The sequence below is a fragment of the Canis lupus genome, chromosome 3 (assembly GCF_003254725.2).
Source record: "Canis lupus dingo isolate Sandy chromosome 3, ASM325472v2, whole genome shotgun sequence".
Lineage (NCBI taxonomy): Eukaryota > Metazoa > Chordata > Mammalia > Carnivora > Canidae > Canis > Canis lupus.
In genome coordinates this window covers 79,478,297-79,550,385 of record NC_064245.1, presented here as the reverse complement: position 1 = coordinate 79,550,385, position 72,089 = coordinate 79,478,297, and positions in this window count along the sequence as shown.

Genomic DNA, 72,089 nt, shown 5'->3' with positions numbered 1-72,089 from the left:
CAAAAGTATCAGAGAGAACATAGGGGCACATTCTGGAAATACATGAAATTCCATCTGTGTGGACAGAAGCCAAAATTAAGTTGATGAAGGACAAGCATTCATACAAGAATGGTGAGGTGGATTTTTTTTTTTACCAGTGAGAGAGGTGGATACCAAGACCCAAAAGAAAGGAAGTGAGTGACAGGGATGAAGAGAGAGAGATCAAAAGATAAATTGATATGTGTTCAGACACCCACATATGCTCTCAGATAAATGGCACTAATATTTTAAATAAAATTTTTGACATTAATATTTCCTTGGAATATCTATTTTCTGCATGGCCCTAACTGACAATAAATGCCAGTACATGATTTCTTGGGAGAAGCTGTCATTTTTCTTTTCATTTGAATAGGAGGTCAATCTTTCAATATTTCCATTGTTTAATAATCAAGAGGGTGGTTGTAGACTCGCTATGATTAATGGGTTTTAACAACACAATAATTATGTTGTCTAACTTGAAACTTTATTCCATCATTCAGCCAGGTATTGTGGTTCACACTTCTGAAATAGGGACTTGAAGGTCGGAATAGGTTAGATGAAGGACAGTGAGAAATAGATTTATATCTTCTTCCTGATTTTGACTCCACTTCTGATTAATGATAACTAAACCCAAATTCTAAAGGTTGCAAAGTGGTACATGATTCCTAATCTTTAGCGTGGGACACAGGCTCCTTTATGAATCTGACGGCATACTTCCAACCTTTCTTTTATGTCTGCAGATGCAATGCAGCTGAATCCCTGAAATCACAGGGCATCCCAGGACTTTGGGCTGCTTTTCAGCATGGATCCTTCTGCATATCCCACCTATCTCAGACTCAGTTTCAAGACCACTTTCTCTAAAAATGATCCCTAACCCTCTAGACAGAGTTTGCTATTCTTTCTTTTCTGTTTCCACAGTAAGTACACAGCACCTAAAGCCTTTCTTTATCATTCTTAATACTCATATGATTTGGTTACTTGAAAAATGCACACATTACATAATACTCCTTACAAGTACATAGGGTGGCCAATTGTATTTTTTCAGCGTCCAACTTGGAGAGTTTAGGAAGTTTTTATCATTTAGTAGAGGTCTGATCCCTAAAGATTGAATAAACAAATGAATGAAAGAAAATCAAAGAAATATGTAATGAGTTAAAAGAATCAGATTGCAAGATGGGAGAGTGTGAGAAGAGAGTCACAGATTGAAATTTCTGTATTTGCCACTTATAGCAGTACAGCCCCAGAGACCTCCAGAGCACAGAAAGCTGAGTTGAGGGTTATGAGAGTGGAAGAGGTCAATTGTTTGCAAAGTTAAGATGTCTTCGTGGATATTGTAATCACATTATGTGATAGCAGGAGTTATAAAATTGAGGAAAACTGTGAGCTAGATTCTATTTTCCTTTGGCTAATCATACAAGATTAAAAAAATAATTTAGAAAAAATGCCAATGTCAAGATTAAGAAAAATAGTTTTAGATTTCCTCACTTAAATAAGTGGTTTCTTTCAATGAATAGGACCCCAAGCAGATGTTTATCTTTCCTCCAGAATGCAATCTCCCACAGGTGGCTAATCAATACACAGGTACAGCAATCCCTTTATGGAGCTTACACAGGAACACGGCTTAGTTTAAGATCCAACTGACATTTTGGAGCCTTGCTAGGGATTTAATATCAGACTCTCTGGATCCATTTTTCCTTGTAATATAAAAATTACTCAAGTCTGCCAATGGGCAAGATAAAACTAAAATACTAAATATTTTCTCACATGCTGTGCTGTAAACATGCTTCCTTGCATTTTTTGTCTGAAAAGAACAGATGCTCTGGGAGGGCAGGGTTAATATTAGACCATAATTTATGAACTAGGCTACCCATAATTTAAATCACAAATATTATTCGTATCACAGTTAACACAGGCTTTTCTGCCTCTGCCTAAGAAGTGGTGTGACTTTGGTATTCTATTGACTATCCATGCAAGTCGTTAGCTGTTCCTTTATCTACCAGGAATAATAATCCTAAATATTTACTCAAGATTTTAAGAGAATATATAAATTAAGCTTTTCACATCTTCGAATGTATACAATTTCATTCTAAAACGTTTTGGAGTTTCAAAAATTCCTGCCATCTTGAAATATAATTTCAATATTCATGAGGATATGTTAGGCCTCCCACTTCATCCATCTCTTCTCATGTGTCTGATCATCTTAGCTCTACTGGAATTAATGTTCTAACTCCACAACTTTGTCAGTCCTTGACTAGGAGTGTATAAGATACTCAGCACTGTTCTTATGCACATTATAAGCATGAAATAAAGAGTAAATGTATTTAGCTATACATTCATCTGTTCCCTTTCTTTGTTCCTCAGTAACAATAAAAGGAAAAGGAGTCATTGAAACTACTTTTTTATTTAAAAGTTTGTTGGAGGGACCCGTGGTGGCTTGGTGGCTCAGTGTTTGAGGGTCTGTCTTTAGCTTAGGTCGTGATCCCGGGATCCGGGATCCAGTCCTGCATCAGGTTTCCTGTGAGGAGCTTGCTCCTCCCTCTGCCTGTGTCTCTGCCCCTCTGTGTGTGTGTGTGTGTGTGTGTGTGTGTGTGTGTGTGTGTGTGTATCATGAATAAATAAATAAATCTTTTAAAAAATAAAAAATAAAAGTTTATTAGAATAAATTGCAATTATTATATCAACAAATTTCCTCCTTTGAAGTACCTTCATTGGGATTCACCTTGCTAGTATTCCTACTCTCATGGAAAATAATTTTGTTCTGCCTCCTGTCTAATGTCTGCAGACAGTTGATTCATATAATTTATCCATTCATGTAGTTGTCCACAGTGGTAGAGCTAGTTGAGTACTAGTTAATCCATTCTAGTTAGAATCAGAAATTCCATATCTGTGTTTTCTCCTTTGCCTTGAGAATGTCTTTACTCTCAGCTCTTTTTAATTATTTCTTAATCTTTTTATACAAAGTATTAACTCAAGTTTACACTCATGAGTGAAAACTTTGAGAACTATCCCAGAGAGACAATCAGTTTCTCCTCAGATTTCCTCAGAATTTTATTCACAGGTCTATACATTTATATTACATAATTATCAATTTAGCTCTCTCTATTTTGTCTTTATGCTGTGAGCATGAGTACTCCGAGGGCAAGAACTATAACTGTCTACCTTTCCCCAAGTACCCTTGCTCATGATACATATTAAGCATAATAAATAAATGGAAGAAGGGGAATGAATTCTTTCATTTCTTAGGCATTCTAGATTGTTCTCCTTCTTTGACGTTTTCAGCTATCATCATCATAAGAAAGTAAATCCAAGCATATAGCCCTGCCACTAATGTTTTAGGTGTTTGGTTAGTTTTTTTTTTTTTTTTAAGAAACAAATTATTAATTACATTCTACAAATAACATATGTGTATTTACACATATATATGGAGAGAGAGAGAAAGACAATTTCATAGTAATCCAGTTCTTATTTCATATAATCTTATTTTTTTGTTTACATACAGACTGTAGATTTGTAAATTTGCCGCAATCTCTACTGTTTACCTATCTTCTTTTCCTTCTAAAATTCAAGAGAGGTGCCATTCCTTGCAGAAACAATTCACATCACATCACAGAAAACACACCACATCACCATCACTGGCATATCAGCACTCTGAGAAGTCTTCCTAAATTTATACATTATGCTTATGATGCATTGTGTTTTGTATTTTATTTTGTTGTCTTTACCGCTGATCTTTGAAGTCCTTAGGGAAAGAAATTGTGTCTTGCTGATGCTTTCATTCCCGGGCATTAGCACAGTGCCTGACATATAATATGCAACTGACAACAATAAAATGTTTGGTCAATAGTGTTATGCATTACTTTAACATATTTCTTTGCAACTTTTTTCTCCATAGTGTTTATTATAGCCCATTTTTCAATCCCTGTTCCATGTCAATTTTGTAAGGGTTCTAAGTTTTATTTAAGGATTCTCTGCTATTTATTTTTACAATTATTCCAAGAATTATTAACTTCTTTTCTCTTTCTCTTGTTTGTTTGTTTATTTATTTATTTATTTATTTATTTATTTATTTATTTATTTTCATGAGAGACAGAGAGAGAGAGAGGCAGAGACACAGGCAGAGGGAGAAGCAGGCTCCACGCAGGAAGCCTGACATGGGACTCGATCCTGATTCTCCAGGATCAGGCCCTGGGCTGAAGGCAGTGCTAAACCGCTGAGCCATCCGGGCTGCCCCTCTAATCAGTCTTAATATTCATATGTATTACATGTAACTCAAGATTGTTTCTGAAATATGATTTCCTATTACCTTCACTGTCTTTTTTCTATTAAATCATCTAGGCCACTCTGTACTAGTTTGCCTCAAGGAAAATATGCCATAGAATAGAGCATAAAAAATGGGAGTCTATTCCTGGATTTTAATTTCCTAAACCCTAGCCACCTAAAGGGATATAAAAGAGTCAAAGCAGATACAAAATATTTATCAGGATACACAATTAGTGAGAGCAGTATTTTCTTCCTTGCTTCCCTCCAAGACTAGAAAAGATTCTTCCAGGCTTGGGAAGGCAAAGAAATTCAGTGGAAAAGCAAAAAGGAATGGGATTCCAAGGAAAGGGGGTCTGCAACCAGTTCTTATAAGACTGAAAAATTTTAGAGATTAAAAAAAATTTTAGAGATTAAAATTTTAGAGATTACCCATGACTACCTGGGTAGAACCAGGAGATGAGGGGTGGCAACACTCCAATAAAGAATTGTCTGCATGATGTATGTAAGCAGACTGAGCCTTATAAACAGTGTTTTCTTTTTGTTAGACTGTTACATGGGCAAAATAATTCAAATACAGTCAGTTGGAACAAGGTAGTAGTAAAGGTACCTATTCACTTATAAGAATTTTTAAAAAGAGAGAGAGAGAGAGAATGAAGAGAATCTTCACAGAGTTTTGTGTGGATCAGTGGCCAGTGACTATACACCATGAACATCTTGGTGGCAATATTATATTGTGGACATTTGACTTAGAAAACAAGATTTACTACCTCCCGCCCTTACTGATCCCATGACACACTCTACACACCCAGAACTAAAACTAAGAGAAAAAAATTGACTTCAAATTTATTTCCACTGTGGCAGCAGAATAAGGATTAAAAATGAGTTTTGAAGTAAGATTTATACTCACCACATATACTAATTATTTTTTGCAACTTAACAAAATGAGATATCAAGATGAAAGAACGTTTATGCATTGTTTCATTTCAGCATAAACAGATAAAACCACATATCCAAAACAAAGATAAAGGAGCCCCTAGAGAGTCGTACAGTTGACAGTCTATGTTTAAATTTGAAATGTTGGGCATCACTACGTATATTATAGTCATAATAATTGCTAAAAATTGCTTAGTAAATTCCAACTTTTCTCATCATAAGACAGTCTTTGTAAGATGACTAGAAAAACAGATTTAATTCTGAAGAGATAAGAAATTAAGGATTTCACTATTGCAGTGAAATAATTAGAAAAAGATCATAAAAGATGCCAGGTTTTCTAAAAACAATCCTGCCCTACTATGTGATTTAATCAATATTATCATTTTTTCTAATCAAAGTAATGCACATTACCTTACTATGTATAATTATTCCAAATACCCCAAGCATCAGCAAAATTGCAAACGGCAATATAGCCATATTAGTTCCAAGATTGTGTTTGTCTCGTTTGCTTCTTTATACCAGTGAAAGAAGTTAGGTCTTCTTATGCAGTTAATTTGTGTCTAAGAGATAGTCTTACATGCACTCTTAAATCAGTTTAATCTTTTTCTCGAAACCACTGCCATTGAAAAGCATGGGTAAACCAAATACCATCGCTGCAACGGCCATTATCCTGTTGACTCACATTTCAACCACGTTCTTTGCCTTTGTTGTTGCTAAAATTCAGCTCTGCTATAAGTTTTCCTATCTTCTGACTCCCAGATCTCACTTTTGAAGCCATTCATAATAACTTTGTTCTTTTGAGAAAATGTAATTCAAGGATTCTTAGCACAGCTCCAAAATTTTTACTCTATTATCTCATCCTTCCACTCTCCAATCACCATGACCTATGCCACTGTGTGTCTGAACATCACTTGTGGGATTGATTTAAATTATTTTTGAGGTGCAGGGGTGGCTTAGTCTGTTAAGTCTCTTCCTTCAGCTCAGGTCAGGGGCCTGGGGTCCTAGGATCAAGCCCCAAGTTGGACTCCCTGTTCAACAGGGAACCTGCTTCTCCCATTCTCTCTGCCTCTTCCCCTAGTTCATGCTCTTTCTTGCTCATTATCTCTTTCAAATAAATAAATTAAAACTTCTAAATAAATAAATAAATTTATTTAATGGAAGCTGTTTAACCATTATGCAATTACATTGATACAGAAATATGCTATAAAGGTGAAGAGGAAATAACAATTAACATATGCTGGATAATTACTTTTCCTAGCTCTAGCCAAATTCACGAACCTTATTACATGATTTATTTGCCCTGTGTTATGTTCGCTAGTATATATGAAATACCATTATGAATATAATCCACTCTAATTTCAATTTATTTCACTTCTGTTAAAAATCAACTAGTGAAACAATATGTCATTAAAACTGATTTGAGGTAAAAGCTTGAGAATATAGATAATGATAACACAAATGCCATGTATATAACATCAAAAAAATTGAAAATAGGGATCCCTGGGTGGCGCAGCGGTGTAGCGCCTGCCTTTGGCCCAGGGTGCGATCCTGGAGACCCGGGATCGAATCCCACATCGGGCTCCTGGTGCATGGAGCCTGCTTCTCCCTCTGCCTATGTCTCTGCCTCTCTCTCTCTCTCTCTGTGTGACTATCATAAATAAATAAAAATTTAAAAAAAATTGAAAATAAATTTGTTTCTGAATCTCCAAGATGTTCACTAACCTAATCAATCTACAAATTTAAATCTCATGTATGTTTGAAACCTGAAAGAAAAATTTCTTGAGTAAACAACTAGTAAATCAACAGAATAAAGACATTCAGTACAGTGGAGTGTTCATAAAGGACAATCTAAACTCATTTAAACCAGGACCTCCTAAGCAATACTCATTTTAAAACTCATTTTGAGTTTATATCTATATATCTCCTATGTAGAGTGTGTGCCTTAAAAAAAGTGTATGGGTCTTTAGAAATTAGTTGAAAAGTTTCAGATGTTTTGGCTCATGATCTAGCAGTTGGGTGAAAAATTTATTTTAAGTTAGCATAGGTTAGCAAGAAACAAATGGATTTGAATTTCCTTATTGAAGTCTGGCAAGACTCATGCATTCTATTTCTTTGGCTATTTCTGAATTTTGGTAACTCTTAATGTATGTTCTGAATTATTCCTCTTGTGCTGTTTTTTCCAAATTCACATAACCTTAGCTGTTCACCATGACCATGTCTTTAGCTTACAACTTGAATCTGACCCTTGAATTCCACTAAAAGATCTTGATGCCCAAGTAGTTATGATGACATAGAGTTGAACTTAATGCATGCTATATTTTGAAGATGATAAAAGACAAAACAACCCCCTAAGAAATACTCTTCTAGGATAACACTAGTGAAATATTCATATAGATAAATTATGTGAAAGTAATTCAAACTCTGTACATTTATTATTCATTGACATAATAATACATATGGTATAATAAAATATATTTATTATTATTACATTTCAAGTCATTTATACACTGTAGCTCTAATAATTCAATGCATTTGATATCTTTTTTTTTTAAGATTTCATTTATTTATTCATGAAAGACACAGAGAGAGAGAGGCAGAGACACAGGCAGAGGGAGAAGCAGGCTCCATGCACGGAGCCCAATGTGGGACTCTATCTCAGGACTCCAGGATCATGCCCTCAACTGCTGAGCCACCCAGGCATCCCTCAACGCATTTGATATCATTGCTTATTTCTCCTTATGGAACCACATACTTTTAATGTTAGCTAATAATTCAATAATTATATTGATGTATGTTTCAATTTTTAATTTTGAAATATGGTAAGCTGTTCTTTTGTTCAATAATTCTTTTCTTAATAAAAAGTACTGGAGGGTTTTTTGCTGGCTTGTTTGCTTATGTTTGTATATCAATCTCAGAGACTTGAATATCTTTCACATTGGAAATATTTTGAGTTAATTTCCGGGCACCAGAAAAGAAAAGTAGCTCTCAATCACCTGTCCCAACCTTCAGCAGACCTATGCTAAAGGGCACTGCCTTGGAGAAACTAATTTGCCCTGTGGCGGCTCTGCAGATTTGCCCTGTGACACTGAGGTCACTTTGACATTTGTGATCTTGCCATTCAAGGAATTCACAAATACTCCTTTGTCACATAATGCAGTACCATAAATGTAAGGCATAATTATCACTTCTTCTTCAGGAAGCACTCATTGTTTTTAGTAATTTCTTCATAGAGAAGGTGTTGTACATGCAGAATTTGCCACTGACTCTCCCCCAGGGAAAATTTAACACTCATCTTTCTGGTGTCCTTAGCATTAGGATACTCTTTAAGTCTCTTCCCACTGAAAATTTTGAAAGACTCAGAGCTTCAAACATATCATATGCTTATTATGGGTAAGAAATATGTTGATTTTTATTTTCCAAATGCAATAGATAATATGGAAATTTTCTAGGGTTAATATAAGATAACTATTCTGTACCAATTCTCTTTTACACTTATGTGAAGCTACAAAATACAAACAAATACCTGAATTAAGAACATTTGTTTTCCATAGTTCTTCTTAATGTGAACTTACACTTCGGATGCACATGAATTATCTTATAACAAAATGAATAAAATCAGACCTTTTCTATGAATTACAGTTAAGGTAAACTATAACTGGGTCAGTTTCAAGAACAATAGGATTGTTCTATGAGTCACAGCTTCAGATTTACATTGTCATATTCTCACAGGCTTTATTGTCTTTTTCTCAGGTTAACAAAGATGAGCCAGTTGAATCCATGAATAGGATTCCCATCAACATCATTGCAAATGCACAGTCAAAGAACGTCTGCAACTCTACTCTTTAGTAAAGTAGTACAGATAAACAATGAGGCATCTGCTGTTCCCTTTATCAATTGTATTTATCATCACTTTCTTGCTTGCTGCGCTATAGCATTATATCAAAAAGCTACACTCATTGAGTCATTTGGTATTATTAAAAAAATACCAAGATCTAGATTCAATTTTATTTAATACCTGCTCAGAATTTTGAGTTGTGACTATTTTAGTCATAAATTGATTTTGAGCTATCAAGTAAAAATATATTCTGATGGCTATTATGTACCAATTTATTTTATTTTATAAAAGATTTACTTATTAGAGAGAGCAGGGCAAGAGAGGCAGAGGAAAAGCAAGAGAGAATACCGAGTAAACTTCCCATTCAGCACACAGAGCAAAGAACCTCAGACCTGAGGCTTGATCCCAGGACCCTGAGATCATGACCTGAGCTGAATCAAGAGTGAGAAGCTTAACCAACAACTGAGCCACCCAGGTGCCCCTGTACTGACTTATATAACTCTCAGAAATATTGTATTTTAAGGTGGGCTGTTTGTGGAGCATTACATATAAATTTTAAATTTTGTTTAGACAAACAACATTAGCAATAAGGCTCATTTCTATGCTGACAAAAATGAAAGAGTACTTAAATCACTGAATCTTGATGTGTATGCATTGTGTATGAGAAAATTGTCCCCCATTTGTGTCAGTAATTTTGGCTCAGATTGAACTCATATATGATGACATAAAAAAAGCTATCTGCAAAAAATTCAAGAATGTGCTAGCCAAGAAGAAGAAGAAGAAGAAGAATCCCAGTGTATTACTGAATGATTTATTCAATATGTATGATCAGGATGAAATTCTAGTTAAAGGTAGCAGGATATAACAATAACAATGAAAAATGCCATGATTTTAAGGCAAAAATAAATAGTTGAGTTGAGTTTATATGTGATTTCATTTTCCAAAGAAAGATAAACTAAGTGGGATTTCAGGATCTATATTGAGTTTTAAAATACAATGTAAATGCCAATATAATTTTTAAATCTCTCTCTTATTCTAAGTAGAAATGGGCTTATGGAACCAATTTTGTAAGACCTAAATTAATGTAATTAGTTAAATAAAATAATTTTAGAATTTAAAATTATTTTGGCTTCCTTTCTTGTAATAAATATTTATATACGCATATAAAATTTTAACACCTAGTTATGCAGTACAATAGGTATTAATTTATATGACTGCTATGAAGTAAAATATTTTCCTTTTAAAAATAAATTAAATATGAATAGTCCTAACTAAATAGTTATAGGATCCTATTTTTATTCTTTGTGTTCTTTATTCTATAATTCTGTAAACACGTTGGTTTATATGAACATTAGTCATCATCACTACACTATAGATTTCAGATCACTACACTATAGTTTTATAGATCATCACATTACACTTGGTGCCAAGCTTGGTGCCTGCCTCATAATAGGTGCCCAATAATCATTTGTTAAATAAATGAATAAATGAAACTATGTTAAACTTTCAATGTATGATAAAAAGTGCATTCACGTGTGTGTTCATATGTGGGAGTACATTCAGACTTGCTTCTAAGTATGATCAACTGAACTTAATTGTTGTCTTTTCAAATGCAAAATAATGGCCATTGCCAGAAATAAATTAAATGCAATTTTACTCACGAAATCAATTGACTATCTTCGCTGCATTCTAGTGTGATGGCCACTTAAAGATCTGGGAGACAGTAAGATAGCTATGATTTTGAAGTGTTTTACTCCAGTTACAGAGATCAGGGACAAAACAAAAACAAATAAAACAAAAATCTCAAGCTATAATTATGTTTCTGAGGATGGTATAGAGGGGTCTATAATTTTTTTAAGTGGTCTCAAGTTCCTTGACCCTCCTTTTATCTAGAAGTAGGAGTTATTGCCTCCCAGTGAATCTCAACTGGCCTTAGATAACACTGTTGGCAAGGCTTAACGCATAACTTCTGCAAGTAGGCACATCACACTATTCAGCTTCCACTCTGTGTCCACAATCACTCCGGAAGCCCTGAGTTGCAATGTAAGGTCTGATTATCCTGAGGATAGCATCTTTAAGAGAGCTACCACCTCGTGAAGTACTCTCATGTAGGTGCTTAGGTCAACAGTCTGAGCTGAGCCTGATCTTTGAGCCTTTTAAGCTCAGGCGATAGACAAGTAAATAAAATCATGCCAAAATGGTTCTAACCCAGTCTTTTGAATCACTTTGAGCCATTCGGATCTCTATCCTTAAGCCCAGGACATTGAGAGACAGAGATAAGCCATATTCCTTGTGCCTTGTCATAATTCCTCACCCACAAAATCCACAGTTCTGTTTTTTAGGTCAGTAAGTATGTGGATATTTGTTATGCCTTAATAGAAACCTGGAAAAGGGGTTAGATGAATGAGAGATACCAGCTAACTTGAAGAAGTCATGGAAAACTTCGTGAACACAGTTACCCAATTAGTCATTTGTAGTTTCTGTTGAAGAATGTTTAGTAGTGGAAGTAGAAAGTGATAAATGCATGAAGACAGAACATATTCACCGAGTCACAGCAATCCAATCTGGCTACAAGGTAGAACACATATAGAAAAATCAGGTCAGGCCGGTGGCTCAGCAGTTTAGTGCCGCCTTCAGCCCAGGACCTGATCCTGGAGACCTGGGATCAAGTCCCACGTCAGGCTTCCTGCATGGAGCCTGCTTCTCCCTCTGCCTGTGTCTCTGCTTCTCACTCTCTCTCTGTTTTTCATGAATAAATAAATAAAATCTTTAAAAAAAAAAAGAAAAGAAAAATCAGGTCAGAATAGTAGGTTGGGACAAAGTTATGAAGGTTTCTGATGAGGGAAGATCTGGATATAATGTAGTATGCAGTGGACCATCACAAGACACATGTGAGTAAGTAAGGATATGAAACACACACCCATATATTTATATGACTGTATATAAATATATCGATGTATTTAAAATATATATGTATGTATGGCATATTTCGGTGGCAAGTATATGTGTAAAAACAAACATGTATCACATTAACCAAAACTAGAAAACTAATAATTTATGTTTTAAAATCACAATTAAAGTGTGTTAATATATGTCTTTCTGTACTAGGTTACAAACAATAGATTTTTATCTTTTCAAACAATAGATTTTTTTTTCCTTTTGCCATTTTCATGTAACTTAATTAGGATGCAAACATTTGAGCTCGTGTTACTACTTGAAAAGTCAATATTTTACAGCTGATATGTAAAACTAGTTATGTAGGAATGACTTTATATTTTATTACAATATTCTGAGTATTTTCTTTAGTAATATGACTATATAAATATGAGTATGTCTTTAAAGATATGGGGCATAGATCCAGGCACCTAAATCAATACATGAGATTACATGGCTATCAGTATTCATGTGCTTCTTATGTCTTCCCATGTTTATTTTTTCCCATGTTTAAATAATTATAGAACATTAATAAAATGACACAAAAGAATAAAAATTTTGAATGATGCTAATACATCATTCAGTCATTTCATCATATAAACAAAGGTTAAGCTTGACAGGAGATATAATTATAGTCTCTAAATCCAAGGAATTTTTTCAATATTTATGGAAAATGAAAATGTGTTCCTTCTTTAATTTTTCTCCTTAGATATAGTCCACCAACTTTGAAGTGCCAAGTATAACAGAAATGCAGTCCTATTTGTAAGTATGCTAAAAAAGTGCATGATGACAACAATATAGGAAGTTAGTTGAAATAAAAGTCTTTAAGGAATATAATTTAAGAAGATATAACTTTCATTTTAGTAGAATTTACTAAATAATTCTTATCATTTTTATTTCATGTGCTTCCACAAATTGTACATAAATTTATAAGTAATAACATTAATCAGCTAGATTTGAATTTTTTCTTTCTTTAATCTCTTTCCCCATACTTTGATAGATAATGAATTCTTTATGGAGAGCAAAATTGTCGTCTTCAGTGTTATATTCTGGAACCATATTACATTGTTATAAACGTTATAAACAAGTATCTGATATTCAATTTCCAATGCAATGTGATTGTAATGACTTGAGAAAACCTTCCATTTCTGTAGTTCTCCACCATCTTCATTCTATAGCTAAAACATCAAGAATTTTTGAATTTATCTTAAGCCTTTAACACAGGATGAAGTCAAAATACTGTATAATCTCCATGAGGACTGAGATGATACAACTTCTTCACTTTAATTTCCACTGTATAAGGTGATGATTGACAAATTTTATTAATATTTGTTGCACTAATAGATGAATGAGTGAATGAATTAGTTTATACTTTTCTTCTTGTCATTCTTCCACATTTAATATAAAAAGATTTGTAATTACCATGCATTGCACATTGAAATATTATAAAACCCTGCATTTACTGATAAAGACAGTGCATGGAAAGGGAAACACAGTATGAAGATATTGAATGTGGGCTAGTTTTAAATATGTTGATACTATTATAAGGAATGCAAGGATGAGTAAGTACCTAGTATGGTGTTTGATATCTTTTAAAAAAATTGCTATAACATTATGTGGCAAATGATAGTATTTCTATTTTATAAGTAAGAAAATATTAATAAAACCAGGATTCCAAACACATTTCTAAGACATGGATCTTCATCAAAACACATTTTCAATCATACATAATTTAAATTTTATGTTACTATTCCTTCAAACAATTGTTATAACCCTTCTCAAAGTCATGTTGGAATGCCCAGGAAACTCTTCTATAGATACCTTTCTTTGATCTACCAGATGGACACATTACTAAGTCAAATCCACTTTTATTATCTGAAAGATTTTATACTTCAACTTCTTAGCTCTCTGATTTTACATTCTATTTCATTTCTATTGTTGCTCAAACTGATCTTGTAGATTTACTTAGTTAATTAGGATTGTCAATTATTCAATCTGTAGAAAAATGAGAGCAAGTAAGACATTAATACCAGAAAAGAATAGCTTCTATTTTAGGAATAAAATATATTTCTTAAACTAACTACTGGGAAAATGGTTTAGTATTTTAGAAAATATCTATTGTACATAATAAAATTTGAATTAAGATATTACAACTTTTTATAATTAGATAAGAGGCATTTAAACCTAATTGAGAATTAATAAATATTTTCAAAACTATCCACTAATTGCAGAACAAAGCTTATTTTAAATTGGTCCAAAGTAATATGAAAACAGGAATACTTTTATTACCAAATGATATAAAGGAAAAAAAAAACTATAGCACATGGTTATTTTGAAATAATTCAGTTAAAAAGCATCATTATAGTATGAAGACACTTAAAAAGTAAGATAAGAAATTAGGCAGACATTTTTATCATTATTGTGACAATATGGCCACAGAATTAGATCTTATTAAAACATCAGACTGGACTATTAAAAGATCAGACTGGTCAAACTATTATGTTGGACCATTAATTACTATGACTCTAGAAATAGTAGGACAGATAATATTTTTTCTTCAGTTATTTCCAGTGTTACATGAATGTAATTGGTCACATGAAATCTTAAAATTTATTGTAACATTATTTTTTTCTTGCTTTTCTGAATATGTTTATTAGTACTACAAGTAATCTGCTATTTAGATTTTTAAAAATCTGTTTCCTGAACAGAAGAGATGAAGTAAAGCTCTACTGAAAACAGATAAAATTGTCATGAAATAAATAATTGAACATGTCAATAAGATTTATGCAAATAGTGTTCATTAATTTTACCTTTAAAGATTGTTTTAAGTCTCTCATTACATAACTTAAGGTCATTAAAACTTTTAAATAAATATGGACCATATAACATTGCAAAAGTTGGGTGTCTCTATATTAATTCTAAGTATAATTTTTATTTTATTTTATTTTTTAAAGATTTTATTTATTCATGAGAGACAGAGATAGAGTGGCAGAGACATAGGCAGAGGGAGAGCAAGGAGGGAGCCCCATGTGGGACTCAATCCCAGAACCCCAGGATCATGCCCTGAGTCGAAGGCAGACACTCAATCCCTGAGCCACCCAGGTGTCCCTCTAAGTATAATTTTTAGATCGTACAGTGTGAACTTCATTTTATTCTATTGCAGAATAAGGTGAATAAATTTAACAAATAGAGCTAGCACTTCTTTTGGACAGAATAGATATTATTTCAAAAAAGTATACTAGATCTGAATATTAGAAAAAAAACTAAAATGAAATAACAACAAATTTTGGAAGAGATCTTTGATTATAAAAAATGTTTAGGCAAGGGTGCCTAGGTGGCTCAGTTACTTAAGAGTTCCACTCTTGGTTTGAGCTCAGGTCATGATCTCAGGTGGTGAGATCAAGCCCGGTGTCTCTGCACTCAGCATGGAGTCTTCTTGAGATTCTCTGCCTCTCTCTCTCTCTGTGCCCTTCCCTCTGCCCTCATGCTCTCTCTCTCTCTCAAATAGATGATAGATAGAAAAATAGATGATAGATAGATAGATAGATAGATAGATAGATAGATAGATAGATAATAGATAAAATCTTTAAGAAATGTCTGGACCAAAAAAAAAAAAAACTAAAAGAAGTAAAAAATTGTTTAAAATCAGTTTATCATCTAGAGATAAGTGAAAAATAAGTGGCATGTGAATACAAAACTAAATTAATCATTCCAAGAGGTAATAGAAGCAGAAATCACAAAATTGAAAAGTTCTGAAAATCCGAAAATAAATTACAAATAGTAGGATTAATCTGATAGTTCAAAATCCTAGTAAAGTTGTCAGCTTTAAATATAACATCTTAACTTTGCAAAATTCATAGGAAGAGTTACTGATATTTGTAATGACATTTCAAGAAATATTATTTTGTGAGTTTAGCCTAAACTCATTCCAAGAATTCTTTTGATATATTGAGAATCAGTTGCCACCATGCAAGTTTTTTTTTTTTGATACCTACATGAAGCCTTCTTTATGAAAAGAGTAACTTTTCTTTCTTTTCTTTTTTTTTTTTTAAGATTTTATTTATTTATTCATGAGAGACAGAGAGAGAGAGAGAGGGGCAGAGACATAGGCATAGGGAGAAGGAGGCCCCATACAGGGAGTCCAATGTGAGACTCAATCTCAGGACTCCAGGATCATGCTCTGAGCCGAAGGGAGGTGCTTAACTGCTGATCCACCCGGGCATCCCTCTTTCTTCCTCTTTCTTCCTTTCTTTCTTTCTTTTTTTTTTAATTGAGAAGGTTTTAGAAATTATTCAGGGAAAATTATATTATTAAAGTCAGAGATTGGGGCACCTGGGTGGCTCAGTTGGTTGTGTCTACCTTCACTGCATGTTATGATCTTAGGGATCCAGAATTGAGTCCCACACAGGGCTCCTTGCTCAGTGGAGAGTCTGCCTCTCCCTCTCTTATCTACTTAGACTCTCTTTCACTCTCTTTCAAATAAATAAAATCTGAAAAAAATAAAGTCATATATTGTGGTGTCTAGAAGTCAAAAATATTCAATTAGGAATCATCTTTTAGACTCCAAGTGTTCATCAACTGAAGAATGAATAAAGAGGATTTGGTGTATATATGCCATGAAATAGTACTTAGACATCAAAAAAATGAAATCTTGCCATTTGGAACAACATAGATGGAACTAGAGTGTATTATGCAAGATTAATAATTCAAAAAAAATTCATGATGATTCTAAAAACTTCAGATGGTATTGATAAGATAAATTTAAAATTTTTATAAATTTGGGGCACCTGGGTGCCTCAGCAATTGAGCATCTTCCTTTGGCTCAGGACATGATTCTGGGGTCCTGGGATCAAGTCCTGCATCAGGCTCCTTGCATGGAGTCTGCTTCTCCCTCTGCTTATGTCTCTGTCTTTCTCTTTCTCTGTGTCTCTCATAATAAGTAAATAAAATGTTAAAAAAAAGAACCATTCTTAACTTTTGATGAACATCATATATTTTATTTCTCAGCCTGTATTTACAAAGAGAAAAAAATGTAGATAAGCCAAACACAGAAACAGAGCTTTAAAGAAATTTAGAAAATGATACAATGCCATAATATGCTGATATAACACAAATTCATTTAATTATAAGTTTAATACAGAATGCACTAAAGTTAATGGGGAAGGATTGTTAATCTTCAAGTAATCATAAAATATACTATTACTAAAATAGCTTTGATTTTAAAAGCCTATGTTAATGTTTGTTTAATTTTACTTTTTTCCTTTTAGGTGTTTTATTTATTTTAAATCAAAGGAAGTAATATTAAAATTTCTTAAGCCATAATTCCTGGCATTCTTCAGTTTCTGTGGTGTTATGCAAATGGATTGAATTATCAATTGTGTCACTTTTATGACTTCTAAATCAATAAAGTTTTTGTTTTGATATCTGTCAGTTCTCTGTATGTTACTATCAAATGTCTCCCTAACCTGAGCACGGCTCATGGGTACAATTTTCCCTGAATTCTTATTTACCTGAGAGAAGTATCAGTTCACTATTTATAAATCACTAGTAACATCTTTCTTTGAGAATTTTGTAGGAATTGTTTCACTCTTCTTGGAGTTGAGTATTATACTAAAAAAAAAAAAATCTAAAGTTAATATTACTTTCTCTAAATGACTATTCATCCTGAAAGCTTAGTAATTTCATCAAGATATATCTTAATATTAATATTTTGTTTTTTTAATAAAGCATGTCCTATTGATTTATAAATTCATATCTATATTTCTTAAAATATTTCTTTTTGTACTCTTTCTTAGCATAACCTACTATTTTTACATTGAGATTTTATCAACTGGGTTGTATAGCAATTACCTTATTTACAATCATTTTTATACACATTTCTTACAATTTTTGGAGGAAAGGAAGTGATCTTCAAGAATCTACCCACTATAGCTCTTCAGTTAGCTTTTTTTTCAATTTGTTTAATGTAATTTGTATTCTATTCCATTGCTCAAACAATAAATTTTATGCTTCTTTTCCAATTATTTCCTAAGCTATGTTTTATATGTTAAAAATAATGAAACTGATGCCAAAGAATTGAGAGTTTATTTTAAAACTAACCATCATTAGGAAATAATTAGTATGTACCTCATTAGCTAAAAGGTCATACTAAAGGAACATAAAAATATGCATCCATTTATTCACTCAAAAATTTGTTGAGCTGGTCTAACACAAAGATGGAGGATGATAGCTACTAAAACACATGCTGGGTATATAATAATATATAAATATATGGATTTGCTTTTAAGAGAGGCATAGACTAGTAATAAAATAAAGACTTCCAATCATTATAGCCATTGGAGATCTCAACATCTGAAATCTAGAAAGTAACTAGAAAAATTTTATTTCCAGTAGTAAAATTTTAAAAGATGTTTTTAAATCTCCATACCATTTATGAAATATATATTTATAAAATAAATACCAATAATTAATTTTGACCTGCTTTAGCTTAGGACAATGTAGTTACCCCCTCTAAATCCTTAATTTCTTCTTTTATAAGCAATAATAATGGCCAACTTTTCTGAAGTTCTTAATACATGGTTAGAATATTATTAAGCATTGGATTATTTAATTCTTTTAATACAAAAGGTGTGCATGTGTTTGTGTGTGTGAATTGAAACAGAATAGGTTTAATATCAAGATATTACAACTAAAAATGATGGAATTAAATTTTGAATCTATTCTTGTCTAGATTCACCGCTTATGATCATAAGTCTACATAGTTCCCACTGAAAAACATGTATGACAATTCAATGAAAGAACAAAAATGAAGTGTTTAACATAGTGTCTAGCATGTAGAAAATGCCCAGTCAACATTAACTGCAGTTATGATTAAATTAACATATGATTTCATTAATGTTATTTATCATATATAATTATATATTAAAATTTATAAATGTAAATACAAAGAAATCATTTTGCATATTATTTTTAGAGTTCTTTAGTTGTCATAAATATTTAATAATGATAATATCATGAAAACTAATGATTTCCAGATATAATGCCTATACCAGGGTTATATTAAGTATTGACTTAGTATTGACTCTACTGAGTCAACAACCAAAGTATTCAAAAAAAAAAAAACTCAAAAAAAAAACTCAAAAACAAAAACAAACAAACAAACAAAAACTCATTAAAATACAAAGAACTAGAATATACTGGGTCCCAGAGTCCAAGGATATAGAGCAATTGGGTAGGTATGGAAGATAGTGGATATGGGAGATTGTTTTCATTGAACAAATATATAGATTAATTGAATAAAAGAAGTAAATGTGTTGATGGTCACTGAAGCCATTTATCATTGCCAGAGAAAGTATTTTAAGACATTACCAGGAGAAATTTACAATGAAATCTGAAGTGTTGAATTACAATTGTAGGTATTATTTTATTATGGGTGGGTAAATAGAGATAAGTGCAGAGTTATATAAGTGTGTATAAGTATATTCCAAGATAGGGGCACCTGGGTTGCTCAGTGGTTGAGCATTTGCCTTTGGCTCAGGACGTGATCCTGGAGTCCTGGGATCAAGTCCCACATCAGGTTCCCCCGGGGCAGTCTCTGTCTTCCTATGCCTCTGCTTCTCTGTGTCACCCATGAAAAAATAAAGTCTTAAAAAAAAAAAAAAAAAGGATATTCCAGAATATATTTTCTAATTTGATCCCCTGGTTAAGTGTAGAGGCAATTAACACCCACGGTAATAATGATACTGAGAGCCCTGGTATTGATTTCAAAATGACATCTTCCATTAAATGGGACCAAGTTAATTTGGTTAAAAACATTAATTCTAGAGCTGGTTGGAGAAAAGTGCAAGACGAGCTAGAACATTGTTTTGTGCTAGAAAGTAGGAAGATGTTCAGTACATTGTGTGAACCTATCAAAAAGCACAAGTTTTCTAGCCTACACTATTAGATAGAGTTCTTGGGCTCCACTTTCTGCTGCACTAAGTCAATGACAAATATTTTAAGTGTTTTAATGTGCCACATACCATTCTGGGAATAAACTGTATTGTTGGTATGATAGTCTCCATTGATGGATCATACAATGTACCCATTGTTTAAGCCATATGTTTATTGGTCTCCCATTTAAGTATCTGAAAGTAGATAGTCCAACATATAGTGTCAGGATTTATCTATCAATCACATCACTCTGTTGTTGAAGCTTATATTTTCAAAATCATTTTGTGTTTCAGGATATCCGGTCATTGTAAGTCATGATATCTTTATTTCAGCCAAACAGAAACAGAAGAAGGAGAAGGAGGAAAGAAGGGGAAGAAGAAGGGTTTACCTTTCTTTAATGGCATGTTCCAGCAGTTGCACTTAACACCTACAGGAATCGTTTTGCAACCACCTGGTCATGTGGCCATATGTACTTGCTAGTGTGAGTATGAAACATATATATTTCATGGAACCACATGCTGAGCTAAAATAGAAGTATTTTATTACTATAGAACAATGATAGGAATTGATATTGGAGGAGTACAAATAACTATATTAACTCCAATAATTATTCTTAATTCACTCACACGCTCCTCTGCCCCCAATTAATCTAAATCACTTACAGTACATTCAAATCCCTAAGATGGCACTAAATTTCTTTTTCTTGTAGATCTGCTCTCCAGGCTACTCTCACTGGGTTTCTAATTTTCTTTGTATATCTATTGCACAAATGCCCTTCTGGGATCATCTGTCCCAATTATCCTATTGATTTTATTTGATCAGATTGGTGGTTGTTTCTTTGGGAAATGTCTGTTGTCTGTATCACTGCAACTTTTCTCATATGCTGATCAAATTCCTAAGAGAAATAATATCATGCTTCTTAACTGTTTTCAAAATGCTATTCCATTTTTATCAAGATATCTATCTTTATTTTCTTTATGCTTTTCAGAGAATAGATCTCCCTGTTTTCTGTCATTGTGCAGGAAAGACAGAATAACCACATATTGGGATTTAGACTTCTTTAAACAGATTTTCACAGGCTACCCCACACTCCATTCCCGGCAATTCTCTTCACTTTTATTTTCATACAGTCAGAATACCAGTAATTCCTGGGCCATATACAGATGTTGTTAAGCATATTAGATTTCTGCTGTTTTTATAATTTGGGGCTTAGAATTTAACTTTCCTGAGATGGCTAAATCAGGAATAATTTGTACTACCTTTTATCTTCCAAAATACTGTTGCTATTATTTTCTCCGTTTTTTCTTTTTTTTTTTCTTGAAGATGTATCTTTAAAAACATTTTTTACTTTTAGTAGAGTTTAGGACATTCATAAAGATAAACATTTAATTTACCATCTTTAATCTGAATCTAGGTATTTATTTTTTAATATTAAAAATACAAAAGGGATGGGACGCCCAGGTGATCAGTGGTTGAGCATCCGCCTTTGACTCAGGGCATGATCCCACGGTTGTGGGATTGAGTCCCACATTGGCTCCCTGCAGAGAGCCTGTTTCTCCCTCTGCCTCCGCCTCTCTCTGTGTGTTTCTCATGAATAAATAAATAAAATCTTTTTAAAATAAATAAATAAAAATTCAAAAGGGGTGCCTGGATGGCCCAGTTGGTTGAGTGTCCAACTCCTGATTTTGGCTCAGATCTTGATCACAGGTAGTGAGATGGAGGCCTGCTTCTGGTGCTATGCTCAGTGTGTAGTCTGCTTGAGTTTCTCTCTTCGTCTCCCTTTGCTCCTCCCCTCTGCATGCATGCTCTTTCTCTCTCCCTATTTGTCTCTCTCTCTCTCTCTCTAAAACAAATAAATAAATCTTTAAGAAATACAAATAAATAAAACCTTATTCATGCTTAATATACAAATTAACACAAGGACTTTTATTTGGTCTATAATAGTTACATATTACATGCATTACATGAGCATGAATAGAAAATAATGTATTCTGGGTTACATGAAGTACGGGGACAGAAACATTAATTCTTATTTTATTAAATTAAAGAATATTGTGATATATTTCTGTTTACTCATATTCTATTAAGTCAGTAACAGCCTGTATTATCATAGATGGTGAGCATATAATTATAAGTTCCTTTTAAATTGAGAATGATCAGAACTCTTTTTGTAAACCACCTTAAGATGTACTAACAATTACCTGAAAATCCAACTTTAAAAAGCTGTCAAAGATGAAGATGAGTCATTACAGTTGTCCTTTATAAAAAAAAAAAAAAAAAAAAAAAAAAAAAAAGACAAGTATACTAAATGTAGTGATCTACTCTGTGATGACAAGTGTCCCTTAGTGGTACATTCTTCATTACTTATAAATGCTTTTGAATCCAAGGAAATAAAATTGGACTTATAGTGATATAACTAAAATAGGACCTCTTGGAGGAATACATGTGCTTGGCATGCTTTAGTTGCTCCATGAGGCCATCTGGGACACAAACACTTTCTATTTTTCTGTTGTCATTAAAGTGGCGATTATTGTCCTTTTTGCCTGCTGAATCACTGTAATCACAAGATATGTGCTGTGTCTTGAGTCATTCACATCTGATTATATGCATAAAGAATCTAAGAATCTAACTCCCTAAAATCAAGTAAATACCACCCATTCCCAAAGTGTAATTATATATGAACAGAAACAAAGTAGAGATTATCTACTGAGCAGATAAAAGATAATATATATTATGACTATTTAACATAGTTTTGAAAAAAAAATCTATTTATTCAAACAAAACCAAATACAACGGTGACTTAAAATGCATTGAAAATGAGTGTTTTAAAAATTCTTTCATTATGGGATTTTACTGCAAAAGTTAGGTGCCAGATACTAGCATCTCAGAAAAATATTAAACATAAATAAATAGTCTAATTAAATACATGCCATTAGACATTGCTATAGATTGTTAAATTGATCTTAGATTTAAATTTTGAGGTATTGCACCAAAAGCATTAAAGTATTATTGTAAATAATAATAATATGCTCTAAAATGTACTAAATGACTAATAAATAATTGTAAACTATCAATACTATAAGAAAATTATAAGAAAGATTTTGTGTCATTAAGAGTATTATAAAATTTCATTTGCTTTATTGTAGAAAAGATATATTGCATGGCACATATTAATAATTTCAGCTTTGGCTAAAAGGAAGAAAAAAAAGCATGTAAGGCTAAAGGTATCTCATAGCCTTAAAGTTTAAAGAATGATATTAAAAGAAGGGAAACGGTTGATGGAAGTTTCTGGAAATGAGAAAAGCAGTAACCATATGTCCTATGCTATTAGCTATATAAATAAAATTCTTCTTTTTACGTTATAGAAATGGTTTTTCCAAATCAGCTAAGCATAAATTAAAAAAAAAAAAATAAGTTAAAATTGTGATTTTAGTGATAGCTGATTAGATTAGCTGATACCTAATCTAAAATGATTCTTAAAAGAAATTGCATTTATTATAAAGGTTATTTTAAGAGGCATTTCACTTCAATGATTACCTATGATTTCTTTAAGAATTATTTTTATGAATAAACTATGAATTAATTTATTTGTTAAGAATTCTATTAAAATTATTATTCAGAATCTAATAAACTTCAAAATATAATGTAGAATCTCATTTTGATTCATAACAAATAAGTCATTTATGTTTCATTAAAATATTTTAATAATATATTGGCACAATAGTACATGCAAATGCTTCTATTTGAAGTACACTTTCATTTTGGACAATTCATAATTTCCTCTTGATGGAAGATACAATCCAGTTGTGTTTTGTTTTGTTTTTTTTTAAGATTTATTTATTTCTCTTTAAAGACAGAAAGAAGAAGGGTGCAAGTGGGGGAGAGGAGAGGAAGAAGGAGAGAGTGCACAAACAGACTCCTCACTGAGTCTAGAGCCTTAAAAACTGCCTAAACACTAGATCTGATGCCTTTTCAATGTTTTTTCCAGTTATTACCCCCAGGGAAAAAGAGGTAAGTAACTGTGATATAGTTCTTCAAGAAAAGAAAGATTGCAAATCATCCCAATCTTACCTCTCTCTATAAAAGATAATAATTTAACTTCTAGAAATACGCTAATAATAATTTGCTGGAACAGGGATTCTCATAGTAGTTCTGTGTACCTCTATGGTTTTATCCTACCAATTGAAAAGGTCCATAAGGTCAAAACAATTTTCATGAAAATACTAAAGCATTATTTGTCTTTTTCATTATGCTGACACTTGCACTTCTGGTACAAAAATAATGTTGGTTAAATTGCTAACACCTCAGCATGAATCAAGTCAGTGGCATCAAACTGTATTAGTAGTCATCGTATTTTACACTTCTGTGAACTGGGAGGAAAAATAAAGGCAATGCATTTGAGAATGTCTTTGCTGAATGTAATGGCTAAATTTTGTATGTCAGCTTGCCTAGCTTATAGTGCCAAAGGCACAGACCTTGGTCAAACACTAGTCTAGATGTTAATGTTAAGGTATTTTGTAGCTGTGATTAACATCTACAATCAGTTGACATTTAATAAAGTAGATTATCCTCAATAATGTGAGTGGACCTCATTCAATCAATTGAAAGAAACAGGTTTCTCAGAAAAGGAGTATTGCATCAAGATTTTAACAGAAATCCTTCCTGAGTTTCTAGCCTCCTGGCTTGTGTATGGATTTTGAATTCAAGAATGCAAACATCAACTCTCGTCCTAGTTTCCAGCCTACCAGCCTCTATAGATTTTGGATTTGCCAGCCCCATAAATATATGAGCCAATTCCTTAAAATAAATACATATAAATGTATAAATATAAATATGTATAAATGTGTGTATGTGTGTGTCTCCTATTGGTTTTATTTGGTTGGAGAACCCTGACTGTTACAGATTTTGCTACTGAGAGTGGTTTCAGAGGGACAGAATCTTAAGGATGAGTTCTCTGAATTAGTTCTGGGGTTTGTGAAATTGACTCACTAATCTGGTTCTAATTAAAGATACTAATTATTCTATTTCCAGTAGTAAAGAGGGCACTGATCATCCCTGACAAGAGGTGGCAGTAGAGATATGCAAATTATCACTGTTAGACACTCCTAACCAAATACTTACAAGAGGGAAGGTTCTGAGTGACCATGTATTTGCTATCATAAAACATTTTTATCAAACTAATGACTATAATGAGATTGGCTGGTTGCTCCTAATAAAACTGCATGGAATACAGAAACAGAATGAGTTCAGGGCTTTAAATTCCCTGCATGAATGACCTAGAAGTGCCTATATCTTCCCTGAATGAAGCTCTTATCTCCTATATCCACAAAGGTGAGATTTCTAAAACCAAACCAAGAGCCTTATCCTGTGAGTGGTTGAATTACAGCCACAAATGATTTCTCAGTCTCATGGGGTATATGTTGTTAAAGTGAATTCATTAATTGGAAAAGGATGGGATCCTGAAAATCTGAATGGGCGGTATGATTTAGCCAGAGACACTTAAGCTATACATTCTGCAAAGTCCTTGTCTGAGAAGGCTAAGAAAGCTGTAACATCCTCCTCGTAGGTAATTGGCTGGCAAGACCCTGGCAAGGTTCCTATCAGGATCCATCCTTGCTACTCCTCTTTGCTTCCAGACCTTTAACTAACGAGACTCAAGTATCAATAGGACTGAAAGATGAGGTACAAAATATGACCCATGAGGAAATGTACTATACTCCAAAAATGTACTGTACTTCAAAAGAATTGCATGAATATTCCAATTTATACAGGCATAAACTCTAAAGACACAGAAATGGATATTAGGAGTCTAGGATAATGGCAGAAGGAACATTAACCAAACTGGGCATTGGGATCCAGTGCTGGAGCTTGAAAGGTTTGAAAAGTCTTTAACAGTTTGTCTCATTGGCTTGCTGAAATATATAGACCAAAAGGTGTCCAAACAATAAATTATGTTGAAATGCCATAAGTACCTTGGAATCCTGTAGAAGAATGTATTAAAAATTTAGGTAGATTTGAGAGTTAGTGGATTTATCATTTAAGATCTGTTCGTTGACTGAGGGATACATACTTTTTACCATACCATGAGAGATATATTTGTGAGGAGAGATCCAGCATCCTTGAAGAGTTCTGTGGTTGTTCTTTTCTATGGACCAGAGTCTGATGCCACTTAACTGAGATTCTTAAATTCAATGGGAATAATTAGATGCCAAAGGTTTGGGTGGCAGCATTTAATTGCAAAAGACAAGGTGGACCTGGTTACTCTAATTAACAGCAGAGTAGAGCAGTAAAGAGAAAAATCCAACCTGTGGAAATCATGGTGTCCCTAGAAGAGAAGAAGATGGGAAGTTTAATAAATTATTATTTGATATGTGTAAGTGGAAGTGTTCCAGGTTAAGCAAATCAAAGCTTAATTTGAATTACCAAAACAAAACAAAACAGAAAACAAGCAAAAAAAAAAAAAAAATCATAGTCCCTTAATTAATTCCCATACTTGAGCCTGCTTCTAAGCCCAAAACCCCTTGAAAGAGGAAACCAGACCCTTGGAGAAAGGATACCAGTACTTTTTAAAATTATTTATACTGCTAATCTTTCTCTCAAACTTCCCCAAAAGGACTGCTTCCAAAGTGATTGTGTTTTGTGGAAAAAGGAATAATTAGTCCTTCTGGGAATTTCTGGACACATGGTCTGAACCAATACTTATTCCAGGAGACTCAAAATACAACTATGGCCCACTAGCCAGAGAAAGGGCTGATGGCACTCACTCAAGTTTTAGATCAGGTTCATCTCACAGTAGAACCAGTGGCTCCTCAAACACACCATTTGGTTATTTCTCCAGTTCCAAAATGCATGATTAAAATAGACATTGGCAGAATATGAGAACATGTGAAATGAGGACAATGGTAGAAAGCCCAAATGGAAGCCACTAGAACTGCCTTTACTGAGGAAAACAGTAAACAAAAAGCAATACCACATTACTAAAGGATTGCAGATTAATACCATCATCAAGGATTTGAAGGATAAAGGATATGGTGTCTCCTCCATTCAATGAAACCATTGGCCTACACATGAATAGTTGTGTAAAGGGAGAGAAGGAAATGAAGAGAAGTATGTTGGCCAAATACTACTATGAGTGTGCAACTGTTTCTGTTGCCACATATCAAATTATGACCAATTTAGCAACTCAATACAACATATATTTATCATCTCACAGTTTGCATGCATGAAGAGGCCAGTACATTTTTACTACTCTGTTCAAGGCCTCATCATACTGAAATCAAAGTGTAAACCAGGATTGTGATCTCATCTGAAGCTCAAAGTCCTTTTTGATCCTCACCGGTTATTGACAGAATTTAATTCATTTTGGTTGTAGGACTGAGGGTTGTGCTTTCTTTCTAGCCATCAACTGAGGATGTTCTGAGCTCCTTCAAACCTTAAACAATTCCTGCCACGTGTCCCTCTCCATATATCATGGCAGATTATACTTTCAAGCCCAGTGGAAATATTTCTTTCCCTTCAGTTCTCACTGACATTTTTTTTTAAGGCCTCATCCAAGAAAACGCCCATTTTGAGTAACTCAAAGTCAACTGATTAGGGACATAAGTTGCTTCTGCAAAATCTCTTTGTTGTATAAATTGATGTAAATACAGTAGTTATATCCTATTATATTCACAAGCCAATTCACAACCAACAGGAGGTGATTACACAGAGTATGTGCATCGTGACAGAAGTAGGAATCTCAGGGCCTCCTAGAAGCTGCCTATTACAAAGACTTTGGATGCTGAGCTGAGTATTTAAAGTAAAATGCATAATTAATAAAAATCAACTTACCTTTGGAATAGGTAGGAATAGATAGGAATAGAATAAAAACAAAGAAAGAGTACAATGCCCTAAAGAAGATTTGGAAGTGTGAAATATCCGAGATCATTGATTCAGGGTATTTTATTACATTAATGCTATTAGTTAGAAAATCCTTGAAATAAATAAAGTAATGTTAACCCGAGTTAATATTTTTTACCTTGGGACATCTGGGTGACTCAGTAGGTTAAGCATCCAGCTCTTGATTTTGGCTCAGGTCATGATCTCAGGGTTGTGAGATCTAGCCCCCTGTCAGACTCTGTGCACAGCAGGGATCTGCTTGAAATTCTCTCCCTCTTCCTTTGCCCTTCCTCAACCTCCCAGTTGTGTGAGCACTCTCTCTCTCTCTCTCTAAGAAATAAATCTTTAGAAAAAAGATTTCTCATGTAATGAGAAACCATGTAAATGAATTAAGAAATTTCAAAACATCGGTAATAACAGGGGTGATTAAGGGAAAGAATGAAAGATAAATAACTTGCCCACGCCTGAGTAAGAAAAAGGCCATCTAGAAAGGAATTCTATTTTTGGAAGAGATTTGGTGTAGTAATTTTCTATAGATTGTGTAAAAATTACCATAAATTATGAATTAAAACAACGTAAATTTGTTTCATAGTTTCTAGAGGTCAAAAATCGAAAATGTGTTTCACTAGGCTAAAATCAAAGTGTCAACACAACTGTGCTCCTTCTGGAGACCCAGGGAGAATCTATCTTTTAGTTTTCCAGCTTTTTTAGGTGTCCACATTCCTTGCCTTACATTTCTCTTTGTCCATCTTCAAAGTCAACAATGATTGTTTGAGGTTTTACTATATTGACTCATTCTGACCTCTTCTATTTCTCTCTTTCAATTTAAAGGATCCTTATAATTACATTGAGTCCACTTGAAGAAATCCAGATAATCTCATCACAAAGTCAGCTGATTAGCAATCTTGATTTCATCTACAGCCTTAATGCCCCTCTTCCCTATAAAAATGTAATCAGAGCCTAAGGGAATTAGGATGTGGACATCTTTGTGAGTCCATTATTCTACGTGTCACACATGGATAGAGGAAAAGCCGTTCAAATTAGAAATATTTTAGGTTATTTCACTTATTTTAATTTCTTTAATAAAGTACCCCTTTTCTATTTTACCTTCAGGAACCATGAACTTAAGTGCCACTCTTTGTAACTCTAAGTAGTTTGCCTGACTTGTTTTGCCTCTATTTTTATAGATCCAATATTTTTTTCTCTCTCTTTTTAAAAATATTTTATTTACTTATTCATGAGAGACACTGAGAGGGAGAGAGGGAGAGACACAGGCAGAGGGATAAGCAGGCTCCATGCAGGGAGCCTGAGGTGAGACTTGATCCGGGGTCTCCAGGATCACGCCCTGGGCTGAAGGTAGTGCTAAACAGCTGGACCACCAGGGCTGCCCTAGATCCAATATTTTTCTTAGATAAACCATTATTACATCGATTCCTAAGTATTAAAATCAAATTAAGAAGAAAACACTATAAGGCTTAATTGTTGAGTGCTGAATAAGAGAATAAACTCCAACTCTAGTATTCAGTGGCTTTCACCAAATTATCTGATTTTTTTTTATTCTCACAGAATGCTTATTTAAGTAGTCAAGTTTGTCAAAAATTTTATAATTAATTTAGATTTCTTTCATTATCTCTTTTTAATAATCGAGGTGTTGGAGCTACAAGTTTATAATTTGCAAGCATAGGGGTATTTTTGTGCATCCTTGAAAATAAAGCATTCAAGTCTTTGTGCAAGGTCTGTGGGCACCACAGATGTTAGCAGGTGAATTTTTAATGGTGTTTTGTTTTTGTTTTTTGTTTTGCATATCAACAACTCCACAAACAAAAATAAGAGTGCCTCATTAACATTTATTGTTTCTGCAAGGTCAAAAGGAAAAGACAGTCAACTCTAATTATAACTATTGTAGACTAGAAGTAATGTGTTACTAAATAACTCCTAACATTCTCAATTTTACTTTTATAGTTTTTATTGGAAATGAAAAAAATGCATATATCTCCAAAAGCATCAAATTAAAGAATTTGAAAGGTACATGGATTGTATTCATTTTAAGTGAAAAGTGAAAACACCTTTGTTTACTACCAAAATGATTTTACTACTATTATTTTTCATATTATTATGGAACTAGAGAAAAATATTGAGTACTACATTTCAGAAGACTTACTCCTTCTCATCAGGCCTTTCTGCATCAAGAACTAGAAATCCACTTTTTTAAATAAAGACTTTATTTATTTATTCATGAGAAATACAAAGAGAGGAGCAGAGACACAGGCAGAGGGAGAAACAATCCACAAGGAGCCTGATGTGGGACTCCATCCCAGGACCCTGAAATCACGCCCTGAGCTGAAAGCAGATGCTCAACCACTGAGCCACTCAGGCATCTCTGGAAATCCACTCCTTAAATGTTTGAGAAATATGTGATTTATTATATATAGGAGTCTAATAATATATATTATTTGTATATAGGAGTTTCTTAGAGAACTACTTCAGCTTCCAGAAAGATAAACAGTGAAGAATCATAGGGACAAAAACTGAAAGAGTTCTAAAGATGAGTTCATCCTCTACTCCTCATTTTTCCCCTCTTTCTATTTTTCTCCTCATTCTCCTTCCTCTCCTCACTCTCCTCTCCTCCCCTGTTCTCTTATCTCTTTTCTCCTCATCCTCTGTCTCTCTGCTTTTTTACCTCTGTTATTCATATAAATACAAACTCTTAACCCCATCCAGAATCCCATTTTATTTTGCCCATGGTCCAGAGTACCTCTAGACTGCAAAGTAACAGTTGCTTTGAACACATTCATTCATTATTTCTGTGCATCTATTTACATACTTTTCACTAATAAATGGATTTAGTATAAATCAATTAAGTTGGAATAGTTTCTAGGATACCTGGGTGGCTCAGTGGTTGAGCACCGGTCTTTAGCTCAGGGCATGATCCAGGAGTCCCAGAATCTAGTCCCACATCAGGCTCCCTGCATGGAGCCTGCTTCTCCCTCTGCCAGTGTTTCTGCCTCTCTCTCTCTCTGTGTTTCTCTTGAATAAATAAAGAAAATTATTTTTTTTAAAAGTGGAAATAGTTTCCTGTTTTTGTGTATCTTATATTTTAATGAAAAAAGACAGTGAGTAAACAATAAATAATGAAAAGTAAATTATATACTATGTTAAGATGTAATAAGAATTATGAAAAAAAGCAAAGACTAGGTGGTCGAAGATGAATTTGGACATAAATTACAATTTTAAATGAAGTGATTAGGAAAATCATATTTCATTGTCAATCTTTGTGTGCTTCTTGACTATAATTCCCCAAGGGTGAGAATGTATTTGACCTAATTCAAGTTACTATGTATTTCCATTTTATATTCAAAAGTTGGATAGGGTACATGGCATTTTCCAAGTAGCTATGCTTCTCCCTAAATCTGTAGATTATGATTTGTTTACCACAGAAAATACTAAGCCAGTGATGTCCTTATAAAATTATTCCTTCTGTAGATTATAATTTGCTTACAACAATAACAAAATACTAGACCAATGATATCCTAATAAAATTATTCCTTTGGTGAAGACTATATCCAATATCATTGATCTATTTTCCAAGACGTCAATTTTCAGCATATTTACAAGACTACACCAGGTCATCTGTCTCCAGCTTCTCCTTCTTTCTCCTTCTGCTTCTTTCTCCTTCTTCTTCTCCTTCTCCTCTTCTCCATCTCCTCCTCCTCCTCCTCCTTTCTTCTCCTTCTTCTTCTTCTTCTTCTTCTTCTTCTTCTTCTTCTTCTTCTTCTTCTTCTTTCTTCTTCTTCTTCTTCTTTTCTTCTTCTTCTTCTTCTTCTTCTTCTTCTTCTTCTTCTTCTTTTCTTCTCTTTCTCCTTCTCCTTCCTTCTCCTTCTCCTTCTCCTTCTCCTTCTCCTTCTCCTTCTCCTTCTCCTTCTCCTTCTCCTTCTTCTTCTTCTTCTTCTTCTTCTTCTTCTTCTTCTTCTTCTTCTTCTTTCTTCCTCTTCTTTCTAATTCTTATTCTTATTCTTTCTTATTCTTATTCTTATTCTTATTCTTATTCTTATTCTTTTCTTATTCTTCTTATTCTTATTCTTATTCTGTCTTCTTTCCACATCCCCCCTCCCAAGCTCTTTTCCTGTATGTGAATCACTGGATAGCTGCTTAATTTCTTAATTTGTTACTGTTCAGGGATTAAAAGCTCCACTTTTCAGCATCTTTTATACCATCTGATTCATTGGTAAATATTGTCCTCAGGTCAAATGAAAATTTACCATGATGGTAAATACAACATAAAAACCACAAATAGGGAGTTGTAGTCAGTTCCCCATATATGAAGTCATTAGCTGACACCTGTTTACTTCTTTTTTCAGGTTATATACATGGAAGATTTAAGGAATGTTTATAAGCCAACAAGAATCCAATCTCCTTTATACAAGGAAATCAATATGAAAAGTTCTCCTAATAGCAGTCATTACTAAATGACAGATATGAGAGAAATAGCTAAGAGTACTCTTCTCTTGCACTGACCTGATCACATAGGACTATCATGATGGGGATTGAAATCTATTAATTGCCATTGCTACTATCTGCTATGATATCTTATGTCCTTATTTTATTCACTTGAACCTCACTATTATCTGCTATGGTTAGGCTTTCTGCTTTATCAGGTATATTATTTACCCACAGAGCAGGTAATAATGGCAAGCTTGTTAATTATTTTACTTAGTCTTTACTCAAGCAGATATCATAGATCTTGTCCCTGACACTTGGTAATGGAGCTGCATTTACAATTTGTCCTATGTTGTCTAGATGGGGTAAATCATATCTACCTCCCAAGTGCCTTTAGGATTATATGCTGCAAAGTCCAATGATACTGCACTTTTTGCATTAATATAAGCCTCTGTGGGTACACATAAATTTAAATGTTGTCCAACACTACTGAATAAGGCAAAATGAAAAAAAAAAAAGCTGCTATGTGGGGAACAGATTTAGTTGTACATTTGCATCCTCTCTTATTCCTTTATTCACTTCATGATTCTATAAATTTTTTGTAGTATTCTCCCCATACATATTTCCTTCATATTTAAGTTACTAATTTTTACCATGCCTTTTGTGTCACTTATTTTAAGTCACAAGCATCATATTAGTTTTGCAACATTAAAGGATAAAGAAAATTATTTAATAGTGTCTCCTTGTCCATTTCTGTACATTAGTAACATTGAATGTATACTTCGATCAGAAGAAATATATCTTGGGTTGGGGTGAATTAATAATTTCTGTTACAAAGCTTTAATTCTATTCTAAGGTTACTTCTATTACAGGATAAGTAATATTTAGAGTATATTAGATGTAAATCTGTTAACAGAAACTTGTAGTTCCATGAAACTACTGTTAGTGCTCTACATAATTCATATTCTGGCTATGATCTGTATCCTAATGTAAACCCTATTTTCAAATTATTATTTTTTTGTGGTTGACCTTGAGTCTTTATATTAGTCATTTTGTTTAATCCAAGAGAAAGCAGTCATTTCTACAGTTATGAGTGCACATCCTAAGTATGCATAGGATGTCCAGTTATTTTATGAATCCAAATAATTACTAAGGAATTGGACTCGAACATTAGTATTAGTATTACAGTCTCTGCTTGAGCTGGGAAGTGGGTTATATTTATTTTTGTCTCCTTTTATATTGTTAGGAGTCCCCATAACTTACTCTATTCCTTCCTGTAAATACCCAGAAAAAAATCCACAAATGACTACCCTTAAGGGGGTTCACTCTTGCCCAATCACTAAGTGTTGTATGCACAGCAATAGAGCAAATCCATTGACGAGAGCCTGTTTATAAAAATTGAAGTGGTTTCCTTAAAATACCCTACTTTTCTTCTATTATTAAATAGTTTGTATCTCTCCTTCACTACACAGACTTTCCTTTGCCTTCTTCCATCTAGTTTTACAGCATATGGTCATAATGCAACTGCTGATTTCAAGAAACAACCCGGTCTTCAATCTAGACACTTCTATCAGTCAACCAGTTAGTATGTTTTGACTTGGATGGGATAGAATCATAGAATTCAGACCACACAGCACTGGCAGTGAGGATGCCATGGGGAGCTCTATGGTTGGCTTCACAGGAAGTAATGTTACCTTCTCATTTATGCATTGCACTACCCCTACTATTCATTCTTTAGAATGCTATGCAATATACCATTTCCACAATATGTGAGAGACTTGAAGTGCTGCTCCCTGATTATTTAAATGTTTCTCAGACCTCAATCAAATATGATGAAGTGCTTCTGTGCTCAGAATTATCTGATGCCATTCAGAAGCATGGACAGTTTTGACCAGTAACTGATAACTAGCTAGCAATTGTCTTTCAAATGCTAAACCCAAAAGTAGCACTATTTTTCCAAAGCCCAGTCTGCCTGCCTATGTTGTAAATGCAGTACTTCTAATACTGTCTGAACTATCTGGACTGCTTATACCACCTCCTCTGCAAATACTTTAATGTTTGCCCCTGATACATTCAGATTGAGATTTCTTTCTGGTCACTTTGTAAATGGGATTCAACAGGATTTCCACTTGAGGTATATGAATTTACTGAAAACCAAAGAAACCTAATAGCTTTTGAGCTTTTTGCATATTGATAATGTCTGTACAAGTTAGTAAATCACTTATAATATGGAAATTATCTTTGGTTGTTCAATCCCTAAGTTTTATTATTATTTTTTTCATGAACTGGGTTGGACTTTGAATTTACCCAAAGTTTTCAGTACATCTCTATTCATCATATGAGTGACTAAGGTTCTTAAATTTTGCTGAGTGTCTTTCTGTAAGGGGGCAATTATCATGATACCATCAATGTAGGAAAGTTAACTTATATTGATGGTTATCAAGTCCAAGTCGTGCTTTCATAGATTATGACAACGTCTAATGAATTCAAATACCTCTGTGGCAAAATTGAATGTATAATAATTTTCATTTCATGAGAATGAATCTCTGCATGGTTGTACTGCAGAATTAGTTTAAGAAGATGACAACAGGGGACACCTGGGTGGCTCAGTGGTTTAGCGTCTGCCTTTGGCTCAGGTCATGATCCCGGGGTCCTGGGATCGAGTCCCACATGGGGCTCCCTGCGGGGAGCCTGCTTTTCCCTCTGCTTATGTCTCTGCCTCCCTCTGTGCGTCTCTCATGAATAAATAAATAAACTCTTTTTTTAAAAAGAAGATGACAATGGATCTAAGATTAAGGTTTCTGAAAATTATATGGATTATAACTTCAATATACCTCCTGTTGAAAAGAGAGTAATATTTTTTTTTTAACAGCAGAACAGGAGATTCAGTAGAAAAATCTCTTGGAAAAATAGAGAAGCCAAAAAAAACTTGTACATAAAAAAAAAAAAAAAAAAAAAGCAACTCTTCACTCCATAAAGATATAAATCAGGAGGATTTTTAAAGAAAACATATATATTTAATGAAAAATTATATTCTTACATAATTTTGCAAACCCAGGACCTAATACAGTATCTTGCACTTATTCAGTACTTATACAATATCTTTTTATTACTTGAATCAAAATAATCATTTTAACAAATTAATTTTGGAATTAACATTTGACTGGGGTGGTGGTGAAGAGAGGAAATAAAAAAAAAAAAAAAAACCTCTATGTCTTTTAAGCAGTCTACATTCTATAGAATCTCCCTACTTAACTACTCCACCTCTCATGAATACCTAAGCATAGCTCCTTCTGTTCTGAGTAATAACAGTGCTTGATGTACTAATAAAGATGTGCTGAGCTGTATAAAACCTAAGTTGAGTTGTCAAACTGAAGAGCACATGCCAACTGCTGTCTCTTGTGTACTCAGGATTTAAACTATGTTCTGTCCACAGCAAAACAGTCTTCAAAAGGAATATATTACCATACTGGAGGCAGCATTGCATTTCTGGCATGTTGTTGCCTTTCATTATTGAGAAAAAAAAGCCTCCACATTTTCTTTATTAAAAAAATATTTTACAGAAAACTGAAGTGAATACCACAATTTTGAAAGTTAGCTCCTCCAAATTTTGCAGAAATCCTTTATTTATATTGTCATAATGCTAATATTAAACTATGTGAATTTATTAGTCATTCTACAAATAATAAATTAAATTTATCCTATTATAATAAGTATGAATTGCACTTAAAATTTGTAACTATATTAATATATGTGCATTTTATATTTACTGTATGTGTTAATGTGTATATATTTACATATATAGGTATACATCATATTCTGCGTATATTTAATCTTATATATATGTAGTATATATAAATATGTAAATACAAATCTATCTATTTAAATAGATCTATTTGAATCTCGTCCTAGAAGATGAAACTATTAATGATTCTTTTCTAATTTCATTCAGGCTGAAAATAACAGAGTACTTCAAAAATTTCTTTTTACTGAAGGCCATGAAAAATCTTAGTTTGAGGAGGTAAGGTGGTTTCATTATAAAAATTGGATTGACATTGGATGAAATTACACACACAATGGAAGAAAGGAGAGATCAGTACAAAGTTTGAGACATTTTTTTTTCTTTCTCTTAGGTGGATTCTCTAGAAGTAGATACTGAAACAGAGATTCTTGTGCAAGTGATTACCAAGGGAATGTGCTCAGTTGAAGCTGGTACTGAAGAAAGTAGGAATAGGATGAGGGATGCAAATGAGTAAAGCCAGGCATCATCTAAGTCTAGCTTTATCCTGATCCCAAGAAGAACATAGAAGCATAAAGAGCATCAACTAAATTGTCTGACTCTGGGCACAGGACTTTTTACATGCCCACATTACTCACTGACAAGAGGTATCCCCTTTCAGGAGTGGCATACTTCTAAGCAACTTTGGCAAAGCAATTCCAGGTGACTCAGAAGTATGCTCAGTAACTTCTGTGGACTAGTCCAGCTGTGAGCTGTTTGCAGACAATGACACCCACATAAGCTGGTAGGTGGGGGCATCAACCCCATAAAGAAAATCTCAGCAGGCACCATATTAATTGGATACCGTATGCTAGGCTAATGGGAAGTAATACCCATCATTGATGTACTGGCCACATATATCATGTCAAAATTTTCGTCTAAAAATAATCTTTCCAGACTTTAGTCCATGATCTTCCTTCTCTTATGATTTCTAGATGTCAGAATTTTATCATTATTATCTCTTTAACATTTCATTTCCATTCCTACTTCAGAGAATGCAAAGGCAGCAAAGTGAATTGCTATGAAAGAACAAAAGGTAATAGGGATCAAAGTAAAGGAGCCAACTTTTCCTCCAACAGGGCAAGCTGGAGGGATCCAATGCTGGGGAGAGGAAGAAACTGGGAATTGGCTTGGGAAATTAAGCTTTGACATCATACTTTTTTGTAAGTTTTGTTTGGTTCTTTATTTTGTATTATAATTGACTTTATTCTTCAGAAGAGTTTTACATTCATTTAAAAGAAAAACTGAATAGGGATGCCTGAGTGGCTCAGGGGTTGAACATCTCTGCCTTTGGCTCAGATCATGATCCCAGGGTCCTGGGATCAAGTCCCACATTGGGCTCCCTGCAGGGAGCCTGCTCCGCCCTCTGCCTATGTCTCTGCCTCTCTCTCTATGTGTCTCATGAATCAATCAATTAATCAATCCTGAATACTCCCAATAGTTTATTTTTGCTTTTGTCTCCTTTGCCTCAGAGATATATCTAGAAGGATGTTGCTATGGCCAATGTCAAAGAGGTTACTTCCTGTGTTGTCCTCTAAGATTTTCATGGTTTCAGGTTTCACATTTAGGACTTTCATCCATTTTGAACTTATTTTTGTGTATGGTGCAAGAAAGTAGTCCACTTCCATTCCTTTGCATGTTGCTATCCAGTTTTCTCAATACTATCTCTGAAGAAACTTTTTCCCATTGTATATTCTTCACCCTCTGTCAAGGATTAATTGACCATATGGTTGTGGGTCCATTTCTGAGTTTTCTGTTCTGTTCCATAGATCTCTGTGTCTATTTTAATGCCAGCACCATATTGTTTTAAGTATTACAGTTTTGTAATATAACTTGAAGTCCAGAGTTGTGATGCCCCAAGTTTTGATGTTATAGAGAGTTCCCCTTACCTGCCAAACCCAAATTTCTCTTATTGTTAGCATCTTATATGAGCATGAGGTATTTGCTATGGCCAATGAACCAACGCTGATAGATTATTTAATTATTAAAATTCATACTTTAGAGATTTCCTTGATTTTACCCCATTTACTTTTTATCTTCCCCACAATACCTTTTTTTTTTTTTAAAAAAAAGATTTTTATTTATTTATTCATGAGAGACAGAGAGAGAGAAAGAGGCAGAGACACAGGAAGAGGGAGAAGCAGGCTCCATGCAGGGAGCCCGACATGGGACTCAATCCCAGGTCTCCAGGATCATGCCCTGGGCTGAAGGCAGGCACTTAACACGGAGCCACTCAGGGATCCCCAGTCTTTCAAAGACATTTGTCATTTCTTCTTAGGATCCACTTGTCTATGACAGTTTCTTAAACTTTTTTTTTTCTTTTGGTGACCCTGACATTTTTGAGGAGTACTGGCCAGTTTTGTTTGCAGGGTTGTTGTTGTTGTTGTTGTTTTTGTTGTTGTTTGTAAGGTGCTCCTACAGAATCAGAATTTTTCCAGTGTTCTTGTCATAGTTAGGCAGGGTTATGGCTTATGAAGAGAAAGACCACATGTGTAAAGTGACATTTTAATCTTATCATACAAAGGGTAAGTACTATTAATACGATTCATCTCCTTCCATGTTGACCTTAATCCCTTGACTAATGTAGTGTTTGTCAGCTTTCTCTGCTGTAAAGTTATTATTTTTTCACCTTTGACTTACTGTACCCTCTGTAAGGAAGGCACTATGCATACCTCACACTTGAGAGGAAGCTATGCCACCCCTCACTGAAGCCAGGGTATTTTCACAAATTATGTAAAATACTGCATGGGGTATTTTTCTATCCTTACGCCTTTATTTTTTCAGTCATTCATTTATATTAGTATGAACTCATAGATATTTATTTTATATTTTGGGCTATAACCCAATACTAATTTATATATTCTGATATTCTGCTGCTCAAATTTTCCAGTTTCAGTCATTGGGAATTCTTTCATTTAGCTCTGGTGTCCCCTTGAATTTACCTTCATCTCTATGGTGTTTGTCTTCTCTCCTTCTTTCCTCTCCATCCTCTCTTCTCCTTGCACTTCTTTGCTTTCTGACACTACAATATGCTCCAAACTCATCTTATATATGACATAATGCAACCCTGGAATCATCCATTTGTTCAAGGAACTCTGACTCATTTTATTGAAGAATGGTATTAGGAACCAGGATCTGAGTGCTATGTGTCCTTCTTGCTACTGAAGTGTCATTTCTTGTATGGATTTTTGGTTGGAAGACAAGTGCAATCTATATGTGATACCCAACCTGTGTATATATACTTTTATATAGATATTTCTAAGGCAGCCATTTGTATCTTTATGAAACCAAACATGAGTTCATAGTAACATCTTCATCTAAGATCTAATCAACTTCATCTAATCCACTGCCACATGAATCACTGTAGCCTCCTCCTCTTGCAAATCTGTAAATTTCTACTCTAACAGTGACAAACCTGAATACTACCAAATACTCTCCACTTCATTAAATTTTCAATTTTAGTATATATCTATGGCATATTAGACTAATTAACCTCTACACCCACTGGGGAAAACTATATCAAGAAAACCTTGCTTACATGCAAATCCTTTTGCCATTAATATTACAGACTCTAGACATTTCTAAAATTGTATATATTAACACCATTTCCCTCCATTTGCCTCAGCAAAGTTGTGCATATATTTGTAATATAATCAGATTTCTCGTCAAAATCTGCATTCTTTCCTATATTTCTCAAAATCTTAAGATTTTTTTTAAAGATTTTATTTATTTATTTATTTATTTATTTATTTATTTATTTATTATGAAAGACACACACACACACAGAGGCAGAGACACAGGCAGAGGGAGAAGCAGGCTCCATGTAAGGAGCCCAACGTGGAACTCGATCCCAGCACTCCCAGGATCATGCCTTGGGAAAAAGGCAGATGCTTAACCACTGATCCACCCAAGCATCCCTTAAGATTTTTTTTTTTTTAATTAACATTCATGAAGGTTCATTCTTGCCACTAAATTTTTGGGATTTTGACAAATGAATAATGTCATATATCCATCATTCCAATAGTATATAGAATAGTTCCAACTAGGGTACCTGGGAGGCTCAGAAGTTAAGTAACAGTTGCACAGAGTTCAATTCTATTCTGTTCTGTTGAACAGACTCTTGGTTTTGACTTAGGCCATAATCTTGGGGTTATCATGGAATTGGGTCCCACATTGGGCTCCATGCCAGTGCTGAGTCGGCTTGGCAGTCTCTCCCTCTCCTTCTGTCCCTGCCCTCACTAGCATGCACTCTCTCTCTCAAATTAAATAAATAAATAAATAAATAAATAAATAAATAAATAAATAATAAATAAATAAAATCTTAAAAAAAGAAAAAAAGAATAGTTCACCAACCTAAAATACCCCCTGCCTTCACTTACCTTACCTATACTCATCACACCTGATACTTAACCACTAATCTGGTTATTGTATTTATAGTTGGCTTTTCCAAAATGTCATACAATTAGAATCAGATTGGCTTCCTTCACATACCAAAATTTGTTTAAAACCTATCCATGCCCATTCATATTTTAATAGTTCATTTCATTGTTGAAAATGTTCAATTGTATAAATATACCATAGTTAGTGTGTCCATCATCTGTTACATGAGATCTTAGTTGCTCCCATTCATGTGCAGGTTTTCATGTGGACACAGATTTTCACATACCTAGAAGCACTATAATTGAATCATATGGTAAGATTATGTTTAGATTGGTAAAGAGCTACCAAATTTTCTTCCGAAGTGAACTCTATCATTTACCATACCCACCAGCACTGAGTGAGAATTCCTGTTGCTGTATATTCTTTGTAGCAATTGGTATCATCAGATTTTTTTTCAATTACCCATTCTAATAGGTTTGTGGTGGTATTTCATTTTCCTGTGAATTATTTTCCTGGGAGCCCTTAAATCTCACAGGTGTCCAGCAATCATAAATTATAGTTCAGGTTCCCTACCTCTGGCAGTAGTTCCCACAGCAGTTTCCACTTGTGACTCTGCTTTATGTTCCCTCTGTTTCTCCAGGCGTGCAGACAGCAGTTTGCCCTGTGTCCTCACCTCTCTAAGGGATCCAAGAACAGTTGTTGATATTTCTGTCTGTTCAGCTTCTTATTTGTTGTTAGGATGTATTGATGACTTCTAAGTTCTTTATATGTGGAACATGTGCTTTCTCATTTTTTAAAAAGTAAGTTCTTATTATGGATAATTGTAGGATTTTTGAAATGTATTTTTTATTTGGTTATATATAGGTGTCCTTTTAAAATTGTTGTTTGTTTAGTTTAGTTTAATTTAGTTTAATTTATATTGGTTTGGGCAATCCAATGATTATTTTCAATTTATCTTGTTACTTAATAGTCTTAAAATTGTTACAAATATTCTCTAATTATTTAATTACACAGAATTTCTATCTCCTGGATTTGCTCTTTGTCCTTGTTTTATCTCTCTCTCTCTTTCTCTCTCTCTCTCTCTCTGATCATTTAAATTTATGTATTTTTCTTTCACACTCTAGAAGGCTTTCTTTAGACTTTCTTTATGTAATAAGTTGAATATCTTTATGCAAGTACTGTCTCTTTATAGTGCATTTAAATAATGCCAATATATTCCATAGATTTTAATTCAATATCCCTTTTTTCAGTTTATTTTCAATACCTCAAATACAATTTTTTCTTCATGTGGTAGTTTCATTTTAATCAAATAGATTTTGTTTTAAAGACTGTCTATTCCTGTCTTATATTCTATGGCTTATTGCTTAGATAGTTTATGTATTAAGATTTTTATTTTTATTCTTAAGTTTGGCTCCTTAAGTACATGAGTTGAATATATGCTAAGTCAAATTCTGATATAAGCTGTTAATATATGGTTTATTAATTATTTTTGAAAAGAAACTGATCATTATATGATTATCCAAAATATATACCAGCGTAATTAAAGAATTAATGTAATACTAAGAGCATAAACAACTAGAATCAAATACTTATCATAATGTATCATCAGCCAGTTTGGGTTAATATGTCATAAGTAAGAAAGACATAAAAAAAGTATTAGAAAAAAAATATACACATATTATTGCCATTTGTAAATGTGTAAATAAACAAATCAAAGAAATAAAGGTGGCATAATATTTATAAGTCAAAAATGTTAATTTTTATTTGAAAACTTCAAAGAATACTAACATTGATTTTAAAATAGGGAAAACAAAATAAACAGTCACTGCACCAAAAAAATTGCAAGTAGAAGAATAATAGTAGCAATTAAAAGATGAACTGAATAATAAATACATTTTTCAACAGTATTTGCTAAATATTTATTAAGTTTTTAATTTTAATTCTAGTACAATTAATATACAGTGTTATATTAGTATCAGGTGTAAAATATAATGATTCAACAATTCTATACATTATTCACTGTCATCATAAGTGTATGCTTATTATTTTAAAAAATAATAAATCATAATGCTGGGAGGTAGTAATTAGATGAAACACCTTATTAAAAATAAAAATATATAAATACATTTCTAAATTTTTCACAGAAAATTAGAGGTGTTTATTTTGTCTAAATACAAACACAAATGACTGATAACAATGTAACATGCAAAAATTTTAGTAGAATGGAAATAGTGTAGATTTTAAAGATTTTTGGCAAAAGAAAATATACTAGCAGTAAATATACTAGTATAAGATAAAGACTCATGGCACGTGAAAATAACAGAATACAAGCTCTACATGAATATTATCAAATTTAGGGCAGGTGAAAGATTTAAATCTATATACATATTGATTTTTATGCACACATTAAAAAACAAGCCACTCTGGTCATAATAAGTAGATGAGAAGGTAACAGGAAATGAGAAAAATTAATAGAGTGAAGATAGGTCATGTAGTACTAATTTTTTAAAGTTTTTGAAGATGCAAAAAAGAAAATTGCTAATTTATCATTTCATATTTTACAATGTCACTAACCAATGAAATTCAGATAAAAAATAATTGCATAGTTGATCAAGTTAGCAAGATTTTCAAAATTAGCAAGCATCAACATAGATAAGGATGAATGGATTTTCTCTTCAAATTCTTTTTAAATTATAATTAAAAATAATTTTATACTCTTTATCAAAAAACTTAAAAATCCTCATGCTTCTTGACATAATAAACCCCTCTGGAATTCTACTCTAAAATCAATTCTCACATACGTAATAATTTATTTGCAAAATTGTATTATACTTATTTAGAGTAACCAAACATTGGAAATGATAAACATTTCAAAAAATATAAGTACATTGTGATTGTTAGATTTTTTTCAAAAACTTAATAAATAACTTCTCTTCTGTGCCAGAATTTGTAACCAATTGAGAAATGAAAAAGGAGGCGGGCAAATGAAAATTAATAGGCCTTATACCTGCAGGAAACTTGAATTAGACAAATTCAGCCACTCAGGCAGGCACTGCCTCACAGTTTCAGGCCTCTGTAGAAGAGGAGCTAAACTTTTTACTGGGTGCAAAAGAGGACTACAACACATAATATGTGTAGGCAGGTAGATAACAAGAGATATCTCAGAAGTTGCTGAGACACACAGGCCCTGTTTTTTCTCTCAAATTTATGAATATGTAGGAGCAATAAGTAGTTTTTCCTGCAGAGAACATGAAGCCAGGGAAAAACAGTATACCCAGGTAATAAGAGTACATTATAGAATGAAACCCCCTGTAAGTCATAATTGAATTCTAAAACATTGCTAACCCCATGTTAATATAATGCATGGTAAATATAACACACAGTGAAAATCTGGGTACTAAATTGAACCTGCAACTTGAATTTGTTTGTAAACATGTCAGCTGTTAAACCGACTGAGTGCCCCTGGTGCCCCTTTAAATTTTAATTATTTAAGAATAAATACATATGCATTTGGAAGTCCAACAATATTCTGGATAGCCTAACAAAATATAATAAATAGGATTTGTTTGTTCTTCTATTTTTCTCTGGGAAATTTTCTATGGCTATATAACTATATTTCAGGAAATGATTTATATAGCTCATCTAGTAGTGCTCTGTATTTTTCATCGATTATTTACTCCCTCACAAAAAGTTTCCTTTTACTTTGTGCCAACTATTTGACCATGACTCAAAATGAAACTTTGAAAGTTACTCTTGACAGAAATGTATGAAGGAAAACCCTAAAAATCTAAATCCCAGTGCATTGTCAAAGAGGGCAGTACCTCAATGGCTCTTTGTAAAACACATTCAAATTGAGAATAATCTCTCAAATTCTAGTAAATAAAGAAAAAATATATATAAAAGCAAGGATGATATAGAAAAAAAAGTAATTTTAGCTTTCTAGGTGATTGAGGATAGTAAGAAACTGTTGTAGCAGAACAAGAAAAACTATCACGACAGTTCAATTTGGAAAGACTAAAGTGGAAATGAATTAATTGAATGTGCCACTATCTGGGCAAGGTGATCTGGATTAAATCCATGCTGAGCACTGAGCCAGCTTAGAAAACTGAATTAGTCACCTCCACAGTTCTCTGTGTTACAGAATGATGCTTTAACTAGATAACATCTAAGCTCTCATCTACCTTTAAAATTCCATTTCTGGTATTTCAGCACATCCAAAGGAGAAATTCTCATTTTCCCCCCTTTCTCTTCTTGTGATAGTTAGAAGCCTTCAACAAATCTAGGGTGATATAACATGAAAATTCACATATTAGTTTAACACATTCCAGACAACTAGAACTAGATACTGAAGCTGGAGAAAGCTACACTCACAAATGTAAAGAAAAGTGATTTTCCTAACAAGGAAATTAATTTAAACAAAATATTACTGCCCTCATTTAGTAAATATATATGGAATTATTTTTTAATCAGAAATTTTGGTAATAATTTATTGACAAGAATTAAGGAATAATATCAAGAAGGTCAGCTTTGACATTCAACAACTTATTAATGTATGCAACCATTCAATTGATGTTTGTCATCTATAATTTTATAGGCTATAAACTAAACATTGAAGATATATACCCTGCTGTTAGAGAATTTGTTTAGGCAACATTAATCTGAGGTGTTTTTAGAAATAGAATCACTGTCTTCAAATGATCTTGAATTATTTAAATTATCTCCTTAAGTTACCAAGCAAACTTTTCAGCAAATATGTAACCTCATAACATCAGTAGTTGGGGAAAACCCCAGGTAGTATATTCCTTTCTCAAGCTGTGCTCAAACACGTCTTTAAATAGGTTCACAAGCATTGCGAGACCCAAAATAAAATAACAGGGACTTTATCATTATTATAAATGCTAAGAAATTATGCAGACAATGGTGGTGGGTATTAATTTGATAGTTCGATAAAGTAGTAAATGCACTGTTAAATGATTCCATTCCAGTATTAAATATATTTAATAAAATACTATATTCATAATGAAATATTGAGAATTATAACTAAGTATAAAAATAAAGGAAGAAAGAATGTAATAATAAAGGCAATTTTTTTTTATTCTCTTATAACAAGTTTTTATTTATCTCTCTATTCTCCCTTAGCTTTTTGTCCTATATATTTTCCAATATTTAAATAATGTGGGGCCTACGAGTATGCAACATTTCTTTCTTTATCTTTGACATCTAGCCAGAAGCTATATAAATAGTAAGTACACAAAAATATTTTATTGACTGTGATGACTATACCATTTTTGGTTTACATGTTCTATTCAGTATTATCATAACAATCTAAACTCTTTGGTAAGTAGAATAGTTACAATACAAAGTTATTTATGAACTTATTTGTTAAAATGTGAAGAAACTTAAAGAAACATATATTGCAGGACCAAAAGTAGTATTTATGAAGTTGCTAAGAAATACTGTCCAGGGCACCTGGGTGGCTCAGTGGTTGAGCTTCAGCCTTCAGCTCGGGTGGTGATACCACAGGATCCTGGGATCGAGTCCCACATCGGGCTCCCCACAGTGGGGGCTGGGGTGGGGAGGCCTGATTCTCTCTCTGCCTATGTCTCTACCTTTCTGTGTCTCTCATGAATAAATGAATAATATCTTTAAAAAATACTATCCTTACTGAAAAGGGGGTAACATTTCAATCAAAATTAACAAACTTGTATTTTAAGTTTTGAACCACAAATAAGATTATAAGCAGGTAAAAAGACAGAAAAAGAGAATAAATCACACAACCTTTTAATCTTAATTTACTTTCACAGTCACACTGCTTTCAAAATATTGCAACTCACTTAAAATTATCTTACTATTAACAAATGTTTAAACCATCAAAACCAGTAGAACTTGTACATGGGTTTGTTGGGATTGTGCTTTTTTTTATTGTTATTATTTACCATGGCTAAAAAAAGATACTTAAAATAAAATTTAACTGTACTAAAAAAATGCAAACATAATAGAACAAAATAAAATTTCTAGTTTCTTAATTTTCTTTATTTTCAAGCAAAATCTTTTTTACTTTATTTTTTAAATTGTATTTATTTCTTTCTATTTTTTAAGTTTTTATTTAACTTCTAGTTAACATACAGTGTGTATTGTTTTGAGGATTAGAATATAGCGATTCATCACTTAAATATAACACCCAGTGCTCATAACAGCAAGTGCCCTCCTTTATATCTACCATCTATTTAGCCCATTCCCAGCCCATATCCCTTGCAGCAACCCTCAGTTTGTTTACTACACTTAAGAGTTTGTTATGGTTTACCTCCCTCTTTCTCTTTTTCTTTTCTTCCCATATGTTCATCTGTTTATTTCTTAAATTCCACATATGTGTGAAATCATATGGTAATTGTCATTCTCTGACTTATTTTGCTTAGCATAGTATACTCTAGTTCTAGTCAATTGTTACATATGGCAAGATTTCCTTATTTTTGATGGCTGGGTAATATTCCTCTGCGTGTGTGTTTGTGTGTGTGTGTGTGTGTGTGTGTGTGTACACATACCACCTCTTCTTTATCCATTCATCAATCAATGGAATTTGTGCTCTTTCCATAATTTGGCTATTGTTGATAATGCTGCTATAAACATCAGGGTGCATGTGCACCTTCAAATCAGTATTTTTATATCCTTTGGGTAAATACCTAGTATTGCAATCACTAAGTCATAGGGTAGTTTTATTTTTAACTTTTTAAGGAAGTTCCATACTGTTTTCCAGAATGACTGCACCAGCTTGCATTCCCACTAGCAAAGTAAGAGGATTCCACTTTGTCAGCATCCTTGCAAGCATCTGTTGTTTCCTGTGTTGTTAATTTTAGCCAGTCTGATAGATGTTGGGGGGCGGGTATCTCACTATTCACAGATGACATGATACTCTATGTAAAAAAAAAGCCCAAAATACTACAAAAAATTACTAGAACTGATCCATGAATTCAGTAAAGCCACAGGTTATAAAATCAACATACACAAATCCATTGCATTTCTATACATCAATAATGAAGCAGTAGAAAGAGAAATCAAGGAACTGATCCCATTTACAATTGTACTGAAAACCATAAGATATCTAGGAATAAACCTAACTAAACAGGTAAAAGCTCTGTACTCTGAAAACTATAGAACACTTATGAAAAAATTGAAGATGACACATAGAAATGGAAAAACATCCCAGGCTCGTGGAGTGGAAGAACAAGTGTGGTCAAAATTTTACTACCAAAAGCAATCTACATATTTAATGCAATCCCTATGAAAATACCACCAGCATTTTTCACAGTGCTAGAACAATACTAAAGTTTGTGTAGAACCATAAAGACCCCAACTAGCCAAAGCAATCTTGAAAAAGAAAAGCAAATCTGGAGGCACCATAATTCCAGACTTCAAACTATACTACAAAGCTGTAGTCATCAAGACAGTATGATACTAGCACAAAAACAGACACAGAGATCAATGGAACAGAATAGAAACTTCAGAAATGGATGCACATTTATATGGTCAAATAATCCTGTACAAAGCAGAAAAAAATATCCAATCAAAAAAAAAAAAAAAAAAGGATAGTATCTTCAACAAATGGTGTTAGTATAGTAACATGTCAAAAAAATGACACCAGAGTACTTTCTTACACTATCCACAATAATAAATTTAAAATGGATGAGATACCTAAATGTGGGAAAGAAACCATTAAAATCCTACAGGAAAGCGTAGGAAGCAACTTCTGTGACCTTGGCCAGAGTAACTTCTTTACTAGACATGTCTCCCGAGGCAAGAGAAACAAAAGCAAAAGTGAACTATTGGGATTTCATGAAGATAAAAAGCTTCTGCACAGTGAAGGAAGCAACTAACAAAACTAAAAGGCAACCTACAGAATGAGAGAGTATATTTGCAAATGAAATATCTGATAAAGGGTTAGTATCCAATATCTATAAATAACTTACCAAAGTCAACAACCCAATAATGAATAATCCAGTTAAGAAATGATTAGAAGATACAAATAGGCATTTTTCCAAAGAAGACATCCAGATGGTCAACAGACATGTGAAAAGATGCTCAACATCACTCATCATCAGGGAAAGGCAAACAGAAGGGAATTCTAGCCTTTGAGGGAAAGTCTGATCAGATATTATTTGGTCTCTTTCTTTTGTTAAATTTGTTGAAGAGGAGCAATTAACTGGTGTATATTTACACAAAATTCAGAGTTAGAAAAAAATCTAAAACATTATAAAAAACTTTTAAAGGAAATGTATTGAAGTATGCTGTCTGACAAGGGTAAAAGTGTTCTCCTGAGTTATGACATGAAAGATGAGATGATATCATTCTCTATGACACTGATAACACCAGCAAAGACTTTTTTTTATGATTTTAAGTGACTTGCTAAAGTGGTATCTATGAGCAATATACTCATTTCCTAAAATCACCTGAATCTGTTACTTCAGAATCAAGTTTTCATGAATTTTAATGCTCAGAATTTCTTACAAAGATGGAAGCTCTTAATAAGGAACTTCTTACTACAAATAGTTTGATTGGTGGGGTGGGACACTTTTCTAACATGTTATTTTCTTTCATTTTTAGACCAAGAAACCAAAGACATGTTATGAAACACATTAAACAATGATGTCCAAATCCTTCAGCAGGACAGGAAGAAATACATTCACAAGTCAAAAGCAGCCAAAGACTGCTTTAGGATGCATCTGTCATGGATACTCCCAAGGTGAAATGTTCACTTTTCTCACTTTTGATTACGCTGTGCTTACTCATTTAGCAGCAGACAGGCTATACAAAGAGTGCTTTGGTGTGAGTCTCACCAAAACTTCTGGATCCATGTTTAATCTGAAGATAGGAAATTATTCAATACTGCCAAATACTAGCTGCCAACGTCTAATTGAGCATTACTTTTTTTAATGTAGAAGATGGGAGAATTTTGATTGCATGTGGAACTTAACCTATAAGTAAAGTTAGCTATGATTAATTGGATATAAATATTCTGACAGTTTGGGTGATATGAGAAGGAATTAAAAGTGCAAAGGATTTTGAGGAGGACAAATACTTGATTGCTAAAGGGTAGAAGGTATAGCAGTGGGCAGGGAAAGCCTTCAGGAAAAGAGGACAATGCAAGGAGATTCAGACTGCAGTACATTTATAAGGATATCCTAGCCAGGTCAGTGGAGGACTTTGAGGCAAAGAATGCCCATTATAAGACACACCCCCTCCCGGGTGGAAATGATCTGGAGTCTAGTACACCTGCCATGCTTTGTCAGTGAAAATCTTGCACATGCACAGCCTTGGCATGAATGCTGCAATCTGAGGCTGTCAGGTACCTACATGGCTCTCAGCATGTTCTTTCCTGAAGGAAGATGTACATGGCACACTTCCATGGTTGCCACAGACACCTTGGTTGAAAGACAAAATTATCACTTCTTTTGATATTATGAAATTATTAGCATTATGTGATGATTTATGCTTATTATTTAAAACTGTGAGTTAAAAAAATAAAACTGTGAGTTAGGACTTTTTAACATTGTTCCTTGACTTCTAAGTAGTCTTTAGATTTCAAAATTTAATTTTACCTTACATATATTAGCAGTTCCTAGGACCTTCCTCCCCACAGTGAGTTCCCCAATGATATGATTAATGCTTTTTATATTAAAAAAACAGTTAAACAGTCTCACAATCACATTTGAGTGGTTAGTGCTTTTCTGTGATTGTTTTCACAGTATTTGAACTGAAAGAAACCAAAGTAAGCCCTGTCAGCTATTAAACAAGGGAAGAACATCAATTAGGTCCTTCCAGTGACATCAGATCGTAGAAGGCAATGACAAATATACTATTGGATGCTTGAGAAAAGGAAATCCTTGACAGAGAATTTGGGTGAATGATAAACTAGTTTTTACTGGGAAGTAGAACTTACAAAGTGATGAAAGTGGATATTTGGCTGAGAAAATTTTCCAACAAAGTGTGGAAGGAACAACCTGTTATCTTCTTATTGCTTTTAACAAAATGTGAGAGGAAAGATAAAATTGAAGAATAAAGTTTTAAGCAGATAGGAACCACCACTTGATGAATTGGAAAATTCTCAGCCTATTCCTATTATAAAAAGCAAGAACATGTACTCTGGAGAGAACACAAAGATTGAGGCCAAGCAATTGTTTGCCAAGAGATTAGGTGTGTAATTCATGGATCCAATTAACCATCTCAGCAGAAGCCAGAAATAGAAATGTAGTTACCCAAGAATGATCTGTAGAATACTTTCTTGACTGATAGCTTTGGACTCTCATGAATTGCACAAGAGAAAGATAAAATTTTGAGAACTTTATACCAATAGAAATGCCATCTTCTGAAAGGAAAAGGTCAGAGTCAGAATGAAAAAAGGAAGAATGACCCTGAGGGCAGAACCATGCATTTGAGGCATGGCCAATAGTGGACTGCAGGGGGCGAAAACTCCCATGCTAGGAGGGCATAAAGAGCAGGGCTGCCATCCCAGCAGTCCCAGAAGACAGAGTTCTCAGAGACAGATGATTATTATATGGCCTTGAAAACTAATGGAATTTGCCCAACTAAGGTGCCATCCAATATATTTCAAATATATTTCTGATATATAAATGGTCTGCTTGCAAGTTATTTTGATAAGCTAACAATCAATATTGTTATTCAAAATAAACTGATATTCTTTCTAACAAATATGTTATAAAACTTAATGTTATATAAAATCTATTTTGGTTGACAAAATGCATTTCAACTATTAAGATATTAGTAGCTCTTATAATTTCTATATTTATTTTTAAATCCTGAAAACAGTTTCCACTTTTCTGCTGAAGTCCAAATTTATTATTCTTGCTTTTACTTTTAAAATAGGCATCTGAACATGAAAAAAACTAGGGAGCCAGTAGCACTAAAGAACACAGGATGACATGTGAAATGCAAAAGTGGCAAAAAAAAAAAAAAAGATGATTTGACCCCCTTAACTACATGAAAATCTCCCCATGAAATGGGTTCCCATTTGAGAAAATTTTCTTTTAAGTAACATCTCTTTTTCGACTGAGATGCTCGTTATAAAGATGCACCCAGAAGTAGTCATTAGTATCAATCTTTTGGGATCAGATTATTTAGACTAGCACATTCAAGCAGTGATGAACCTCTTCCCAAAATGGTAATAATTTTGATTATCTCTTACACATACTCTGGCTCCTAATAATAATAGCATACTATCAGCAATGAAGAAATTAATAGGATTTTCTGTTTGCAGTGCTAAGTGTACAAACACATCTAAATTATTTGATAATCTTAATAAAATTTGGAAATATCATCAGTGATAAATTAATTTGGATGGAAGATTAAGAGACGATATTATATTTTTAATTGGAAGAGGTCAGTTTTTCCTATATGCAACCTTTGAAGATACGTAATAACCTGAGATTCCTAGATCTATATTGGATTAATGGTGTGAGATTAGATGCTACAAAATTCTCTGTAATGTCTTAAGTAAATCTCACCAACTTTTAATAAGAGCAAATATAAAATATAAAACAATTTAAAGCAAAGGGTTTTTTTTATTTTTTTTAAGTAAAGCGTTTTCTTTTTTTTTTCATGGAATTGGGGATAAAATTAGCAATGTGTGGACCAAGTAATGGACCTAAAAACAATGGATCAGTACATTCTTTACATTTTTCCACCTTCTTGTGATATGACATCCCAATTTGCTAAAGCTTCCTTCTCCCTGTATTGTATGAATTTCTTAGTTCCTGAAAATACATGAGTTTGCAACTTATACAGAACCTTCAAAAAAAAAAAGAAAAAAGAACCTTCTATGTGCAGCATTTAAGAAGAAATAAGACTGAGATGCCCTCATCTCCTTTTATGCATGGGACTATATATTTCTTCAAAGTTTGAAAGGATATTCATTGCAGAAACAGTATTGAGATCTGGGAAACTAAAGGTTTATATATTTTTTAAAGTAACTATACATTGAAGCTCAAGAAAAAATATTCAAAACCACTAAGAGTACATGTCTGATGAGCTAGTTCCTATAAATAAGCAAGAATTGGAGGCTATCTCCCGACATTACTTGCAATAGACTTTAGTCTTTTCTTTTCTTTCATTTTTCTTTTTCTTTCTTCTTTTCTTTCTTTCTCTTTCTTTCTTTCTTTCTTTCTTTCTTTCTTTCTTTCTTTCTTTCTTTCTTTCTTTCTTCTTTTTTTTCTATCTGATAACTCAGAATGGATGAGGATACTGGCATGTACTTGGAGAGACTGCTAAAATTTACTAAATGCAGACATGTAATATATAAGGGATAAATGTGTTAATCAAAATAAGTGCATGATTCAAATTTTCCTCTTGCAAACATTTTATTCTTGGGATCAATATGCTGGAAATTGCCTTCGATATTTTCTCAAACATGAGATTAAAGTCCAAAGAAATCTATTTTAATGCGATGTTGTTTAAATATGTTGTTTACAAAAGCATTTGATCCGAAAGTATTGAATGCCTTTCTTTGAATCTATCTTAAAATGTTATCGCTGAACTTTGCCCAATTAGCTTATTAGTAATGGTTTATAACTTCCTGGCAGTCTTTCTCTTTTTCTTTTTTTCAAGTTTTTATTTAAATTCCAGTTCATTAACATATAGTGTAATATTAGTTTCAGGTGTAGAATTGAGTGATTCATCACTTACATGACAACACTTTTATCACTTACATTCTTGTGCTCATCCCAAGTATACTCCTTGATCTCCATTATCTTTTTAATCCATCCCCTGCCTACCTCCCTTTGGTTACCTTCAATTTGTTCTTTATAGTTAAGAGTCTGTTTCTTGGTTCCTGACAGTCTTTTTCAAGCCAAGATAAAGAATACCAAATTCCCAAATATAGGACTAGTTTTAAATATTCTGATCTAAAGAATACATTGAAAGCTTTGTAGTCTTGTGGTTATTTATTGCAGTGCATTGCTTGAACTAGGACAATGTGGAGGATAAGATCATTAAACACAAACGATGATGATGGCACGAGCAACATGCAGTAATAGAATCATGATCCAGAGTCTACTGCTGTTGTCTTGGCCCTACTGATAGAATGAGATGCCTCACAGGTCAGGAGCATTTGATTCCATGTGTCCACATTTCACGACGAAAGGCAGATCAGAGAATATTCTTGGTGGCTGTACTCTTGATGTATAGAGACTTTTTCTTCCTTTCTAGTTCCTCTTTGGACTTCTATAGCATATTCTCAATTATCTTTGAGATATTAGACTTCTGTCATTAATTGTAATTGTTACTGTTGTAACAATGATGGCTCACTCTTGACACAACAGCAATTGGTCCCAAGTGGTGCCTCAGCCCTGTTTGTCCTCATGAATATCTCTATATTTCAAGTGTCAGCTTGGCACCTAACTCATTTCCTGCAGCTTGCTGCTGAACATGATCATTAATTTAGGGATGTAATGTCCACCCAGTATTTTTTCCATAAAAAGTTGTAGCTCAAATTTGAAAATTCATAGTAAATGATTTCTAGCTAAGATGTTCTTAAATTTTCTTTCCTCAAAATGCTCCTCAACGAGCAACAAAGACTCCTGTCTTTGGCCTCACTGGACCATCACCCACCCTAGGCTTAGACTCTGCTGGGGTGCAGCTGCAAAAGTTTTACATTCTCTATTTACCATTTTAATGCAGGGTGAGGAAGGGGAGCATTTATGTACTTTGTGTCAATTAGATTTAATATTGGTGGTATCATTGCTATTTATTAAAGGTGCAAACACAACCAAAACTTAGAGAAGACTATAGTATTTATCAGTCATTTCCGGTTATCCCATGGTTCAGAATCACCTGGGGGGACCTATTAAAGCACCAGGGGCCCTACCACATGAGATCTTGATTTGGTGTGATTACTAAGAGATTTGAGAATTTGTATTCACCCAAGTCCCCAGGTGATGCAAATGCTGCTGGCTCAGTAACCACACATTCAAAGCCATTGTTCTATACAGTCACCCAAACTTAGTATTGTAGTATTATTTACCAAGTGTAAATTCAGCGATTAATCCTTTGGATATAATGCATGTACCCGCCACCTTCCATAATCAAGTCATTAGGTTTTGTTTACTCTCTCTCTATTGTAAATATAGGAATCACTTGGGAATTTTTATGTGAGTGGTTGGTAGTTTTATTAGTTGCATAATTCAGTGAATTTTAATAAGACCAGTTCAATTTTTTCCTATCTTTCTCCAGACTTTTTTCATTTTACACAGAGCCTGAATGAATGAGCATAGCCCTTTGTAAGATATTTAAGATTTATTTGGTGGGCATGGTATAGATTACTTTAAAAAGTCTTAAAAATTCTTAAATTTTTTTCTCATGCATTTCTTCCTTTTCTGCTGTTTAACTTGACTTTCTTTAAATATTTGGAGAGCTGTCAAGCAAAAAAAATATCAATTTATTTATCCCAAAGGAATGTAAGTCACAACGAGGTAAATAATAGCTCAGGAAAAAAAAAATATCAGAATGTATTACTTAGGATTTGCTGAGTTCCTCATCATAAAAATGGTATAAGCATGAAGATAGACATACTCTGTACCTAGGAAGTTTAGAAAGGATCTCAAACATCAAAGAAGTGGTCAGATTAAATGGTTTTGCCCTGAAAGGATTTTCTAAGGAAGAAAATTTAAATGTTATATACTTGAGCATTCCAGGAAAATATAACATTATCGTAAAGGACCTATGTTTCTCTGAAACCAAGTGTCTGTCACCATAATCAACACAGAAAAACAAACAAAAAACTACTCTCTGGTCTATATATTAAATATACTTTGGACAAACAAAATAGATGATACTTTGTGCTTTCAACTGTGTAAATAACATTTCTGGAGTCTTCTTTTTTTAATCATGTATTGTCCTCTCCCAGCAAAATATCACTATCTTTCTCTCTAAAAACAATTATACATTAAGACTCCCAGTAAAGAAGTGTCATAAAATAGAGTGAACTAGTTGTTTTTATTTTTGTTTTACACTACATTTTAATGAGTGCATTCCAAACCGACATAAAACACTATAATCTTAGAATAATACACAGTATCATGTCATTTATGTGCTTTCTCAGTGCAGATATAAATTTGGGAAATGTCATAATTTGGGCAATAAAAAGGAGATAGGATTACACCTTAATTGAGCAAAGTCACAATAGATGCACACACATATACTATATATAGTAGATGCATACACACAAAGTCCTCTAAAAATATACCAGGGACTATTTGCCAGTTTCTCACTCCCAAAGAAACTTTCAGTAAAAGCAGGTACATTTAGTACACTCCACATGCTGTTAATTATAGAAGTTATGCAACCTTACCCTTAGTTAAAAAAAATAGTAAACATATTTTTTAAATTATCACATATTGTAAAAAATGGGAATGCTACCCTCAATTAAATATCCAGAGAATATATGTATAAAAAAGACTTATGAGTAGCATGCATATACTTGATTTATTTGGTTTTCTATAGCAGTGTCAATCAAGAAAACATAAATCACTCTACATATTTCACATAGGAAACTGAATATGAGGAATTGATTGCACATTCTTCAATTATTGAGAGAGCAAACAGTGGATACTACGGATAGTTTATCCACAGGAGTTGCAGAAAGACTGTACTACTTCTTGCCCCAACTTAACTTTTCTTTGCTGTTTGCTCAGGGCCATATATCAGGGATTTCTTCAGATGATTTACACAGGTATTCTACACTCTGTTCCTGCATTTCTGCAAATATTTTTCTTCTGACCTAAAGGAGAATGATTTCTTAGCTATTTATAGAATTCCTGGGTCATGTACTTCCAACATTCAAAATCGACATGAGTCTTGAAATATAGCAAGTATTTTTGAGACAACATTGTGATCAGAATATTGCCTTCTTTGTTGTTGAAGTATAAATGTTGAACACAAGGAGAAAGAACGAACCAGACACACTTTTACATGGAGAACTTTAACAAGGATATGGGAAAAGAAAATAGAATTATGGCTAGAAAGACGGAAGTACAGTAAAAGAAGCCTGTAATCTTGTAGTAAAGGTAGCCAGTGAGAAAAGCCTGGTGAGAGTGCAGCTGAAAAACAGGATGTCAGCAATGAAATTTATATTTGGAGGGATGGTTTCTCAGTCTTTTCTTTTTTATATCCTCTATATTTTTATATCGTCTATAATTTTATATTCTTGTTTTGATGGTTTTGGAGAGAAAAAAGAAATAAGGGAGATGTCTAATGTGAATACTGCAGGAAAAGAAGACAACCACATAAAAAGAGAAAGTATTCCATAAATTGAACACATTCAATAGAAGTAACTCAAAGTCAGAAAGAACTTGAAGAAATCTAAGCAAACCTCTCTCCCACATATGTACCTCAGTTCCAATGACAAATTCTGGAATATTGGGAAATATGTCTGTCTCTTTGTTCAGAATTGAGTTTGCTCAAATTTCATTTAATTCTTAAAAGGCAGAAGAATCCGTGTTACAATTTATAACTTTCTCTGAAACTATATGAATTGATATCCACTCCTATATAAAATAAGTATATATTCTGATTTTTTGGTATTTATTGACACAGGTATTTAGAATATTTACTAAATATTTGAAATTTCATCACCTGAAACTAAATGAGTTTAAATCAACCATAGTAAATATAATTAATAATCAATATCTCAGATATATTCAGAATTAAAATAAACTCAGAAAAATTATTAAAAACTACTCTGGTGGTTCTAATTACAACAGTTGAAGGATAGGAACATAACTGGCCAACCTATGTGGGTTCCCTTTATAAAAATACTATTATTTACAATTTTAGTTCTGTTTATGAATTTTATTTTGCATGATGTGTCATTTCATTGTCTCAGCTCAGTAGATGTGACAATAGTTTTAATTCAATTAAAAGAAAAAAAAGGAAGAACTTTTATCAAACTTAATGAAAGATATTAGGAATCATATATTTATACACTGTATTTGTCTACTCTATACTTATTTTTAAATGTTATAACAGAGAGAATGGAAACTTTAGGAACTATTGAAACAGAGCCCATTAAAAAAAAAGTGTAAGAGCATAATAATCCCAGGAAAGTTTATTTTTAATCGAAAGAATAAGCTATGTAATATCTTCTCATCCATCAGCACCTTCAGAAAGTAAATGTAAACCTTTTCAGACATAATCATCTGTCTTAGAATATTTTAATACTATTCATGTATTACCCTCTGAAAAACATCAAAGGATCACATTATCTGGAAATAAGTAGAAATACAAAAGAGTCTAATAGCTTTCTTTGGTTTAAAAAAAAAAAAACTATGTGGGGGATATGTGAAAGATGAATACATAAGAGATTAAGTGAACATCTTATAAACAATTAGTTAAATACTATTGAGTTACCATATTCAAAAGCAAAAAAAAAAGATATATGAAGAGTAGAATGTATAAGCCTATTATGGGGATTAATTTCATGCTCAAAGTTGTTTGGTGAGGATATGATGAATCTAAGCTGGGAAAGTTCTTTAAAGTTTAGAAAAACCATCCGGTTGCCTTGGAGATGGAAGGACATTTGAGAAGATGACTCTGTGGGAGATGGTTTGTTACACATTCTTCAGGTTTGTAAAAATGCAGAACTAATTTTCCTCTTGGTTCTCATGCACAAAGACAGAGGAGGAGAATTTCCCTGTATGTGTCCCTATCCTAAATAACTCTGGCCATGATATTATGGGTGATTCTTTTGAGATCACTTTAGAGTGAGCCATATTCCCCAGAGTGACCCCAGTAACTAGCAGAGTTGGTGCCACATAGTAGGCACACAGTTAATATTGGCTGCATAAATGCCTACAGAAAGGAAGTACTTCAGAATAAAGTGAATAAAGGCAAAGAACGAGTAATTTGTTTTGTGGGTGCGTTAATTAGACTGATAAGAAAGTGAAAAGAGTTGAGTACTTTGCTTTAATCATAGCCTGATAGCATCATAATTTATATGCCCATTGTTCGGTTATGTATTATTCATTCATCAATTACTTAATGAGAGTTATTTTTTAATGTACTGGGCCCTTGGCTTGTCATTCAGTAAATATTTCCTGAACTTGAATTTTAAACAAAATGTCAATGGGTCAGGCTTTTGAAGATCTGGATTCTGATCTTGACAGTGTGAAATGATTTGTGTAAATCATGGAATTTCATCCCCAATCTATGTTTCCCCTGCTAAAAAAAAAAAAAAAAAAAAAAAAACTAATAACAGAAAATATTCAAGTATAACTTTTTTTTCTTGTACACAATTTTAGGATAATTCAGAATAAACTGTGAGGAAATACTTTCCCATACATACACATATACACACATGCACGCACATTTATCATTTTAAAGTAAACTAATAATGATTAATAATAATATTAATAAATCATATGATTTGAAAGAATTATTTGTATAGGCACCTATCACTTCAAAATGAATTGAAACATAGTATTTCATGTGCAAAAATGTTTTTGAAGAATACCACCTTAGAACATATTCCTCAGAAACAAATCTCAGGTTCAGTCTGACCCCAAGGGAAGCCCTAGAGCCCAGATTTTACTTCAGAGTTGGCCTCACCTTGAGGCAAGAGGGCCAGAGTCTCTGCCCTTTCATTTCCCTGGCCTGTATTTTGGGAGGGAAGGTGGTGTAGCATATGTGACAGAAATGGAGGTGGGCGGGAAGAAGGTGAAATCTTTCCATATGAGGCCTCTCCTATTGTCTAAAGGAACTGATACTAGCCAGAAAAAATATATAGTGAAATTTAACCTCCTTTGGGCTCAAAAGAGCAAAGCTGATCTCAGCATTTTCTTTCAGTTCTGAACTGTCCTGGGGGTAAGGCTCCTGTCAACATCATCAGTGTTGCTGCTGTGTCTTGACCCAAATGAGGGAAACGTACAGAAGGTAGTTCTCTTGTCATAAACAGGATTTACTTTTCAACAAAAAAGTCCATTCAAAGCAAAGAATCTGAGAAAAGAGTTCAGAGAACATGCTGTTGAATCTCATGAAATTCAAAGAAACAATCAGAATGCTTTAGATTCTTTTGAAGATTAATGAAGTCTGTGTAAATATTATTAACCAAAATTGATAGAAAAAAATGATTATTAGATAAAGCTAATATGTTAGAAAGAGTTTTGGTTTTAGAAATTTCATTAGCTCAGAAGTAGAACCAGGATAATTTATTGAAACCTACAAGCTTTGTCCATTCCTATGTGAGAAACTTGTTTGACTTATTTTTGCAAAAACCTCCCCATCCAAACTCAAAATCATTTACAAACTATCTGAACAATATTTCTGGATTTGATATTGTATGATATGTAACATTTACCCAGGAGGTCTAGTTTCTGCATATAAAATACACTGTGTGAAAAACAGAAATAATTTCAAAATAATTTAACTTTTTAGGTGTATTTCATTCTCCATGAGGAGACTCTGTAGACATCTTATTCTACTTGCCTTTTCTTTCTTTTTTACTTGGAAAGCAGATACATCTGAGCCTCTTTCACTTCAAAATCCTCCAATCCCCTATCCTGTCTTTACCTTCATCACTCATACCTTATCTTGTTACTTGTCCTTCTCTTATTCTCTCCTTACTCCTCATTTAATGTTCCAAACTTTAAAGTAACTACTTTCACAACAGAACAAATTCCACACAAAGAAAGGTATTAGTAGGAAGTAGATTTGGGGAGTGTTGAGCATTCCAAAATAGAATTTCCATTTGAGGATGAGAGAGAGACAGATTTGTTATCCCTTAATAAATATGTGTGCCAGACAAACTTAACACTTTAAAATTAAGAGTAGGTAAAACAGAAATTTTGGACAAATCATAAAAATGATTTAAAAGATAGTCAGAAGATGTTACTTAACTAATAATTTCTGAGCACAAAAGATTAAGTGCCTCACACTCAATTTTTTAAATTATTTTTTTCTTATAATTGGAGGGGAAAAGCATAGGGAGATGCCACATACATAAGTTGAGCAAAGCAAAAATAGCCTAATATATCCAAAAAGCTAAAATTCCTGTTTTGTGGGAAACCTGGGTTGCTCAGTGGTTGAGCATCTAGACTCCTTTGGCTCAGGTCATGATCTCAGGATCCTGGGATCAAGTTTGGCATCAGGATCCCTGGAGGGAGGCTGCTTCTCCCTCTGCCTATTTCTCTGCCTCTCTTTCTATGTCTTTCATGAATAAATAAATGGAATTTTTTTAAAAAAATTACTGTTTTGCATTGTGAAATACAATATATGGTAGTATATACATAGGTGTCTGATATTTTTAAACTTTTTTTGAGAAGAGGGACAATAGGCATAGAGAAATTCATGTTCTTTACACTATGTAAATATATATTTTAATCAGCCTAAGATTATTGACTATTTCTATTTATTGTTTGTGTCTTGATTGATTAAGATAAAGGATATGAGCTGGAAAGGATGACAGGAAGAAGATGACATTAATTTTTTTCCTTCAAGCAGAAGACAGTACAATATTAGGAAACTGGACTAAACTGTTAAAGGTTAAACATACAATTTTATTTATGCTTGAATATTCCAAAAGTTACTGATGTTGGTTTCTTGTACTGTGATAGAATTTTTCTCTTTTATCCAGAGGAGTTACAACATCCCTGGGTATGGTGTTTCAAAGGAGTGGACTTTTCTGAGGAGCTTGGTGATGGCTATCTTAGAATACGGGAAGTAAAAAAAAAAATACAGGAAGTAGGAAATAACTTTTCTTCTCAGAACTTCTGGTAATGTGGTCTAAATAGAACTCTACCCCTTGCGGTGGATGTGAGTTTGATCCTGCCATGAAGAGATTTATCAGAATCTGGATTCAACATGCTGGGCCTGTAGGTTATGAAAAGAGAAAATTCTAATAGTTCAGTTACAATATTCATTTGGTTATCCATAAATATTTTACGAAGTCTTGTTAAAAGCTGTAACCCACTCTTTATTCTGCTTTAGAGACATGTGGTAAAGCCTCCTCCACATTATCAATGGAATAAAAAAGAATGTGGAGAGAAATAGTACCTACAAGGAAGCACCAATATCAGCCTGAAGAATGCCATCAATCGTATAAAAGATCTGATCACCAAACTGGGATCCAGATATCACAGGAACTGTAGCATGTGGCCAGAGATAGAACAGGAAAGATTCAATTCTGTGTAACTGTTACTAATATATGCAGAAAGAAATCTCGGGGCCAGGGAAGATCTGAATCGGTACACTACAGCTTGGGTAATGTCTGTTTTGCCCATCATTGTAACCAAGTTACTAGAGTTGATGCCTTATATATGAGAGAGATTAAAACTATATTTGTGTATTAATTCTCAAGGAAATAAAAAATAATTGGGCTGTGAAGAGAAATTTTAGCCGCATGCTTGCGAGGGATAATAGACAAAACTGCTATATAAGGAAACTACAGTTTTCATATGATTCTTTGTTTCCTCTGCAGCTGAGCACAATTCTAGATGAATAATATTGGATTCTGCCAAAGATTGCTTCAGCTAAATAAACAGATATTGTAGTCTGTTGGAGATATTGACATACAAATAGAGACATTTATATTTCATTGGAAATATAATCTTTTGCAGTGGTAAAGTCTATCATTCTACCTTCTGTGAAGTTATGATTATTTTTCTAGCTTTAAATATTGTGATCTTTACACTAACATTTCAGTCTAAACTTTAGCCTGATGCCTAAGCAAAAGGATACCCCATTATAGATTAAATATTTGTATTTCTCTTTTATAGTGACAAAAGTGCCAAAACCCACTTCTAATCACAGACAGGATGCAACATGGATGAGGAAATGTAGGGTTTCCCTAAGTCACATTAATAAATATGCAAGGAACCTAACTGATCTTGGAAATGGAATATAGCAAAAGTTTTTTTTTTAAATGCTTATTATGGAAATTTAATATATGTAAAATATAGCAAAAATTTTTAATGTTATTTAGGTTCAAAATATAAACTGACCTTTTACTTGAGATTTGATCCCCAGAAAAGTATTGTGTTATTAATGACTCCAGGATGCTATATTTGATGAAATTAGAAAAGTGCTTTTCAATTTAGTTGACACTCTTTGGAGCTTTCACTGCATGTGATTTGAAAGCTAACATCATAAACTATAAGCTTGAGAACGCATAGTAGGGAAAACCTCATTCAAACTTATCGCTGAAGAAAGTGGACATTTTTGCTTGAAGAAAATATTGTAGTTTAGACAAAGAATTGGCAGTGATGAACATTGTCTTAGAACTATTAGGGTTTTGTCTTTGGGACTCAGACTATATCAATGGTCATAGATATATACCCACATCATATCTACATGTATATGGTCATAGGTATGTGCCCATATCATATTCTGTATATATGGGTATATAGAGTATGTATGTACATATGCCCTGAATCAAATTCTCTCCATTCAGTTGGACAGCAAAAGGCAATAGGATTTGTAAATATTTGAAATTGGTAGTCTGTCTTAATAGTATGGAATATGAGTTTCTAAGTAACTGATTAGAATATATTCTCTTTGTTCAAGAATTTCCTTGCACTGGTTGATGACTTGGGGCTTCAGTTTTATTTGAAGAATAAATTTTTTTTCCAACTTAAATATGAAAAATTTCATCAAATATATGATAAATTCCTGTTTGCAAGATTAAGCTTATAGAAATGTATAATAAATTTTAAAAGAATGTGCATCACGCAATTTTTTAAAAGAATTTTTTAAAGATTTTATTTGTTTATTTATGAGACACAGAGAGAGAGAGGAAGAGACATAGGCAGAGGGAGAAGCAGACTGCCTGCAAGGAGCCTAATGTGGGACTCCATCCCAGGACCCGAGGATCACGCCCTGAGCCAAAGGCAGATGCTCAACTGCTGAGCCACCCAGGCATCCCTGAATCACACAATTTACTGAAATTTATTTTCAGAGTAAAATGTATTATTGATAATTACATAAATAGATAAAATGCACAGTAAATTACAATATTCTACCTTTTGTGATGGTAAAAGAGAAAAATCAAAAATCAAAAAGTCATGCATTTACATTGCAAGTAAGATTTAGCTATCATGTAATGTATTCAGTGCAAATAATTTGATGTTAGCTTTGAAAAATATATTTTATTATTGCTTCAGTAATTATTCCACGTAAAAAAATAGAGTTAATAAAATAGCATGTTTCTTCAGTGTATGGATTTAAAGGGATACTAACAATTTCAAGTGATTGTAGCACTCACTATAATCTGTCAATGTGACCTATCCTAATGATTCTGGTAAAGATCTGAAATTTAGTTCTCAAGCTATCATCCTCATAGATTAGCAATCTCATACATATTTATCAGGATAGCACTTGAAGCTGTTTGCAATGAAAAGATCAATCATGTTTGTGGCCCATCCTCAACCTCTTGCCACCATTTCCATGGTTGACTACTGGATGCCTGTTTTGTGTTGCCCACATTGGCTTTTAAAAGTCAGAAGCCTTCTCCTTCAGCCCATCAGTTAATCAGTGCTAAGAACCTCCTTCTTCCTCTGTTTTTTTCTTTGTATGAAAAGATCTGATATCATGGGACTTCAGAATACATTTGAACTCCCACTGTCATCCCATACTAGGAATAAAACACCTTAGAAGACTAGAATCAATTATAGATATGATCAGCATTGGAGAAAATAATTTTTTTCATAGAGTTTTCAAAGAAGACTCTGCCTTAGTTTCAGTTCCTAACTGGGGCCTCTCTGTAGCTTTCTTTGTGCTCCAAAATCTCTAATGTGCCTACATAGTAGCTGTTGATACAGCCTGTGCAAGGGAGGATCTTAGCCTATTTGAGAAGCCTATTTTTCTTTCTGACCCATAATCATATTGTACTTGATCATTATCAAAATTGAGAAAAAAAAAAAAGAAACCTTTGCCTTAATGTCTGTCTTAGTTTCTTAAGGCTGCTATAACAGATTACTGCAAACTGGAGAGTTTGAACTACCAGGAATTTATTCTCATAGTTCTGGAGGTTAGAAGTCCAAAACTCAAGGTGTCAGCAGGGTCATACTCTCTCTAATGGCTCTAAGAGAAGATCTTTCATTGGCACTTCGTCATTTCTGGCAGATGACAATGATCCTTACTTCCCTTGGTTTGTAGATGCCTTCCTCCAATCTCTGCCTAAGTTGTCCTATGTGTCTTCTGCGTCTGTATCAAAATTCCCCTCTTTATCTAAGAATACCAGCTTTGGGTTGGGGTTTACTCTAATGTAGTCTAACCTCACTTTAATTTTATCACATTTGCAAAAACCTTATGTTCAAACAATGTGTGATTCACAGGTTCCGGAAGTTGGGAGATCAACATATCTGGAGACACAATTCTAAACGCTACATACTCTTAATTATAAAAAGCATAAATACCATGCAATATTGATCAATTAGTAGAGTAACACTGTATAAAAGCTGTGCATTTTTTTCCCTTAAAATTAAAAGCAATTCCTGATTTTTATATGCCTTTAAGATTTCTTTGTATCTTTTACTAATTCATCCCTAAACGCCTCAACAAAGCAAAATAAATAAATTAAATAAATAAATAAATAAATAATAAATCTTGCTGCACTCAAAGATATACCTTTAAGATTTCTTTGTATCTTTTACTAATTCATCCCTAAACGCCTCAAAGAAAGCAAAATAAATAAATAAATAAATAAATAAATAATAAATAAATAAATAATAAATCTTGCTGCACTCAAAGAACAAAAGCCATCAGGTTTCCAAAATAGTGAAGAATATGATATTTTACGCTACTAGCAAGCTCACAAGCCAGCTGGTCCATCGCATGGTTGTTAGGAGGACCAACAGACTGCTGGCATCGGACATGAAGAACTATTTCATGTCTCACAGCGACAGAAATACCTAAGGGGTAAGTATTTTTCATTTTGTCTCTGATCTATTCCCAGAAGATGTTATGAATATGACACTTGCATACACAATGGAGAGTGTTACCCCATAGATATCTAAGGCTTAGAGCACCCAAATTTTACATAGTGGGCAGTAATCATGCCTGTTCTTTACTATGGAAGGAGTTACTATCTCTGTCTTTCAAGGCAGTATGTAATAAAACCATGTCCAAGGAGATAGTCCGGAATAAAACATCAGTGCCTTGCTAACAAAACCCACAAAAGACCCATAGAAAATTATATGCCAGCATTTTTTATCATTGTTTTGTTGAGTTCTTACTAGGAACTTGTTCTTGTTTTCCCCTAAAGATATTACTTCCAGACAGTCTTCTTTAGGACAACAGGATAATTTTGCTTTTGTGAATTTACTATCATATTTTTCCTGGGGATTATTACCTTTACCTTCTTTCATGTTTAATCTCCAGTAAGTCACTTTATTCAATATTTTTGTCTCAGGCACTGCCTCTGGAAAACTCCAGTGGTACACATTAGTCTCTCTTGTCCCCGTATCACCTCAACCCCACTATTTCCTATTTCTATGGCAAGTAGAACCACCTTTTAAGTTTTTCATCTTAAATCTGTATCTATAACTTAAACCAAGTTATTAAAGGGTCTTGTGTTTCAACAAACTCATACATGAATACACATGCATATATATGTTCTCATAAAAACTCATATGTATATTATATGAACAACTCTATTCTCTCCTTTTGCTTCTTTTCCCCCAGTTTTATTTAAATTGCAGCTCATTAACATACACTGTAATATTAGTTTCTGGTATAGAATTTAGTAATTCATCAGTTACATATAACACCTGGTGTTCTGGTGTTCATCATAAGTGTCCTCCTAATATCCATCACCTGTTTAACCCATTTCCCCACCCATCTCCCCTCCAGTAACCATCACTTTATTCTCTATAGCTAAGGCTCTATTTTATGTTTGCCTCTCTCCTCCCCCCAAACATGTTCATTTGTTTTGTTTCTTAGATTCCACATATGAATGAAATCATATGGTATTTGTCTTTCTCTTACTGACTTATTTGCTTAGCATAATATTCTCTGGCTCCATCCACACCATTGAAAATGGCAAGATTTCATTCTTTTTGACGGCTGAGGAATATTCCTGTGGGGGGGGGGATGCGTGTGTGTGTGTGTAATCTTCTTTATCTATTCATCACTTGATGGACATTTGGGCTCTTTCCATAATTTGGCTATTGATAATAATGCTGCTATAAACATTGGGAAGCAGGTATCCCTTTAAATCAGTATCTTTGAAACCTTTGGGTAAGTTCTTGGTAGTGCAATTACTAGGTCATAGGGTGATTACATTTTTAACTTTTTGAGGAACTTCCATATTGTTTTCCAGTGTGGCTGCCCCAGTTGGTATTCCCACCGACAGTGTAAGAGGGTTCCCCTTTCTCTGAATCCTTGCCAACACCTGTAGTTCCTGTGTTGTTAATTTTAGCCTTTCCGACAGGTGTGAGGTGATATCTCTTCGTAGCTTTGATTTGTATTTTCCTAATGATGAGTGATGTGGAACATCTTTTCATGTATCCATTGGCCATCTGTATGTTTTTTTTGGAAAAATGTCTATTCATATCTTCTCACCATTTTTTAACTTGATATTTGTTTCTTGGATGATGAGTTTGAAAATTAACTATAGATTTTGGATACTAACCCTTATTAGATATGTCTTTTGCATATATCTTCTCTCATTCCATAGGTTATCTTTTAGTTTTAATTATTTCCTTTGCTGTGCAGAAGATTTTTATTTTGAGGAAGTCTCAATAATTTATTTTGTTTTTATTTCCCTTGCCTCAGGAGACATATCTAGTAAGAAGTTTCTCTGGACAATGTCAAAGAGATTATTGCCTAAGTTCTCTTCCAGGATTTTAATTGTTTCCTATCTCACATTAGTTCTTTAGTCCATTTTCAATTTGTTTTTGTGTCTGGTGTGAAAAAAGTGATCCAGCTTCATTCTTTTGCATGTTGCTGTCCATTTTTCCCAACACTATTTGTTGAAGAGACTTTTTTCAATTGCACATTTTTTTCCTACTTGGTCAAAGGTTAGTTGACCATGTAGTTGGGGGTCCATTTCTGGGATTTCTATTCTGTTCCATTGATCAATGTGTCTGTTTTTGTGCCAGTAACATACTATCTTGATAAACTATAGCTTTATAATACAATTTGAAGTCTGAAATTATGATATCTTCAGTTTTTTTTAATAGTTCTTTGGCTATTTGGAGTCTTTTGTGGTTCCATAAAGATTTTAGGTTTGTTTTAGTTCTGTTAAAAATGTTGGTAGTGGGATCCCTGGGTGGCGCAGAGGTTTGGCACCTGCCTTTGGCCCAGGGCGCGATCCTGGAGACCTGGGATTGAGTCCCACGTCGGGCTCCCGGTGCATGGAGCCTGCTTCTCCCTCTGCCTGTGTCTCTGCCTCTCTCTCTCTCTCTCTCCATGTGAATAAATAAATCATATTTAATAAATATGAATAAATAAATAAAATCTTTAAAAAAATGCTGGTAGTATTCTCTTAGGAATTTCATTAAATGTGTAAATTGCAATTTAACAATATTTATTCTTCCAATCTATGAACATGGAATGCTTTTCATTACTTTATGTCATCTTCAATTTATTTTATCTGTGTTTTATACTTTACATAGTACAGATATTTTACCTGTTTGGTTAGGTTTATTCCTAAGTATCATATAGTTTTGAGTGCAATTATAAATGGGATTGATTCCTTGCTTTATCTTTCTGCTGTTTCATTATTGGTGTAGAGAAATGCAACAGATTTCTGTGCATTAATTTTACATCCTGAAACTTTACTGAATTTGTGTCAGTTCCAGCAATTTTTTGGTGGAATTTTTTTGGTATTCTATATAGAGTATCATATCATCTGCAAATAGTGAAAGTTTGATTTTTTTCCCTTGCTGATCTGGATGATTTTATTTCTTTTTCTTATCTGATTACTGTGGCAAGGATCTTCGGTACTATATTAGGTAACAGTGGTGAGAGTGGACATCCCTGTCTTGTTCCTAACCATAGAGAACAAACTTAGTTTTTCCCCCATTGAGGATGATATTAGCTGTGGTTTTTCATCTATGACCTTTATGATATTGAGGTATGCTCCCTCTAAATCTACTGTGTTAAAGGTTTCAATCATGCATAGATGTACTTTGTCAAATGTTTTTGCTGCTTCTATTGTAAGGATTATATGGTTCTTACCTTTCTTTTCTTAATGTGGTGTATCACTTTGATCGATTTGTGAATATTGAACAACCCTTGTAGCCCAGGAATAAATCTGACTTGATTGTGGTGAATGATTCTTTTAATTTGCTATTGTGCTATTGGATTCAGTTTGCTAGTACCTATTGAGATTTTTTTTTTTTTTTTGAGAGAGAGAAGGAGTGTGTGTGTGCATGAGCACAAGTGAGGGTGAGGGGCCAAGATAATCTTAAGTAGGCTCCACACTCAGCACAGAGCCCAGAGTGGGGCTTTATCTCAGCATCCTAGATCATGACCTAAACCTCAATCATGAGTTGAAAGCTTAACCAACTCAGCCACCTCAGTGCCCCTTATTGAGAATTTTTGCATCCATGTTCATTGGGGATATTGACCTATAATTCCTTTTTTTTTAGTAGTGTATGTCTGGTTTTGGTATCAGGGTAATGCTGGCCTCATGGGGTGAATTTAGAAGTTTTCTCCTTTGCCATGTCTTTTGCCATATGCTCTGTGAGGAAGAACCTCTGAGTAATCCTTGAATGATAAGTAATAACTTACTGCAGAGAGTATATGAGAATTCTGTACATGATATACTCAAAAAGTTTACTGTGTATGAGATGAAATTGATGGGATTGAGTCTATATTGAAATATTTTATTTATATTCTAGTATATTATAAGTCTAACTTACTTCCTGTGTGAGAACATACTGATTTTGAGATTTTCATCCTTTGGTAGGTTAAGCAATAAAATATTTATTTTTTATTTTTTATTTATTCATGAGAGACACAGAGAGAGAGAGAGAGAGAGAGAGAGCGGCAGAGACACAGGCAGAGAGAGAAGCAGGCTCCATGCAGGGAGCCCGATGTGGGACTCGATCCCGGGTCTACCATCACACCCTGGGCTGAAGGCAGGCACTAAACCACTGAGCCACCCAGGTTGCCTGCAATAAAATATTTTAAGTAAAGAAAACTGTTGTATGTTTTCTTAGTATTTTGTTTTTTTTTTTTTTTTTCAAATAAAACTCACAGAATTTCAGATTATAAACAAAGATTTTCTTAAAAACTTAAAAGACTCTCTGTCAGGTCCTCATTATATTTTACAGAAGTGAAAGTAGAAACAACATTTTAAATTATACCTTTTTCTTAAATTTCAATGAATATCCTTGAAGCTCTATTATATCAGTTATAAAGATGGAAATCAAAATGACATGTCAAATATAACATATTGATGAATGCTCTTACAAAAATAATCAATATGTCATAAGATGAAGGCTTTTCTTAACTTTCATAAATATTTTCTTGAAACTGATAATAGTAAATTTGAAATTCAATAAGATTAATGCCAATAAAGTTAAATTTATATTAATCTGTTGTTTAGTAATCCACTTTCAATAGGTTAAAAATTATTGAAGGTGTATAGAAAGTGTAAAAATTTATGATTTATGTTTTATGTCTTTGAAGCTGTGGAATTTGCTCAACATATATTTAGTGAATGATTGCTATGAGTCTGCTATGATTATATATACTGAGTCTAAGAATATTTTATTCAGTTTTTGATAACTTCTGTAATAAACTATGTAAAGTGCACCTTTGAGTTTCATTATGTTAAATTGAAAATGAATTTGTCTATCAAATGTTCAAGAATAATTCTCAGTGTTGGCATGGGTGCAGGGAAAAAAATCTTTATACCTTGTTTGAGGTATAAATTGATTCAAAATTTGAAAATTAAATATGATGACGTATATCCAAATCTTTGTAAATTGTTTACATCCTTTGGCACGTACTTCCTTTATTAGAAATTCATCTTAAGCAAATAGCAATTGGTGTGTGTATATTTATATACAAAAGATATTCTGAATCATTATTTATAATAATGAAAAAATAGGTAGTTCAAAAGTCTAATAATTGACTGTTAGGCAAATAAAGATTGGTATAAGCAGAATACTCTATAGCTATTAAAAATCATTTTTGGTGTACTTAGGAGGAAAACATTGAAGATATGTGAAGAAAAAAATATTCAATATTAAGAAAATATATGTCTCTGCATAAAGATACTTTGTAAAAAGTAGAAGATAAACACCAAACTGTGAACTGTATTCCTGAGTTTTATTTTACAGTTTGTTTCTTAAAATGTATTTGTATTTTCAGACAAATCAAGTATTCCATGATGAATTTTATTTACTTTTGAAATCAGGTTTAAGGGGATCCCTGGGTGGCGCAGCGGTTTGGCGCCTGCCTTTGGCCCAGGGCGCTATCCTGGAGACCTGGGATCGAATCCCACGTCAGGCTCCCGGTGCATGGAGCCTGCTTCTCCCTCTGCCTGTGTCTCTGCCTCTCTCTCTCTCTCTGTGTGACTATCATAAATAAATAAATTAAAAAAAAATGAAATCAGGTTTAATATCATGTGAAATAATATATAAAATTTAAATTGTGTTGTTCAAGTCTAAAGAAAATTTGGTTACTATAATTCGTGACATAATAGTGGCTATCATTTATTGTAAATTTACTCTGGACAAATAACTTCATTAATAAATTTTAGAGATTCATAATTCTATAAAATATGTCATGCTCTTATTCTTTTATTACAAATGATAATTATAAAGTTTAGAGATATGAAATCACATGTAATAATATTTTAACTTCGTTTTAGATAAATTCATTTTTAATAGGATAAAATGTGTAATTTGTAAAAATTCCAACATTGTATACCAATGAACACTTGTATTTATTTTTTAGTATACTAGTTATAATTTGACTTCTGAAACTGACCTTCGGCCAATTTACATCAATTAGCCAGTAGCTACTTCTTATCTCCAAGTTTCACTTTTCCCACTAACCCTTTTATTTTTTTATTTTAAAGTAGGCTCCACACACAGCATGGAGCCCAATGCAGGGCTTGAACTCACCATTCTGAGATCAAGACCTATGCTAAGACCAAGAGTTGGACATTCAACCAACTGAGCCACCCAGGTGCCTCTCATTTTTCCAACTAACATAAAATACTGATATAAAGGCTAGAATAATTATTTCATGTGGTCAAATTAACATAAATTCCAATTTTATATTCAGGTATGAAATGTCATCCTGTAGTTTTTAACTAGATGTCAATAAACCACATGTAGTCAAAACACTCATCTAAAAATTCACCACTTTTCTTGTGCTATATTTATCTTGTTTATTTGAAGGATATTTTTTCCCAAACAAACATTACTTAAGAATATGAATAAATTGGATGTTTGTTCTCATTGGGGGTGGTATTCATATATTCCCACAGAAGGAAATTAAAGTAAGACACCAAACTCCTTGACTATTTACAAACTCCATCCTTGTCCTGTAACCTTTTCCACTAATTTTTGATATGTGTGTTACTTCAAATCTTGCTAAGATTGCACCAAATTTTGATGGAAATGACATCATATGCTTAGATTTTTTATAAATATGATCTTTGCCATTTACAAAAAAATTCTGCATACAGGAAGAAATGAAGGGGCATCCACCAGATAAAAGCCAGGTGGCTATTCAGATCCTAAA